Consider the following 67,741-nt stretch of genomic DNA (forward strand, 5'->3'; position numbering starts at 1 on the left):
CTCTTTTCCAAATGTAAAGATCTTGTGATTTTAAGCTGACATAATTGATGACAAGAGTAAGATCTATGGAGCAGCCAGGTTCCCCCACCGTGAGTGAATGCACTGCTGCTTGATGGAGCCATTGGTAGCACAGTTACCTCCCTGACAGCTTTGGGAGGAAGGTGGGTAAGCTCTCCCCGATAAGATCTCCTGCTTTTACGCTGAGATTTCGGAGACTTTATTTTTTTCTCTGATCTCCTCCATCCAGATCCTGCAAGGGCTATCTTTGTTGGCCCCAGCTTTCTAGTGGGAGAGGTTGGGGGCAGTTCAGCCTGACTCATCATCAGGCCCATCAGGTTTGGTGAGGATGCTTGCCCTCTAGTGGCACTCGCAGGGATGTATTTATGTGAATGCTGTTACAGGGAACTTAGGTTCTAAGGGGACAGACAGTCCCTGACCAGCCACCATCAGGAATTTACATGTTTCTGAATTATCAGGAAAAAGTATTGTGAGTATTTGGGATCTTAGAAAAAGCTAACCCGGAACAATTTAAAGCTTTATAGGCCAAAATGGAGAACTTCTGACAGATGTTGACATGCCTAAATTAGTTTATTTGCATGCACGATGAGAACAGAGAGGGTTCTAGACATCTGAGAAGCAATGGGAGGCCTTTTTTTTTTTTTTTCTGAGACAGGGTCTCTGTCACCGGGACTAGAGTGTAGTGGTACAATCATGGCTCACTGCAGCCTCGACCTCCTGGGCTCAAGCCATCCTCCCACTTCTGCCTCCCAAGTAGCTGGGACTATACGCTACTATGCACCACCACACCCCGCTACCATAGGGGTTCTACCATATTGCCCAGGCTGGTCTCAAATTCCTGGACTCAAGGAATCCTCCCATGGGAGACCATTTTTAAGTGGTATTAAGAGAGCTCTAAACAGTTAGGAGTCTCTGATAACCTCCTTAAATGAGACTAATTCAAAACTGAAGGAGTTTAATTCAAAACTTGACCAGTCTCAACTGATTTCAACATCTGTGAGTGATGGAAGAAGGTATCACCTTCTCTAGCCGAGGGAAATGGATAGAGCGGTGTCTAAATGTTTGAGTGGTATCCGAAGCAGAAAGGGAGCTGTTGTCTTTCAGGGGCCACCGTGCCTGCTGTTAGGAAATGCCATTTGACTTGCAAACTGGTTATGGTAGTTGCTGATGAAGAAGATGAGGAGCCATGATGTCAATTCTTTTTTACACAGTCTTTCTTCCTGCCCATAACCACACTTCAATCACCATGGGCAATGACTGAGATAAATTTTGCATTGTAAAACAGGGATGAAAAAAAAAAAAAAAAAAAACCAGGGATGTAGCAGTAATGGAAAAAGTATCATCACGCATAAAATTTGGAAAATGCAACATGAGACTTCCATGTCATGAGACCAGCATATTCAAACCTATCTGCCACTATTAGTCAGATAGCTGGAGACCCTGCAAAAAGCCTTACAGCCCAACGAAGTCTCTGAATTAATTGCTTTAGATCGTCTTTTAGCCAAACAAGGAAGAGTCTGTGTGGTGGTCCCCAAGATCTGTGGCACTTACATCAACATTTCAGGTGAAGTAGAAACTATATAGGGCTGGGCCCAGTGGCTCATGCCTGTAGTCTCAGGTACTTAGGAGGCTGGGGCAGGAGGATCGCTTGAGCCTAGGAGGCAGAGGTTGCAGTGATCAGAGATCATGCCATTGCACTTCAGCCTGGGAGACAGAGCAAGACTGTCTCAAAAAAAAAAAAAAGAAAGAAAAAGAAAAAGGAAAGCTGAGTGTGGTGGCACATGCCTGTAATCCCAGCTACTGGGGAGGCTGAGGCAAGATAATTGCTTGAACCTGGGAGGTGGAGTTTGCAGTGAGCTGTGATTGTGCCTCTGCACTCCAGCCTGGGCAACAGAGCGAGACTCCATCTCAAAAAAAAAAAAGAAAAGAAAAACAAAGGAAAAAAATTTCCAAACAAGCTAAATGGTCACAAGAGGTATGAACTACTGATCCTATCAATTTCCTATTTAGTTGGCTTTCTACCAAACTGGGAAGTTCCTTTCAAGATGCCATTCAAGTCCCTGTTGTCATCATATGTCTCCATCAACCTTTTCTTCTTAACATTTAAATTACTTATAATATGTATAACCAACTGCTTTAGGTCTGCTGCTAAAACCAGAATTATGCTGGCTCAATGCATAGAACTTACAGACAAGTTGTTAAATTGGTATCCCTACCTTATGGCCCTTATGTTGCTTGATAGGTCTTAGGCGATAATGAGTGCCTGCCTACCTCTATTCCTGTCTGGCCAAGATGTTTAATTGGCTATAAATCTCTTGTCCACAAGGCTCCCACCAAGGGACTGGATGGACTTGGGGCAGGTAGCCTCACCATCCTGGCAATGACATGGTACAAATTTGGCCATTTATGCTGCCTGTGGCAGATCTCAGCTAAAAGAAGGAAATGTGGAATAAAAAGAAAATCTGCTGGACGTGGTGGCTCACCCCTGTAATCCCAGCAATTTGGGAGGCCGAGGTGGGCGATCACCTGAGGTCAGGAGTTTGAGACCAGCTTTGCCAACATGGTGAAACCCTGTCTCTACTAAATATACAAAAATTAGCCAGGTGTGGTGGTGTGCACCTGTAGTCCCAACTACTCAGGAGGCTGAGGCAGGAGAATCGCTTGAACCTGGGAGGCGAAGGTTGCAGTGAGCCAAGATGGTGCCATTGCACTCCAGCCTGGGCGGCAGAGTGAGACTCCTTCTCAAAAAAAAAAAAAAGAAAAGAAAAGAAAAAGAAAATCCAAGGCCCCCTTAACTGATTGAATAAACCCCTCTTGGCCGAGGAGACCCAAAAAAACTTCAAAATCTAAGTTTCCTGGCTATGATAAGGTAGGAGACTGGTCAAACCCCAGTACACCATCTTCCCTTCTGTTACCAGGCTTTTTTCCTAAGAGTTAAGCAGAAACCAATCCTGGAACAGGATGGGAAACTCCTCTGCTGATTTCAACTTCAACACCTGATGCTGTGGCTAGCTGTCCCTCTTTTATTCTTGAGTGTTTTTTTTTGTTTTGTTTTGTTTTTTTGGGACAGGGTCTGGCTCTGTCACCCAGGCTGGAGTGCAATGGCACAATCTCGACTCACTACAGCCTCTGCCTCCTGGGTTCAAGCGATCTTCCTGCCTCAGTCTCCCAAGAAACTGGGACTACAGGCACACACCACCATGCCTAGCTTATTTTTATATTTTTTTGTAGAGACAGAGTTTTGCCGTATTCCCAGTTTTGCAATTTTGCCAGGCTGGTCGCAAACTCCTGGGCTCAAGAAATCTGCCTGCCTTGGCCTCCCAAAGTGCTGGGATTATAGGCATGAGCCACCGAGCCCAGCCTCTTTTTGTGATTCTGATATGACAGCTGACCAGCTCACAAAACATTCCTTCTGATCAATTCCTATCAACCATGGGCTGGTTCTGGCCAATTTATAGAGGCTGCACACAAAGTGTCTTTGTGTCCTATGTTCCGTCTTTTTAATTTAATTAATTTTTTTTTATTGTAAAGGTTTTGGCCACAATAATGTTTCACCTTTTGAGATATACAGCTTAAGTCTGCATTTTAATGTTAAGTCTTGGCTGCAATCCTAGCACTTTGGGAGGCTAAGGTGGGAGAATTGCTTGAGCCTAGGAGTTTAAGCCCAGCCTGGGCAATATAGTGAGACCCTGTCTCTCTCTCTCTTTCTCTCTCTTTTGTTTTTTTGAGACAGACTCGTGCACTGTTGCCCAAGCTGGAGTGCAGTGGTACAATCACGGCTCACTGCAACCTCTGCCTCCTGGGTTCAAGGGATTCTCCTGCCTCAGTCCCCACTGGTAGCTGGTATTACAGGCATGCGACACCATGCCCAGCTAATTTTTGTATTTTTAGTAGAGATGGAGTTTTGCCATGTTGGCCAGGCTGGTTTCGAACTTCTGACCTCAGGTGATCCGCCCTCCTCAGCCTCCCAGAATGCTGGGATTATAGGCATGAGCCACCATGCCCAGCCTTCTGTCTCTATTTTTAAATAAAAATATAAATAGGCTGGGTGCCGTGGTGTGTGCCTGTAATCCCAGCACTTTGGAAGGCCAAGGTAGGCAGATCATTTGAGACCAGGAGTTTGAAACAAGCCTGGACAACATAGTGAAACCCAGTCTCTACTAAGAAATAATACAGCAAAAATAGGTAGGTGTGGTGGTGCACACCTGTAATCCTAGCTACTATGGAGGCTGAGGCAGAAGAATCACTTGAACCCACAAGGTGGAGGTTGCAGTGAGCTGAGATCATGACACTGCACTCCAGCCTGGGTGATACAGTGAGATTCTGTCTTAAAAAAAAGGTTGGCATGGTGGCTCACACCTGTAATCCTAGCACTTCGGGAGGCTGAGGCAGGCAGATCACTTGAGGTCAGGAGCTTGAGACCAGCCTGGCCAACATGGTGAAACCCTGTCTCTACTAGAAATATAAAAATTAGCTGGATGTAGTGTTGTAGTGTCAGGCGCCTGTAATTCCAGCTACTCGGGAGGCTGAGGCAGGAGAATCTCTTCAACCTGGGAGGCGGAGGTTGCAGGTTGCTGAGATCGTGCCACTGTACTCTAGCCTGAGCAACAGAGCAAGACTCCATCTCAAGTAAATAAATATAAATAAATAAATAAAAATGAAAAAATAAAAAAATTAATGTTAAGTCTCAACTCCAAAGTGAACACAGGATGTTTTCTTAGTACACATGCGTGTGACTCCCTTTCATGAACATTCATAACTTCTCCTATAACCTATTAATATGTATGCTAGCCAACCCATTTTGCATAAAACTCCTGTCCTACCCTTCCTCCCTCACATTGCCTGCTTTTGGTCTCAGCCAAAGGCTCCACTTACCAGCCTGGAGGTTGCAACCCAGCATAAGAAATCATATTGTTTCCAAATTATGAATCTGGTGATTTTAAGTTGATACTTCCCAGGTTGTCACAAGATTCAGGTGTGGCTCACTGTTGCAGGACACAAGCTGGGATCTCCTGGGAGTTGGTCTCTTCCTTCTTTTTTTTTGAGACAGAGTTTCACTCCTGTTGCCCAGGCTAGAGTGCAATGGCTAGATCTTGACTCACTGCAACCCCTGTCTCCCGGGTTCAAGAGATTCTCCTGCCTCAGCCTCCCGAGTAGCTGGAATTACAGGCGCCGGATGCTATGCTTTCCAGGTTCAAGCAATTCTCCTGCCTAAGCTTCCCAAGTAGCTGGGATTACATCCACCTGCCACCACACCTGGCTAATTTTTGTATTTTTACTAGAGATGGGGTTTTACCACATTGGCCAGGCTGGTCTTGAACTCCTTGATCACTCAGGTGATCTGCCCGCCTCAGCCTCTCAAAGTGCTGGGATTACAGGCGTGGGCCACTGCACCCAGCCAGGGCCTTCCTTCTTGGTTGATTTTCCTCCAGAGATCCAGCTGTCCCCTCAGGCTCCCCTGCCTGCCTCCTCCTTGGGTCCAGACCTGTGGCATTGCCCAGGTTACTGGGCCCCCATCTTCCCTACACTTACTGCCACCCATAGGCTGATGGCTCCCACATCTGCATCCAGCCTGGACTCTTCCCCTGAACTTTTCCCTCTACAACCACCTCCCTCTGGGCCAAGGGCAGACAGGCATCCTGACAAAACTGTTCTGTGTTGCATCCTGACCAAACTTGCCCCTCCCTCTCCCTTTTCTCATCAGTGGTACCACCATGAGCTCAGAGAATTTAAAAAATGACTTCTGTTGGGGGCGGGGAAAAAAAAACCAATTAAAAAAATGACTTTTGTCATGGCCTGGGTGGGGATGGGGGGAAGAGTCTAAATTAGCCCAGGATCATAGGTGCTGTAGAAAGGATGCCTGATTGGGGGAGGGGGTCAGTGAGTTGGGGATGAAAGAAGAGCTTGGACCTTCAAACAACTGAGGGATCTGATCAAAAGATTCAGAACATCTGTGAATTTGTGGCTGGTGGTGAGTGACATCTGGGCTAATGAGGTTGTGGGAGTTGGTGGCTCTACAATTTATGGCCGTGGGAGACCCTTGCTTTCTATCGCTGACTGGGAGGTTGGAAGCCTGGGCTCTAGTCGTTGCCCTGAAATTGGCTCTGCCCTTTGGAAACCAGCCCAACCCCGTATATGGGTGCCCTTAGTCCCAGTGGTGACGAGGGATTGAGAAAAGGAAATAAAGACAGAGACACAAGAGTAGAATTTACAGCATGGGTCCAGGGAACCAATGCAAGCTCGAAAACCATGTTGGCCCCAGCTCTGGGCTCCAAATACTTTTATTATGTGTGCATTCTCACTGATCTTACCAGCGTGGAAAGGGAGAGTAAAGGAGTAGGTAAGATAGCCGGGTGGAGAGCGCTTGTGATCCTTCTAAGACATGCTAATCTAGTGCTCTGAGTTTTCAACAGCACTTGAGATCCTTCTAAAACTGCTAAACTAGTACTCGGAGTTTATCACCCATTGTTATCAGGGTGAGGCTGCATCAGAAATATAGCGGATTAGGAGCCACCGGTCTGACCACATCCAAAGCATCAAGGGGCTTTTATCTCCCAAGTATTGAGGACACAGAGCAATTAAAATCACTCCGTGGCCGGGCGTGGTGGCTCACGCCTGTAATCCAAGCACTTTGGAGGCCAAGGCAGGCGGATCACCTGAGGTCAGGAGTTCGAGACCAACCTGACCAACATGGTGAAACCCCGTCTTTAAAAAAAATAAATAAATAAAATAAAACAAAATAAAATCACTCCATATTCCAAGAACCTAGGCAGAGCCTGAGGCGTTCCATGATCTCTGCCCTGTAAGGCTTTTCTCCTCCTTGCCAGCTGCCATCTGCAAAGACCCTCCGATCTTGTAAGCAGAGGTCACCTCCCTTCTCAGAGATCTTTGCATAAGCCCTCTTTATGAGGCCCTCATGCAGTCTCCATGTTGAGAAGGCTTTTGTGGGACCAGAGTAGTATTCCCTGCTCTGCAACCATCCCGAGGTGTTCCCTGGTGTTACTGCGGTCTCAGATGGTCTTTACCTTAGGCCTCCTGTTGCCGCTTGATTTCTAATTGACTGCAACAATAATACAGTTTAGTTCAGTGTATAAACTTCAGTGTACTCTGAGCCAAGCAAGTTTATAATTAATTAGCTAGAATTAACATAGGTCTCCCCCTGGCCATCTTGACCCACATGTCTTGATCCTCCAGATCTCATTTTCCTCATCTGTGTAATAGGACAGGAGTTGGAAACTGATGAGATTAGCTCAAAGGATCCCAGCAGCTCAGGCTATAAGGTTTTTTTCAGACCTGAGCTTCTGGAAGAAAATGGGGTAGGTGGAGCTTAGGGGCTGGCCTGAGGCCTGCACTGTTAATTCACCCCCTCCCACTCCCCTATGGAGGCCTGGCTGGTGCTCACATGCAATAATTAACTGCTGAGTGGCCTTCGCCCAATCCCAGGCTCCATTCCTGGGCTCCATTCCCACTCCCTGCCCCACTGCCCGTCTCCTAGGCCACTAAACCACAGCTGTCCCCTGGAATAAGGCAAGGGGGAGAGTAGAGCAGAGCAGACGCCTGAGCCAGACCGAGAGCCACCTCCTCTCCTAGGTATGACACTCCCCATCCCCCTTCAGAGGCCACACACCCTATGGTACTCCCAGCATGTGTTAAGGATTTGCTGAACTGGAAGGGCCCTCTGTTTAACTAAAGCCCAGAGAGTCTTGAAGTGGAGACTGAGGCCCAGACCAGAGCGTGGCCTGCCCAAGGTTAAACAACAAGTTAGTGTCCATCCCGCTGAACTAGTACCTGGGCTCTAGCCCTGCAGTCCAGCACTGAGTTCTCAGTTCTTCTAGTCTGGGGCCCCAAGGTTGGGAGTGGAGGTCATGATTGTTAGGGGGCGGTCATAGCTGGACCAAGACCTGAAGGTGAGACAAGAAAGGTGGGAAGGGGGCTTGCCGAGTGACACAGGTCACAAGGACAGGAAGAGAGCCTGGCTTCAAAAGCAGCCACAGCAAGAGAGACTACTGACTGAACAGGTAGGCTCCCCTGGGGCTGGGGAAAGTATTTTCCCAGCCCCCAGCCCCAGCACTGTGTGTTGGTCACCCCCATGAGACCCCAGCACTGTGAAGGTGCAGGGGGCAAAAGGAAAAGAACTCTGACCTGGACTTAGGTAGTTCCTGCTGTGTGACTTGGGATGGCCCTCAATCTGTGCTCAACTGATTCTGCAAAGATTAAACTGGCTATCATTTGTTGATTTCCCCTTCCTATATTTAATCCTCACAGAAGAAAGCTAAGCCTCAGTTTGCTTCTCTTTCCTTCAAGGCCAAGGAGAAGGTGGAGTGAGGGCTGGGGTGGGACAGGCTGAGCGGGAACCCCATGCCCTAAACTGTTAGGTTTTGTTCCCCTGGGAACTGAACCCAAAGGATCACCTGGTGTTTCCTGACAGTACAGATTTCTCTGGCCTGGCTGTCCAGATTAGTGAGTAAGTGGGTCCACAGAGGCATGACTGGGTCCTGGAATGAATCAACCATGAAAGAATGAATGAACACTAGAATCACTAGAGTAGCAGAATAATGGATTGTAGGGCAGGAATGAGAGAGAGCTGCCGGGTGGGAATTCAACTCCAGGCTTCTCTGAGCCCTGCTGTGCAGGGCTCAGCTCAGGCCCTGCCTAGAGCCCTGGAAACTTTTACAATGAAGTATTTTGGTGTCAAAATCTGACCTGAAAAGGAGCCCCCGTCAAGAGGAGAGGAGGGGCAACGTGGGGGCAAGGCAAGCTTGTGAGCAGGAAAGACCTGTCCACTTTAGGGACTGGTATGTGGAAAATGGGTTAGAAGGAGACAGATGGAGAGAAGTCATAGGAAATAAATTCTGAGCATTTTAGGAGAGCCCAGACACCAGTTGACCAGTGGAGAGAAGGAAACAGTCACCTCCCAAAATTCAATGTCTGAGGTCAAAGGATTGAAGTTCTGTGATGACCAGGGAGAAGCCAGCTCTGTGGTAGGGGGCTCAGAAGCTCCCCAAGGCCCCAGGGCTGTCTAGCTGGCTGCCCCCTGCCAGCCTGTGCCCTGCGACACCTCCCCCCCAGCCCCCAGATCCCATGGTTTCCAGGAGGGGCTTACTAAACTAGCCCAAGTGATGAGGCTAGAAAGGGCTGGGGCCAAGGCTTAAAAAGCAAAACGAAGCCAGGCGTGGTGGCTCATACCTGTAATTCCAGCACTTTGGGAGGCTGAGGTGGGCAGATCACCTCAGGTAGGGAGTTTGAGATCAGTCTGACCAATGTGAGAAACCTTGTCTCAACTAAAAATACAAAATTAGCTGGGCGAGGTGGCACATGCCTGTAATCCCAGCTACTCAAGAGGCTGAGGCAGGAGAATTGCTTGAACCCGGGAGGCAGAGGTTGCAGTGAGCTGAGATTGTGCCATTGCACTCCAGCCTGGGCGACAAGAGCGAAACTCTGTCACACACACACACACAGACACACACACACACACACACAAAGCAAAACAAACTTACAAAAAACCACACTGCAGCCCCTCACTGAAACATTTTTGTCAAATTTTTTTTTTTTTGAGAGAGAGAGTCTTGCTCTGTCACCCAGGCTGGAGTGCAGCAGTGCGATCTTGGCTCACTGTAACCTCCGCCGCCCGAGTTCAAGCGATTCTCCTGTCTCAGCCTCCCTAGTAGCTGGGATTGCAGGCACATGATACCACGCACAGCTAATTTTGTATTTTTAGTAGAGATGGGGTTTCACTTTGTTGACCAGGCTGGTCTCAAACTCCTGACATCAGGTGATCTACCCTCCTTGGCCTCCCAAAGTGCTCATATTACACAGCACCCAGCCCATTTTTGTAAACTTTTACAACAAAGTGATTTGGTATCAAAATCTGACCTGAAAATTAATGTGAGGTTATGTATAGTTTTAATTTATTCCACCAGTGTAACTGTTTCATCCCAGAATATGCACTTGATTATTGGGTATATGGAAATTATATTATTTTTGTATCACCTTTTATTAAATCACAAAAAATTTTAACTCTGAAACATTTGAATGGCATTGTGGACCTATGGCAAACTCCTGGCTATTTCTGCATTTTGCCCAAATCCATCCTTTAATTATATCACTTGAACTTCCCGACCACCTGGATAAGGGAGAGGCTCAAGCCAGAGAGGGGTGGTATCTAATCCCACCTCTCATTGGATCTGGGAAGACTGAGGGAGATTGGGGGCAGGGCTTGAACTGCCCCAGGCTTCAGTCGAGGCCCCACCCTCCTGGAGTCCTGCCCACAAATTAAGGCCCCACCTCTGCATTCCTTGGTGCCATTTACCACAGCTCTTCCTTCAGGGACAGACATGGCTCAGCGGATAACAATACAGCTGCTGCTCCTTCTAGCTTGGGTGGCTGCAGTAGGAGGGGCCCGGACACCAACTGTGCGGGCCAGGACTGAACTTCTCAATGTCTGCATGGACGCCAAGCACCACAAGGAAAAGCCAGGCCCCGAGGACAAGCTGCATGAGCAGGTGGGCCAGGGGGTGATCTGGGGTGGCGAGGGAGTGGCTCAGGAAGAAGAAATCGGGACATGGAAATGTCAAACCCCATTCACTGATGAAGGCAGACAGACCCCCCAGAGGATCCCTTCCGTTTGTATTAATACGGGAGATTATTTCACAGATACTGTGTGCCAAATGTCGGTACAATGCCAATAGCTCGCCTTCTTGGTTGTTGAGTTTCCGCATTACACAAAGAAGGAAGCAGGCCCAGAGGGGAGCCTGGAAATGGAGTTGGAGAGACCCATCCTGTGGTTGCTTGATTTAGGAGTTTAGCCCAGGAATGACTCCTCCATAGATCTGAGAGAAGAAACTGCACACTGTACATAGTGACTTCTTCTCTGCTTGCCCTAAACAGCTCAAGAAAGGAGAGTCTCTCACAGTTTTTGTTTGTTTGTTTGTTTGTTTGTTTTTTAGTAGAGACAGGGTTTCACCATCTTGGCCAGGCTGGTCTTGAACTCCTGACCTCGTGATCCACCCACCTCAGCCTCCCAAAGTGCTGGGATTACAGGCATGAGCCACCATGCCCAGCTTGTTTGTTTTTTGAGATGCAGTCTCTCACTCTGTCCCCCAGGCTGGAGTGCAGTGGTGCGATCTTGGTTGACTGCAACCTCCGCCTCTCAGGTTCAAGCGATTCTCAGAGTAGTTGGGACTACAGGCGCCTGCCACCATGCCTGGCTAATTTTTGTATTTTTAGTAGAGACAAGGTTTCACTGTATTGGCCAGGCTGGTCTCAAACTCCTGACCTTGTGATCCGCTTGCCTTGGCCTCCCAAAGTGCCAGGATTACAAGCATGAGCCACTGCTTCCGGCCATCTCACAGTTATGAGGCTGGGTACAAATAATTCTTTTTTTTTCTGAGACGAGGTCTCCATATGTTGCCCAGGCTAGTCTTAAACTTCTGGACTCAAGTAATCCTCCCACCTCGGCCTCCCAAAGTGTGGGATTACAGAAATGAGCCATGTGCCTGCCTGAAGCATCTTGGTTCATGCATCTAGTAAAACTTTGGGTTGTGATGTCCTGAACATGATGATATAACTAAAGAAAAAACAGAGAGAAAGTAATTTGTAGGCCAGGTATTATGGCTCACACCTGTAATTCCAACACTGTGGGAAGCTGAGGTGGAGGGGATCACTTGCGCTCAGGAGTTTAAGACCAGCCTGGGCAAGACGGCAAAAACCCATCTCTACTAAAAAATACAAAAAATTAGTCAGGTGTGGTGGCACGTGCCTGTAGTCCCAGCTACTCAGGAGGCTGAGGTGGGAGGGTCAATTGAGCCCAGGAGGCAGATTGAGCCACTGCACTCCAGCCTGGGCAACAGAGTGAGATCCTGTCAGAAAGGAAGGAAGGAAGGGAAGGAAAGAAGGAAAGGAAAGGAAGGTAATTCGTAGTATGCATTTCGTTTTTTTGTTTTTGGTTTTTGGTTTTCTTTGAGAATGGAGTTCTTGTTGACCAGGCTGGAGTGCAGTGGCACGATCTCACCTCCGCCTCCCGGGTTCAAGTGATTCTCCTACCTCAGCCTCCTCAGTAGACACAAGCCACCACACTCAGCTAATTTTTTTTTTTTTTTTTTTTTTAGTAGAGACGGTTTTCACCATGTTGGCAGGCTGGTCTCGAACTCCTCACCACATGATCTGCCCCCCTCAGCCTCCCAAAGTGCTGGGATTACAGGTGTGAGCCCCTGTGCCTGGCCTTAAGTGCACATTTTATTTATTTATTTTTTTGAGATGGAGTTTTGCTTTGTCACACAGGCTGGATTGCTGTGGTGCAATCTCAGCTCGCTGCAACTTCTGCCTCCAGGGTTCAAGCAATTCTCCTGCTTCAGCCTCCAGAGTAGCTGCAATTACAGGCACCCACCACCACACCTAGCTAATTTTTGTGGGTTTTTTTTTTAAAGATGGGGTTTCACCGTGATGGCCAGGCTGGTCTTGAAATCCTGACCTCAGATGATCCACCCACCTTGGCCTCTCAAAGTGCTAGGATTACAGGCGTAAGCCACCGCGCCTGGCCTCTTAATTTTTGTGTTTTAGTAGAAATGGGGTTTTGCCATGTTGGTCTCAATTCTTGACCTCAAGTGATCTGCATGCCTCCACCTCCCAAAGTGCTGGGATTACAGATGTGAGCCACCGTGCACGGCCCACATTTTAATATTTAGCTTGTCAGCCTTAAGTAATGAGATTCAGAAAGCTTGAAGATAGCCACATAGGAGCATAGATTCAAGTTGTCCTGAATTTCACAGCAGTCACAAGTTAGTTTTTAAGGAAAAAGAGTAGTTCCTGTTTATCGAGAATTTATAATAAAATAACATAAGCAATTGATTGGCTATACATTGTTTTCTGTATCACAAATTCCAGGAACATAATGGGTGAGGCAGCTAGTTAGAAACAAAACTGCCTCCCCAGTAGCTGGGATTACAGGTGCATGCCACCACACCCGGCTGATTTTTTTTTTTTTTTTTTTTTTTTTGGCTTTCCAGCAAAAGCCCGGAAAGCCTGCTAGACAAATTCTAAAAGAGCTGTAACACTGATTTTGTATTTTTAGTAGAGACAGGGTTTCACCATGTTGGTCAGGCTAGTCTCCAACTCCTGACCTCAGGTGATCCACCCTCCTTGGCCTTCCAAAGTGCTCGGATTACACTCTTGGACGCCTGGGGTTACAATTTTTTTTTTTAGAGACAGAGTCTCCCTCTGTCATCCAGGCTGGAGTGCAGTGGTGCAATCTTGGCTCACTGCAACCTCCACCTCCTAGGCTCAAGGGATCCTCCTACTTCAGCCTCCAGAGTAAGCTAGGATTATAGGCATGCACCACCATGCACAGCTAATTTCTGTATTTTTAGTAGAGATGGGGTTTCGCCATGTTGGCAAGGCTGGTCTTGAACTCCTGACCCCAGATGATCCACCTGCCTCGGCCTCCTAAAATGCTGGGATCACAGGCACGAGCCACCACACCTAGCCTTTTTTTTTTTTTTTTTTTTTTTCCTAAGAGACTGAGTCTTGGCCGGGCTCAGTGGTGGCCTGGTGGCTCCCGCCTGTAATCCTAGCACTTTGGGAGGCTGAGGCGGGTGGATCACCAGGTCAGGAGATCGAGACCATCCTGGCCAACATGGTGAAACCCCCTCTTTACTAAAAAATACAAAAAATTAGCTGGGCGTGGTGGCGCGTGCCTGTAGTCCCAGCTACTCAGGTGAGGCAGGAGAATTGCTTGAACCTGGGAGGTGGAGGTTTGCAGTAAGCCGAGATCGCGCCACTGCACTCTAGCCTGGCGACAAAGCAAGACTCTGTCTCAAAAAAAAAAAAAAAAAAGAGACAGAGTCTTGCTCTGTTTGTTGCCCAGGCTGGAGTGCAGTCCCCCAATTTTGGCTCACCGCAACATCCGCCTCTCAGGTTCTAGCGATTCTCATGCCTCAGCCTCCTGAGTAGCTGGGACTACAGGCACATGCTGCTGTGTCTGGCTAAATTTTTTTTTTTTTTTTTTTTTTTTTGAGACAGAGTCTTGCTCTGTTGCCAGGCACCAGGCTAGAGTGCAGTGGCACAATCTTGGCTCACTGCAATCTCTGCCTCCTGGGTTCAAGCAATTATCCTGCCTCAGCTTCCCAAGTAGCTGGGACTACAGGCGTGTGCCACCACACCCAGCTAATTTTTGTATTTTTTTAGTAGAGATGGGGTTTCCACCATGTTGGCCAGGCTGGTCTCGAACTCCTGACCTCGTGATCCGCCCGCCACAGCCTCCCAAAGTACTGGGATTACAGGCGTGAGCCACTGCGCACGGCTGTCTGGCTAATTTTTTTTTTCTTTTTTTTCTTTTCTCCCCTTGCTCCCCCTCCCTGGCTAATTTTTTATATTTTAGTAGAGACAGGGTTTCACCATGTGGCCCAGGCTGGTCTCGAACCCTGAGCTCAGGCAACTCACCCGCCTCGGCCTCCCAAAGTGCTAGGATTACAGGCGTGAGCCACTGTGCCCGGTCAGGTTACAATTTAAGTTGTTTTCACCTTCAAATCTTTGTCACCTCAGTGAGGCCTAATCTGACCACACTATTACACTGCAATTCCCCAGCCTTCTTCCCTGCTTAATTTTTGTCTAAAGCAATAATCAAGTGATGTGTTAATTGTTGTAACCCCAGTTTCTTTTTTTTTTTTAAAGACGGGGTTTCACCATGTTGGTCAGGCTGGTCTTGAACTCCCGACCTCAGGTGATCCGCCCACCTTGGCCTCCAAAGTGCTTGGATTACAGGTGTCAGCCACCACGCCCAGCCTGTAACCCCAGTTTCTACAGAAGTACCTGGGTGAGAGTAAGTGGGATCTCAAAGGTTGAATTAACAAATTTTGGAATGACAGAACCTCCAGACAGGAGCTCCCTTCTGGGCTCCCACAGTCTGACGGCCCTCTCCTCTAAAGAGGTCCCAACAGCAAGTATTTTCCTGGATGACTTCCAGTGGGCTGGGGAATCAAGGACGAAGAGGGGAGATGTTGCATATGGAATATTCTGGCTGTGCTGGCTGTGGGCTGAGTCATGTGTCTTTCCCCATCCAGTGTCGTCCCTGGAGGAAGAATGCCTGCTGTTCTACCAACACCAGCCAGGAAGCCCACAAGGATGTTTCATACCTATATAACTTCAACTGGAACCACTGTGGAGAGATGGCACCTGCCTGCAAACGACATTTCATCCAGGACACCTGCCTCTATGAGTGCTCCCCCAACTTGGGGCCCTGGATTCAGCAGGTATACATGGCTTCCTGCAGGTACAAGACCTAGCAAAGGAGCTGAGCTTTCCAGGCATCTCTGCAGGCTGCTTCCTCAGCTCCAGTTCTATTCAGGGCTGGGTTGCTGGGATTCTTGTGCCTGAGCCTTTCTTTTCTACCAAAATCTCCCAGGTGGATCAGAGCTGGCGCAAAGAGCGGGTACTGGACGTGCCCCTGTGCAAAGAGGACTGTGAGCAATGGTGGAAAGATTGCCGTACCTCCGACACCTGCAAGAGCAACTGGCACAAGGGCTGGAATTGGACCTCAGGTGAAGGCTGGGGTGGGGCTGAAAGGGAGGGATTTGGAAGTGGAGGTGTGTGGGTGTGGAACAGATGTGTGACAATTTGGGGTTGTAGGGCTGGCAGACCCCAAGACAGTTCTGGGCCCAGTTGCTAAAGGTCTTCCCTTTTCTCTACAGGGTCTAACAAGTGCCCGGTGGGAGCTACCTGCCGACCTTTCTATTTCTACTTCCCCACACCCACTGCTCTGTGCAATGAAATCTGGAGTCACTCCTTCAAGGTCAGCAACTACAGCCGAGGGAGCGGCCGCTGCATCCAGATGTGGTTCGACCCGGCCCAGGGCAACCCCAACGAGGAGGTGGCGAGGTTCTATGCTGCAGCCATGAGTGGGGCTGGGCCCTGGGCGGCCTGTCCTGTCCTGCTCAGCCTGGGCCTGCTCTGGTTGCTCAGCTGACCTCTCTGTTTACCTTCTGATACCTGGACATCCCTGTCCTGTTCAGCCCCATAACTCCCAACTGTTTGGTTTCTGCTCCATGGTTGGGCCTCTGACAGCTACTTTGAATAAACCAGACACCTCACATGTCTTGAGGATTATTTGGGTATGAATGACAATGCGACTCTTTTGTCTCCCAATTCCCATTGATTGAAGCCAGTGAGACTGGGCCAAATCCCAGCTCTGGCACATGCTATAAACTAGTCTGATACTTAACTATTCTTCTAACTTAGGAGACATTTGTAGCTCTCAGCTTTATTTTTCACTATAGCTCCAATCTAGAGCCAAGCCCAGGCCTTTTTTGTTTGTTTGCTTTGAGACAGGGTCTCACTCAGGTGACTGGCCCTGGGTAGTCTTGCAAACAAGGCCAATTGATGCATTATGTTCTCTACAAGACAAGTAATACCAAACAAATATTATTTGTTTACAGATATATTTGAATTAGTGGAATTTAAGATAACTACCATCTAAAATCAACTTTTTCTTTTTTGAGACGGAGTCTTGCTCTGTCACCCAGGCTGGAGTGCAGTGGCATGATCTCATCTCACTCCAACCTCTGCTTACTGGGTTCAAGCAATTCTCATGCCTCAGCCTCCCAAGAAGTTGGGATTACAGGCATGTGCCACCATGCCCGGCTAATTTTTGTGTTTTTAGTAGAGACTGTGTTTCACCATGTTGGCTGGCTGGTTTCCGAACTCCTGACCTCAAGCAATCTGCCTGACTTGACCTCCCAAGGTGCTAGGATGACAGGTGTGAGCCACTGTGCCTGATCTATTTCTTTTGGTTATTATTTTGTGTGTTTTTGTTTTTGTTTTGAGATGGAGTCTCTCGTCCAGGCTTGAATGCAGTGGCGCGATCTCGGCTCACTGCAATGTCTGCCCCTAGCTTCTCCTGCATCAGCCTTCAGAGTAGCTGGGACTACAAGCATGTGCCACCACGCCTGGCTAATTTTTGTATTTTTAGTAGGGACAGGGTTTCTCCATGTTGTCCAGGCTGGTCTGGAACTTCTGGGCTCAAGTGATTCTTGATTACACTGGGATTACAGGTACGAACCACCAAGCCTGGCCCACTTACTTATTTTTTGGACTAAAAGCATAGGTGATGAATGCAAAAATGGATAAATTGGACTTAGAATTCAAAACTCTTGCTCTTTAAAAGACACTCTTTGTGGCTCACGCCTGTAATCCCAGCACTTTGGGAGGCCGAGGCGGGTGGATCACGAGGTCAAGAGATCGAGACCATCCTGGTTAACATGGTGAAACCCCGTCTCTACTAAAAATACAAAAAAATTAGCTGAGCCTGGTGGCGCGTGCCTGTAATCCCAGCTACTTGGGAGGCTGAGGCAGGAGAATTGCTTGAACCCAGGAGGTGGAGGTAGCGGTGAGCCGAGATTGCGCCATTGCACTCCAGCCTGGGTAACAAGAGCAAAACTCTGTCTCAACATGGAGAACATGGAGAAACATGGACAACATGGAGAAACCCTGTCCCTACTAAAAAAAAGAATTTTTTTTTTTTTTTGGAGACGGAGTTTTGCTCTTGTTACCCAGGCTGGAGTGCAATGGTGCGATCTTGGCTCACCACAACCTCCACCTCCTGGGTTCAGGCAATTCTCCTGCCTCAGCCTCCCAAGTAGCTGGGACTACAGGCGCGCGCCACCAGGCCCAGCTAATTTTTTTGTATTTTTAGTAGAGACGAGGTTTCACCATGTTGACCAGGATGGTCTCGATCTCTTGACCTCGTGATCCATTCGCCTCGGCCTCCCAAAGTGCTGGGATTACAGGCATGAGCCACCGCACCCAGCAAGACACTCTTAAGAAAATTAAAAGAAAGCAACAGGCTGGAGGAATATTTGCAAAACACATTTGATAAAGGATCTGTATTCATAATATACAAAGAACATTTACAAGTCAGTAATTATAAGGCAGACAACCCAATCAAATAATGGACAAAGGAAATGAACAAACATTTCATTAAAGAAAATACACAGGTTGGGTGCGGTAGCTAATGCCTATAATCCCAGCACATTGGGAGGCTGAGGCAGGCAGATCACTTAAGGCCAGGAGTTCAAGACCAACCTGGCTAACATGACAAAACCGTGTCTCTACTGAAAATACAAAAATTAGCCAGGTGCAGTGATGCATGCCTGTAATCTCAGCTACTCGGGAGCCTGAGGCAGGAGAATTGCTTGGATCTGGGAGGTGGAGGTTGCAGTGAACTGAGATTGTGCCACTGCATTCCAGCTTGGGTGACAGAGTGAGACTCTCAGAAACAAAAAAAGAATACACACAAATTATGAGTAGTTATATGAAAAGATGCTGACGTTATTAATCATTAGAAAGTTGCAAATTAAAATCCCAGTGATATACCATTTTATACCTATTAGGATGGCAATAATAAATAAGATAGGCAGTAACAAATGTTGGCAAGGATGTGGAGAAATGGGGACCCTCTCACAGTGCTGCTGTGGTGTAAAATGGTACAGCCCTTTGGAAAACAGTGTGGCAGTTTCTCAAAAAGTTAAATGTAAAACTGCCATACAACCTAAAATTCCACTCCTAGGTATCTACTCAGGAGAAATGAAAACAAACATAACAAACTTAAATATGAATATCCATAATACTATGTATCATTATACATAATAGCCCCAAGCTGGCAATAACCTAAATTTTTAGCAACTGGTGAATGGATAGACAAAATGTGGTGAATCCTTACAATAGAAGACTGTGCAGCAATGAAACATAACGACACATGCTATGTCATGGATGAGCCTCAAAAACATTACGCTACGTGAAAGAGGCCCAACGTAAGAGGCTTCACGTGGCACGATTTCACTTACATGAAATGTACAGGAAAGGCAAATTTATAGAGGCAGAAAATAGATTAGTAGTTGCCTGGGACGGGAAGTGAGAACAAGGATTAATTGTAAATGGACATGAAGGGGGATGAAAATTACTTGGGGGATGATTCTGAGTTTCTGTGGGGTGTGCCCATGAGGGAAAGTATTCTAACAAATTTGGCTTGTGGCTCCATAAAAATCTATCATCAGAGACAAACTCCATTCCCATCATGAACTTTAAAAGATTGGTTGGAGGCTGAGTGTGGTAGCTCATGCCTGTAACCTCAGCACTTTGGGAGGCCAAAGAGGGTGGATGGCTTGAGCTTAAGAGTTTGAGACCTGCGTGGGCAACATGGTGAAATGCAGTCTCTAGAAAAAAAAAAAAATTAGCTGGGTATGATGGCATGTGCCTGTAGTCCCAGCTACTTGGGAGGCTGAGGTAGGAGGATTTCCTCAGCCCAAGGAGTTTGAGCCTGCAGTAAGCAATTGTACCACTGCAGTCCAGCCTGGGTTGACAGAGTGACACCCTGTCTCCAAAAACAAAACAAAACAAAACAAAACAAAACAAAAAACATGCTGGGATTTGTCAGTCAAGGAGTGAGTCTATCCTTGGTGTGGATAACATGAGAGTCATTTAGGAGGTGGCCCATTGACCAAGGACTTTTTTTAAAAAAAGAGTTTTTATTCCAGTTGGCACAGGTAAGGTTTGCTAAACTGAGTGTTGGAGACCAGAGCCAGGGAAAAGAAAAAGGCTATATCATATGACTAGCAAAAAAAAAAAAAAAAAAAAAAGGAACATGAAGTACATTACCAAAAATACCAAGACAATAACCACAATCATGTATCTTTAATTAACTTTACTCCTTCCTTGTCTAGTTACATGTTCTTGGGCTAACATCTTCCTCCAGAGAAGTATTCTGCCTTGGGGCTGAAATTTTGCTAGAAATCCCTAGTCTCAGGACTCTGATAGGTTGGCTTAACCAAGTGTTAGTTTATGATGATGATGTCAGATACATGGATTTATTTCCTGTCAGCAAAGTATAGTAGGTATCTTTAGAAAAACAAGAGGGGAGAATAGAAACAAGTTGTTGAGCTGAATGTGGTGACACGTGCCTGTAGTCTCAGCTACTTAGGAGGCTGAGGTGGGAGGATGGCTCGAGCCCAGGGAGGCCGAGGCTGTAGTGTGCGGTGATCATACCACTACACTCCAGCCCAGGACGTCAGAGTGAGACCCTGTCTCAAAAAAAAAAAAAAAAAAAAATAGCAAACAGTTGTTGAGAGTATCAAATGGCCTGGCCAATCTATTCATTTTCAATATCAGAATGAAAGAAGAATATTCTCTGGGGCGTACTACATAACAGCATAAACCTACCGGGGACTGCTAGATTTCATGAGGTCTCAGATCATGGCTACATTGAGGAGAACCTATTATTAGAACCTGGGGAGGGAGCAGGAGACAGGGAGGTTCGTCTTTTCAACCGATTTAACTAACATTTTTCCTTAATTTTTAGACAGAGTCTTGCTCTGACACCCAGCCTGGAGTGCAGTGGCATGATCTCAGCTCACTGTAACCTCCACCTCCCAGGTTCAAGCAATTCTCATGCCTCAGCCTCCTGAGTAGCTGGGACCACACACATGTGCCACCACACCTGGCTAATTTTTTTGTGTTTTTGGTAGAGATGGGGTTTCACCATGTTGGCCAGGCTGGTCTCAAACTCCTGCCTTCAAGTGATTCACCCACCTTGGGCTCCCAAAGTGTTGAGATTATAGGCACGGGCCACAGTGCCCAGCCTAACTTATGTTTGAGAACTCTATTTGTCTTAGTTGGCTGAGCTCTGCAGGTGAAACAGATAATGAATGTATTTACAAATCTTGAGGGCCTTACAGTCTATTTTATAACATGTGTACTCCAATTGCTACCAATAATACAAGGTTAAACTATGGAATAAAATCAACATGGGCATGAGTTTGACAGTCTTCATGTAAGGCCTTGCACATGAATATGAGTATACTTGTATCCATCCAGGAAGGTCCACAATCATAGACACAACACTACCTTACATAAAAATGATCTTGGCCAGGTGCGGTGGTTCACACCTGTACTGCCTGGATGACATAGTAAGACCTCGTCTCTACAAAAAATAAGTAATTAGCTGTGTATGGTGGTGCACACCTGTAGTCCCATCTATTTGGGGAGGCTAAGGCTGGAGGATCGCTTGAGCCCAAGAGGTCAAGCCTGCAGTAAGTAGTGTTTGTGCCACTATACTCTAGCCTGGGTGACAGTGAGACCCCATTTCAAAAAAAATATCATCTAGAGGGAATGAGCCCCTCTTTTTGTTCTGACAACTTTTTCCATTTGTGGACATGATGGACAAGGCAGCTCTTATAATACTGATACACTGATTTTAAAAATATGGAGCATGCCAATTATACCTAATTATTTTTAGTATCCCTCCTTGTATCCTTCTTTACTTATGAGTGCTATGCTGTGTGGGAGAGAATTTTTGGTGTAATCCAGTAGCTGTCTGGGAAGTGTAAGATGATTTTGCTGTAAAAAAAAAAATGGCTTGATAGTTATGTTATATTGAATTAGGACCTGATCTTGGAGGACAACAGAAAAAAGTGTTCTTGGGGAAAGGCCTTCGTCTTGGCTGTGTAAGAAAACTATATTTTACAACAACCTTGTCATTAGGAATTTTAACTTCTTTATAGGGGAAGAATCCTATTGTTTTATGTTAGATCATGACCCAAGACAGTGACATAAGTCAGCACAACAGAAAAAAAAAAAAAAAGAAAGAAAGAAAAATAACATGCTTTTTGAGAAGTGAAATTCACATTCAGTTTGGGCGAGGACCTAAAGTCTGCTGTCAGGGGAAAACACACAGGAAATAAAAAATAACTTTTGTTTCTTCATGTTAAGAGTAGATTTATACTCAAATTTTACACTGAAAGACGATTTTTTATGAGCAGCCAATATTGTTTAAAGCTTTCTATTTCTTAAAATAGAAGTCATCTGAAGAAGCACTTCTAGAAGGGCAGAATAAGGACGTCTGAGAATTCATTCCTCAAAAAAAGCAAGAAAAACACTGGCAAAAATGGTCAAAATCAACTTTTTTAGCCAAGTGCGGTGGCTCATGCCTGTAATCCCAGCACTTTGGGAGGTCAAGGCGGGAAGCTCACTTGAGGTCAGGAGTTTGAGACCGGCCTAGCCAACATGATGAAACCCTGCCTCTACTAAAAATACAAAAACTAGCCAGGCATGGTGGCAGATGCCTGTAATCCCAACTACTTGGGAGGCTGAGGCAGGAGAATTGCTTGAACCCGGGAAGCAGAGGTTGTGGTGAGCCGGGATCATGCCACTGCACTCCAGCCTGTGCAACAAAGGGAGACTCCATCTAAAAAAAAAAAAAAAAAAAATCCAGGCACAGTGGTTCATAGTGAGGCTGAGGCAGGAGGTTCACTTGAGGCCTGGAGTTCAAGAGCACCCTGGGACACATAGCAAGACCTCATCTCTCTCTCTCTCTCTCCTGTTTTTCTTTGGAAGGGGTTTTTGGCATGCATCAAGTGCCCCAACTTTTCAGTTACCTCCCAAAGATCTCTGTCCTAAACATCTTAAGTCTGGGAGCCGAAGGGACTGGGCATATGTGAGTCTTTCTTTTGTTTTTGTTTTTGTTTTTTTCTTGAGATGGAGTCTTGCTCTGTCCCCCATGGTGGAGTGCAGTGGCACCATCTCAGCTCATAGCAACCTCCGCCTCCTGGGTTCAAATGATTCTCTTGCCTTAGCCTCCCACATAGCTGGGATTATAGGCATGCACCACCATGCCTGGCTAATTTTTTTGTATTTTTAGTAGAGACGGGGTTTCACCAGGTTGGTCAGGCTGGTCTCAAACTCCTGATCTCAAATGATCCGCCTGCCTTGGGATCCCAAAGTGCTGGGATTATAGATGTGAGCCACTGCACCCGGCCATATATGAGTCTTTCTAGATCACAGAACAAAGAAGTAGTTTTAAATTGGTGCACAAACAGTTCCAGGGCTATGCTCCCTCGGAGCAATTCAGAAAAGGAGAGGGAACATTTAGTTCCTATTTTCTCTCCAGATGGGGCTTACAGTACACTTCCAGTGGCTACTTGATGACCTAACAGCTAACAAATTTGCACCAGGGAGATCATGGGGGCAAACAAACAATAGCCTTATTACAGCTTAGCAAGGGAACTTCATGAAACTTTCCCCTGGCCCACCCCATAAATAAATCCAGGTCTACTCATTCTTCCAGGAAGGAGCTTGGCCATGCACTGAGTGCCACAACTTCTATGGCTCCCACCCTGGGGACTGTCTCCTTAATGACCTAGCTCTTGAGGTTGTCGGAGCTTTGTATTCCTGGGTGGGCTGAGACCACAGAAAACAAAGAAGTGAATATATAATAGTCAGGCTTCCAACAGCTATTTCCCCAGGATCAGAAGGTGCAACCTGAATGTTAGTATAGGCGTTTGCCAAAGATACAGATCTTCTTCTCAGCTTAGTGCAGAGAGAATGAGAGATAAACACCTGTGTCCAGCTTTACTATAAAAATAGAAGTAGCTGAAATACATACCCAACACTCCAAACTTTCCAGCTATACCTACAAAATCTGACTTCTGCCTTACTGGTCTCAGAATACTGAAATGATATGACAGGAACTCCAGGGGGGCGCCAAAAACAGAATTGAGGTCTGGACAAACATAAAAACTTGAGTGGCACCTTAAAATCTCTGGTCAGACAGATAGGTGAGAGCTTTCTCCTACACGAGGCCAGCTGGACAAAAGTGAGAGAGATAGTGATACGGTCAGGCTTTGTGTCCCCAGCCAAATCTAATCTTGAAGTATAATCCCCATAATTCCCATGAGTGAAGGGAGAGACGACGTGAGGTAACTGAATCATGGGGGCAGCTTCCTCCATACTGTTCTTGTGATAGTGAGTGAGTTCTGAGGAGATCTGATGGTTTTATAAGGGGCTCCTCCCCCTTTGCTCGGCACTCCTCCTTCCTGCTGCCTTGTAAAGAAGGTGCCTTGCTTCCCCTTCGTCTTCAGCCATGATTGTCAGTTTCCTAAGGCCTCCCTAGCCATGCTGAACTTTGAGTCAATTAAACCTCTTTCCTTTATTAGTTACCCAGTCTTGGGAAGTTCTTTACAGCAGTATGAAAATGCACTAATATAGATAGTTATTTTATCTAATGTGCAGAAACCAACACAGAGAGTCAAGGAAAATAAAGAAATAGAGGAATATGTTCTAAACAAAAGAACAAGATAAATATCCAGAAACTGACCTGAGTGAAGTGTAGATATGTGATTTACCTGACAGAGAATTCAAAATAATGGTCATGGAGATGCTTACTGGGATAGAGTGAGCAATGTAAGAACAAACTGACAATTTTAATAAAGAGAAAGGAAGTATTTAAAAAGTACTGAATAGAAATAGTAGAGCTGAAGAATACTATAACTGAAATGAATAGTAAACTAGATCAAGTAGGAAAAAAATAGTATATTTGAAGACAAGTTACTGGAAATTACAAAATCTGAGGACCAAAAAGGAAAAAATAATAAAAAAGACTGAGGATAATTTAAGAGACTTATGGAATGCCATTACACATAACCACATACACATTATCAGTACATAAAAAGGATAAAACAAAGAGAAAGGGCTAGAAAACATATTCAAAGAAATAATGGCAGAAAACTCCCAAAACCTGGGGAAAGACATAGAAATCTAGATCTAGGAAGCCCAAAGGACCTCAAATGAGATTAATCCAAAGAGACCCACACCGAGACACACCATAATCAAACTGTCAAAAGTTAAAGACAGAGAGAGTTTTGAAAGCAGCAAGGGAAAAGTGAAATATTACATGCAAGGAAACCCATGAGATTATCAGCAGGGTTTTCAGCAGAAACCTTGCAAACCAGAAAGAAATAGAATAATATATTCAAAATCCTTATCGGAAAAATAAATTTTAACCAAGAATACAATACCAAGTAACCCTGTCTTCCAAAAAGGGAGGATGATAAAGACTTCCTTGGACTAATAAAAGATGAATGTATCACCATTAGATCTGTCTCATAAGAAATGCTAAAGGAAGTTATTTAAGGCAAAAAAAGAGGATGTTAATTAGTCACATGAAAACATATGAAAGTATAAAACTCACTGGTAAAAGTAATTATGTTGTCAGGCCTGGCGTGGTGGCTCACACCTGTAATTCCAACAGTTTAGGAGGCCAAGGTGGGTGGATCACCTGAGGTCATGAGTGTGAGACTAGCCTGGCCAACATATTGAAACCTGCCTCTACTAAAAATACAAAAATTAGCTAGGCACAGGCCTGTAATCCCAGCTATTTGGAAGGCTGAGGAAGGAGACTCACTTGAACCCTGGAGGCAGAGGTTGCAGTGAGCCAAGATCACGCCACTGCACTCCACTCCAACCTAGTCAACAGAGCAAGACTCTGTCTCAAAAAAAAAAAAGTAAGTATGTTGTCAAATTCAAAATATTTAAATACTATAATTGCAGTGGGTAAATCAATTTTATATCTCTAGTATAAAGGTTGAAAGATCCTAGCTACTTGGGAGGCTGAGGCAGGAGAACTGCTTGAACCTAGGAGGTAGAGGTTGCAGTGAGCTGAGATTGCACTACTGCACTCAAGCCTAGGCAACAGGAGTGAAACTCCATCTCAAAAAAAAGGAAGAAAGAAAGAAAAACTAGTAATAACAAGTAAAGCTACAGTACTTTGTTTTTGTTTGTTTGTTTGTTTTGAGACGGAGTTTCGCTCTTGTTACCCAAGCTGGAGTGCAATGGCGCAATCTCGGCTCACCGCAACCTCCGCCTCCTGGGTTCAGGCAATTCTCCTGCCTCAGCCTCTTGAGTAGCTGGGATTACAGGCAAGCGCCACCATGCCCAGCTAATTTTTTGTATTTTTAGTAGAGACGGGGTTTCACCATGTTGACCAGGATGGTCTCGATCTCTTGACCTCGTGATCCACCAGCTTCGGCCTCCCAAAGTGCTGGGATTACAGGCGTGAGCCACCGCGCCCAGCCAGTACTTTGTTAAGAATACAAATTATTTTACTTTAGAGAGCTGAGGCAGGAGGATTGCTTGAGCTCAAGAGTTTGAGACCAGCCCGGGCAACATAGTGAGACCTTGTCTCTACTAAACAGGTGTAATTTGTACCAGTTCCTGTATAGGTAATGTAATGATACTGACAAAGGAATTTAAGACAAAAATTGTTAAGAGACAAAGGAAGACATTTAAAAATGATAAAAGGATCAATCCACCAAGAAGACATGGCAAAAAAAAAAAAAAAAAAAAACATAAATGCAACTACCAACAGAGTCCCAAAACAAATGAAGCAAAAAATAACAGAATTGAAGAGAGAAATACATTATTTGACAATAACAGTTGGAAATTTCCATATCCCACTACCAGCAATATATAGAATAGGCAGAAGATCAATAAGGAAACAGAGAACTTGAACACAATAAACCAAGTAGACCTATCAGATATCTACAGAACACCCCAACCAAGCAACAGCAGAATATATGTTCTTCTCAAGTACACATGAAACATATTTTGGGCCGTAAAAAAGGTACTAATAAATTAAAAATAATTGAAATAGAAGAAAATATCTTCCCTGATCACAATGGAATGACGTTAAAAATCAGTAAGATAAGAACATTTAGGAAATTCACAAATATGTATAAATTAAATACACTCCTTGGCTTAGCACTGTCGTCCAGAAGAAAAAAGTTAAAAAAAAAAATACACTCCTAAGTAACCTGTGAGTTAAAGGTTAAATCACAGGGAAATTAGAAAATGCTTTAAGATGAATGTAATGAAAACAGAAAATACCAAAACCTATGGGAGGTAGCTAAAGCAGTGCTTGGAGAGAAATTTAGATTTGTAAATGGCAATATGAAAAAGAATAATGATCCTAAATCCATAAGCTAACCTACTACCTTAAAACAAAACAAAACAGGCCGGGCACGGTGGCTCATGCCTGTAATCCCAGCACTTTGGGAGGCTGAGATGGGCGGATCCCCTGAGGTCAGGAGTTCAAGACCAGCCTGACCAATATGGTGACACCCCAACTTAAAAAAAAAAGAGAGAAAGGGCCAGGCATGGTGGCTCACACCTGTAATCTCAGCACTTTGGGAGACTGAGGCAGGCGGATCACTTGTGCTCAGGAGTTCAAGACCAGCCTGGGCAGCATGGTGAAATCCCATCTCTACAAAAAATACAAAAATTACCAGGCATGGTGGCGCACGCCTGTAGTCCCAGCTACCTGGGAGGCTGAGGTAGGAGGATTGCTTGAGCCTGGGAGGCGGAGGTTGCAGTGAGCTGAGATGGCACCGCTGTACTCCAGCCTGGGTGAAAGAGTGAGACCCTGTCTTAAAACAAAACAAAATAGAAAAAGATGAGCAAAATATACTAGGAAAAAGAAGGAAATAATAAAGATTAGAGCAAAAATAAATAGAATAGAGGATAGAAAAACACCAAAAATTGACAAAATCAAAAGTTAGTTCTTTAAAAAGACCAACAAAAATGATGAGCTTTAGTTAGATTAATGAAGAAAAAAAGAGGGAAGAACCAACTCAATAAAATCAGGCATGACAAAGGGAACATCGGTACTGACCTTACGGAAATAAAAAGGATTATAAAGGAATAGTATAAAGAATTGTATGCAACATATTAGATAACACAGAAAAGTGAACAAATGTCTATAAAGACACAAACTACCAAAGATAACATAAGAAGAATACAAATAGACCTGCAACAAGTAAAGAAGTTGAATTAGTAATTTTTAAGTTTCTCACAAAGAAAATTTCAGGCCCAGATGACCTCAGTGGTGGTTTCTACAAACTGTTATTAATTAATTAATTAATTTATTTTCAAGACAGGGTCTCACTCTGTCACCCAGGCTGGAGTGCAATGGCATGATCACAGCTTCCTGCAGCCTCAACCTCCTGGGCTCAAGCAATCCTCTCACCCTAGCCTCCCAAGTAACTGGGATTACAGGTGCATGCCACCATGCCTGGCTAATTTTTTAAAAATTATTTTTAGTAGAGAAAATATTTCACTGTTTCCCAGGCTGGTCTCAAACTCTTGAGCTCAAGTGATCCTCCCACCTCTGCCTCTCAAAGTGCTGGGATGACAGGCATGAACCACCACACCTGGACCAAATGTTTAAAGAATAATTTATACCAATCCTTCACAAACTCTTCCAAAAAAATAAAAGGAGGAAATATAGGGCCGGGTGTAGTGGCTCACACCTGTAATCCAAGCACTTTGGAGGCCAAGGCGGGCGGATCACCTGAGGTCAGGAGTTCAAGACCAGCCTGACCAACATGGTGAAACCCCGTCTTTAAAAAATAAATAAATAAATAAAAATTTTAAAAAAGGAGGAAATATTTCTCAACTCATTCTATAAGTATCATATGAGCCAGTATTACTCTGCTACAAAACTGGGCAAAGATATCACAAGAAAAGAAAACACAGATCAGTATCTCTTATGAATTAAGATGTAAATCTTCTTAATCAAATACCGGCAAACATGTCAAAACTATATATTATTACCAAGCAGGATTTATTCCAGGAATGAAAGAATATGATTCCATTCATAATAGCATCAAAAAGAATAAAATATATAGGAATAGGTTTAGCAAAAGAAGTAAAAGACTTGTAACTATAAAATATTTTTTTCCTTTTTTTTGTAACTATAAAGTATTATTGAAAGACATTGGGACGGGTGCGGTGGCTCAGGCCTGTAATCCTAGCACTTTGGGAGGCTGAAGTGGGTGGATCACCTGAGGTCAGGAGTTCAAGACCAGCCTGGCCATCATGGTGAAACCCCATCTTTATAAAAAAAAAAAAAAAGACATTGAAAACCTAAATACATAGAAGTAAATCTCATGTTCATCAATCAGAACACTTAATATTGTTAAAATGGCAATACTCCCCCAAACTGATCTACAAATTCATCTCAAGACCTGTCAATTCCAAAAAGGTTTGAGACTATCATTGAATCGGAGTCTGCAGGGCAGACCCCCTTAAAAGAAAAGAAGAAAAAAAAAAGACCTGTCAAAATCCCAGCTGGCTTTTTTGCAGAAACTGAAAACCTTATTTAAAATTCATACGGACATGAATGAGATCGAGAATAGCCAAAACAATCTTGGAAAAAGAAAAGAATTGTAGAAGTCACACTTTTCACTTTCACAACTTACTACAAAACTCAATAATCAAGACAGCACGGTAGTGGCATAAAAAGAGACATATACATCAATGGAATCCAGGTTTTTGGCAAGGTGTTAAAACATAGGGAAAAGAATAGTCTCCAACAAATGGTGCTGGGACACAACTGGATATTCGTATGCAAAAAAAAAAAGTTGGACCTTTATCTTACACCTTTACCCAGGTATAATTCATTTGTATAAATACATCTTTATACGATATTAAAAAACAACTCAAAATGGATCCATGACCTAAATAAACATAAAAGCAAAAATGATGAAAATCTTTGAAGAAAACCTAGAGAAACAGCTTCATGACATTGAATTAGGCAATGAGCTCTTGAAGATGACACCAGTAGCACAGGAAACAAAAGTAAAAACAGATAATTGGACTACATCAAAATTAAAAACTTCTGTGCATCAAAGGACAATCAACAGGCAACACACAGAACTGGAGAAAATATTTGCAAATCATATACTTGATAAGGGGTGAATCCAGAATACATAAAAGAATACTACGACTCAACAAAAAACAAATAACTCAATTTTAAATATGGGCAAAGGACTTGAATAGAAATTTTTCCAAAGAAGATATACAAATGGCTGACAAGCATAGGAAAACATGCTCAATATCACTAATCATTAGGGAAATGTAAGTCAAAGTTACAATGAGGGCTAGGCGTGGTGGCTCACGCCTGCAATCCCAGCACTATGGGAGGCCAAGGTGGGACGATCACAAGATCAGGAGATGGAGACCATCCTGGCTACCCTGTCTCTACTAAAAATACAAAAACTTGGCTGGGCGTGGTGGCACGTGCCTGTAGTCCCAGCTACTTGGGAGGCTGAGGCAGGAGAATTGCTTAACGAGGGAGGAGGAGGTTGCCATGAGCCGAGATCATGCCACTGCACTCCAGCCTGGGCGACAGAGTGAGACTCCATCTCAAAAAAAAAAAAAAGTCACAAAAAGACAAATATGCATGATTCCACTTAGACAAGGAACCTCTTCAGTACAGTAGTCCAAATCCTAGAGACAGAAAGTAGAATGGTGGTTGGCAGGGACTAGGGAAAGGGAAAATGGGGAGTTGTTTAATGGACACAGAGTCTCAGTTTTGCAGAATAAAAATGTTTCCAAGATTGGTTGCAAACAGTATGAATATATTCAACACTGCTGAACTGTACAGTCAGAAACGGTGAGGATGGCACATTGTATGTGATGTATACTTTTACGTTTAAAAAGCCATCAAAAATTGCTTAATTATGTTTTCAGAAATGCCAGACAGTAATATATTGTTGTTTAACAGATTTGAGACAATTTTAATTTTTGTGACCCTTGACTTCTATACCTTAACTTTTTTTTTTTTTTTTGAGATGGAGTCTTGCTCTGTCACCCAGGCTGGAGTGCAGTGGTGTGATCTCAGCTCACTGCAACCTCCGCCTCCTGGATTCAAATTATTCTTGTGCCTCAGCTTCCCAAGGATTACAGGCTCTCGGCACCATGCCCCACTAATTTTTGTATTTTTAGTAGAGACAGGGTTTTACCATGTTGGCCAGGGTGGTCTCGAACTCCTGGCCTCAAGCAATCTGCCCACCTTAGCCTCCCAAAGTGCTGGGATTACAGGAATGTGCCGCTGCACCCGGCCTATACCTCAACTTCTACCTGTGTCTACCTGGCTGTCTACAAATTAACCCGATAGCTGTCCCTACTCGGTATGTGCCAGGCTTTTCCCTATACAATTCTGAACAATTTTTTAGTGAGCAAACTGAAGCTCAGTAAGGTCCAGTGACTTTTCCCAAGGTTGTGCAAGAGATGGAGCTCTCATTGGGTCCCATTGGCCTGATCCTAAAGTCTGGGTTCTTCTCCACCAGACCTTATCTCCATTGAGCTGGTCTCATGCTAAGAACCACTTAGGGTACCTACAAAATCCAGATACTCCCTGGGGATGAGCAATTCTTTAGATTTTGATGACTGTTGAAAGTGTGGATGCTGGAATGAGTAATTAACAAGTAAGGCGATTAATGCAAACTAGAGTGACTAAATTGACAGACTCAGGGAGCCTTGAAGAGGGTGGGGCCTGGAAGGGAAGGAAGAGAGGAAGCAGAATAGCTAAGTGGGGAGATTTCACTCTGTGCTTACCAGAGCACATTGTCTATCCTGTGCTGAGGACAGAGGCCGTGGGGACAGCCTGGATCTACTGCCCACTTAAGAGAGAGGACAACTCAGACACAGCTGTGTATGCTCCCAGCAGCAACAGAGGTTCAGGCAAGATGCCCGAAGGAGGGAAGGGTGACAAGGGCAGTGGGGAGATTTGGCGGGTTTGTGCAGATGGGAGGGACACATCTTTCTTTAGAAAGATTATGCTGGTTCTTGTGGGGAAGGCAACTTGAAGGGGAAGAAATTGGAAGAGGGAATACTTGACACTAAACATAGCACCAAGGGCAGTGAGGTTTTGGAGGAACCTTTACCAGAGAGGGAGACGAAGCAGTTTCCATTATCCACTCTTTAGTGACAGAGCCCAAAGGGACAGCTCTGTAATGGCTGGGGGTGGGGAACGAAGGTAGCAATGAACAGAGGAGATAGGGGCTGCTCCTTTTGTTGAGTGCCTTCCAGGACACCAAGTGCTGGTCTGGCTGCTCCAACATGGGAAACTTTTATGTTGTCTCTCAGGTCTAAGGGTCTCTTTACATTTCTTAAAAATTTATTTTTAATTTTTTAGGCTGGGTGTGGTGGCTCACACCTGTAATCCCAGCACTCTGGGAGGCCAAAGCAGGTGGATCATCTGAGGTCAGGGGTTTGAGGCCAGCCTGGCCAACATGATAAAACCCCATCTCTACTAAAAATACAAAAATTAGCTGGATGTAGGGGTGCACGCTCATAGTCCCAGCTACTCGGGAGGCTGAGGCAGGAGATTCACTTGAACCCGGGAGGCATAGGTTGCAGTGAGCCAAGATCATGCCACTGCACTCCGTCCGGGCTGGGTGACAAAGTGAGACTGCATCTCAAAAAAAAAAAATGTTTTAAAAAAAATTTTAAACTTCTATTGTTTTTCAGGTGGTTTTTGGTTATACAGATAAGTTCTTTAGTGGTGATTTCTGAGATTTTAGCACACCTGTCGCCAGAGCAGTGTACACTGTAATCAATATGTAGTCTTTTATTCCTCACCCCTCCCCACCTTACCCCACTCCCAGTCTATATCATTCTCGTTGGCATTTGTTTTTTGAGAGGTAAGGTGAGGTCTGCTGCATTAGCCCAGAGACAGCTAAGGAGGCTGGAAAGGAAAATGGTTTTCAGAGAACAGGGAAGGAAAAAGTCTGAGGAAGCAAAATTATTTTAAAAACACTGTTCTTTCCATTTCTGTGTCATTTAACCAAACACCATCCTGTGGGTTCTGTCAGTTGATCCTCACGCTGATCTGAGCACTTGGCAGAGCTGGGTTGCCGCCTTCCCCAGGGCTAACCGGGTATCTAAGCTGGTATAAGACCCCAGGTGATCCAGCGTCTAACCACAGAGCCCTTGCTGGACACAGGGAGAAGACATTATGTGTCCCAGGCCCTGTTCAGGGGAGCAGGGAATGGACCTGAACGATTTAATTACTTGTCATAGACAAAGTCTAGAGAAAACGTGAGGGTGCAAAGCATCTCCTCCAAATTGTGAAGACTTACCCAGGGCCCACTCACTAACGCCAGTTCTCCTGGGCCCTTAAAGCCTGGGGTTGATGGAGCCCTCTGGTCAACCCTCTCTACCCTAGCCTCAGGACTCCAGCATTGAAGGAACGGGGTCTGACCTCATTCATCACTGTAGGGATGGGGAGACTGAGGCAGGAGGTGAATGGGCTCCCAGCCTGGAGCCCTTTCCCCTCAGGACTTGGTCTCCCTATCCTAGGTCCCTCTGCAAAGACAGAAAGACATGGTCTGGAAATTGATGCCACTTCTGCTGCTTCTGGCCTGGGTAGCCACCATATGCAGTGCCCAGGACAGGACTGATCTCCTCAATGTCTGTATGGATGCCAAGCACCACAAGACAAAGCCAGGTCCTGAGGACAAGCTGCATGACCAAGTATGGCTGGAGTGTGCCTCTACTAAGGAGGGGCTGGTTCTAACAGGGAGGAGGAAGTCAGGATGGTGGGGGAGGACTTGAGGGATCAGACATCTCCACAGCCTGAATTTTTGCAGTGGGAGAAGATGAAAGTGGAGGGGGAAGAGTGGCTGAGGTGATTTTAGGGGGGCCCTCCCCAGAGGTGGATACCATGTTGTCAATGAAACTGAGTCATCATTCGATGGGCACCTGTCAGTTGTCACGTGTTTTTTGTACATAATTTCATATCCCCAGGGGTTCTTTGGTGTAGGTAGATGATATTCTCCACATAACACAAGTAAGTGAAACTGAGGCTCACAGAAGCACATGGGCCCACACAGGAGCTGGACATGACTAGCCCCTGTGGTGGGGTAGGAGTAGGACTGGGTTGGGCTCCTCCTTTTGGTGGGTGAGAGAATAGGGAGGCGATGACTGTTCCCACCCTCGCTACGTGCCAGTTCCATGGAGTGCTACGGGAGAAGAGGAGGAGGCCCCTTCCATCTGTAATTTGAGGCACAGAGGCTGTATATTTACCCAGTCTATATACATGTATGCCAGTGGATTGCAACCTGATTAGACTCAATATCTCCCTTTTATGAGAGATATTTTTTAGATTCTCTTTTCTATCCTGCAATCAAATTCAAAAGAACCTATTTGTATGCATAATTTTTGTAAATATCAACATAATGCTCTGTAATATAAAGGAGAAACACACAGAAAGTAACTTGTAATAAAATAATATATATTTCAACCTGTCAGTTCTCTGGTATGACTACATTAGAAGGCATTAGGAAATAGCACATACTTGCTTTTGTCATAAAATCATTATGAATGGGGAGCTACAAATGAAGATTGATACAGGTGTATTATATTGGTGACTTAAACACTGTAAGATACCATAATATAAGCAATGTTGTTGTTGATGACATAATTTTCTAAAATAGTGAATAACTCTAGTAGCACAAAACACATATACAGGCTTCTATTTCATGGTATTTGGAGTCCTAGAAAACCCAATCTAGATCAAAATCTTGTGAAAATATGATGTGACTATATGTTAGACAGAGATAGATTTAAAAAGTAGGGGCTTTGCTTACTTTTCCTTTTTTTTTGAGAAGGAGTCTCACTCTGTTGCCCAGGCTGGAGTGCAACGGTACAATCTCGGCTCACTGCAACCTCTGCCTCCTGGGTTCAAGTGATTCTCCTGCCTCAGGCTCCCAAGTAGCTGGGATTATAAGCACCCACCACCATGCCTGGCTATTATTTTTGTATTTTTACTGGAGACAAGGTTTCACCATGTTGGTCAGGCTAGTCTCGAACTCCTGACCTCAGGTGATCCTGATTTGGCCTCCCAAAGTGCTGGGATTACCGCCTTGAGCCACCACGCATGGCCTGGCTTTTGATAACTTTTTCCAGCAAATATTTTCATGGGCCTACTATGTGTCTGGCACTGGCCCAGCCACTGGGACACAGATCTTACTACCTGCCAAGAAGAATGAATGTATTCAAACTCTATTACTGTATGGCTCACTCCTTCTCTTCCTTGGCTCAAAATGTCACCTACAATGAAGCGTTTTCTAACCCATTTAAAATGTTAGCAATCATTCCATAGTTTACATCACTGCTCTACCTTTTCTCATATCATTTATCATATCCTGACATACCATATATATATTTTTTAGTTTCTTACTGTCTGTCTCCTCTGACCAGAATGAAAGTTCCATGAACACATATTTCTGTCTGTTTTGTTCTCTTCTGTATTCATAGCATCTATAACTGTGACTGGCATAAAGTAGGTGCTCAATAATTATTTTTAAATGAGTATGTGAAAGGACTTTTTATGAAGTGTTGTGTGCTGCATAAATGATAGCTATTACTCCCACGACAAGATTTCCCCTGGGCTCCCACAGCCCCCAATCACACAGTTGTAATTGTGTTTCCTCCAAGAATGGGGTTCCTGGAGGCCTAGGACAGAGGGACCATCACAGTGCGTATTCCCAGGACAACCTACCTAGGGCAGAGGAGTAAGAACCAAATTGGGGAGAGACAGGAGGTGGTAGAAGGAGGGTGTGGGGAGGGACTCGGTCCTGTGTCTTCCCCACCCAGTGCAGTCCCTGGAGGAAGAATGCCTGCTGCACGGCCGACACCAGCCAGGAGCTGCACAAGGACACCTCCCGCCTGTACAACTTTAACTGGGAGCACTGCGGCAAGATGGAGCCCGCCTGTAAGCGCCACTTCATCCAGGACACCTGTCTCTATGAGTGCTCACCCAACCTGGGGCCCTGGATCCGCCAGGTAGGATGTCTCCTCCCCGCACCCCAGCAGACTGCCATCCCCCTCAGTCACTTCAAGGCTACGGCTGCCAGCATCCCTGGCTGAGAGGAGCCCTGCCTCCCCACCTTCCACCCAGGTGAATCAGAGCTGGCGCAAACAACGCTTCCTGGATGTGCCCTTATGCAAAGAGGACTGTCAGCGCTGGTGGGAGGATTGTCACACCTCCCACACCTGCAAGAGCAACTGGCACAGAGGATGGGACTGGACCTCAGGTGAGGGCGATTGAGGTGGGGTTAGGAAAAAGCAGACTGAGGTGGGGTTTGGAGAATCCTCAAGGATTTGGGGTGGGGTGATTTCTGGAGGTGGCCAGAAATGAGCTTCGGAGCCCAGGGGCTGAATGTCTGTGTCTACCATCTCTCTCCCTGCAGGAGTTAACAAGTGCCCAGCTGGGGCCCTCTGCCGCACCTTTGAGTTCTACTTCCCCACTCCAGCTGCCCTTTGTGAGGGTCTCTGGAGTCACTCATACAAGGTCAGCAACTACAGCCGAGGGAGCGGCCGCTGCATTCAGATGTGGTTTGACTCCACCCAGGGCAACCCCAATGAGGAGGTGTCGAGGTTCTATGCTGCAGCCATGAATGTGAATGCTGGCGCCCTGCTTCATGGGATTGGGGGTCTCCTCCTCAGCCTGGCCCTGGTGCTGCAACTCTGGCTCCTTGGCTGAGTCCAGTCCTCCCAGACTACCTGCCCTCAGCTTGGATAACCAGGCTGGGCTCCAGCTCCCACAAATGATAGCATCCTAAGCATGCTTCCATTAGTCACCCAACGCTCTGTTACCTGGTCAGTTCCTGCTCCATGGTGGGGCTTGGGGCTCTAGACTAACATATCCACGTCTGAGGAATTATTTTGGTTGTGAGTTTGTGGGTGGGTGGGAGACAGATTCTACAGCTTCTGGATTCCTTCAGGTTAGAACAACTAAACCTGTATTTTAACCCCAGCTCTGCTATTTAATTTGTGAAAGTGAAACAGTTGCTTCACTGCTCTAAACCTTTGTTTCCTCCTGTATATAAAAAAGGGTAATAGTCCTGCCCTCAGGCTTGTGAAATATAGAGGAGCTATTGCCTAGAAAGCCCATGAGCCCAGTGTCTGCACATTAATAGTCTTCGGGGATCCTGTGGCTCCTGTTGCCCCAAGTGAGAGCCAGGTCCTCAGCTAATTTATCTTGGTCTCCAAACAGTCTCCCGGTACCCCAGTCCTCGTCTGGCTGGCTCTGTACTCGGCTCTGTAATTGGAAAGCTGGGACTGGGAGTCCAAGAAAGGCTCTGGATTGCCAGCGGGTTGAAAAAAAATTCACACTGCCTAACGTGATGCACATTGAAGGAGCAGCGTTGGGGCTTGGGACTCTCTGAGGAAGAACAGAGCCAATTGGAGAGGGTAGTTTAGGGGGTTCCTGGAGTGGAATACTCAAGAGCCTGGAACTGATTCAGCGCTTCGGTGTCCTGGAGGTGTGGCTGGAAGAGTTAGAAACCCTTAGGGGCTTCCGGGGTGAGGAGCCTCTGGCGCCTTTTTCTACTCCTAGGATTGGTGGATATGCCTATCTTGGGGGTTGCTCTGTCTTGGAGGTTGCTCTATCTTCGCACAACCCTCGGGAGCTGGGCCTGAGCTATCTCTGGGTCTCCCAACACCCCTTTCCCTTTGGCTAAGTGTTTGTTTCCACACTCCTACAACTGTCCCCAGAGAGGCATAGGTAAGTGTCTGAGAACACCCTGCCAGTGGGTGGCCCAGCTAGGTCGAGAACTCAGGTGCGCACTCCTAGTCCAGGTCTCTCCCCCACTACCAAGGATTCCCCTCACACCAGGCTCATCTTTTCTTACACTAAAATGTGACTGATGAGGAAGATGGCACAGATTGTAGGCTGAGTTATTGGGTTCTGGAGGCACTGTTGGGTGGCTGGGTAGATCTCTTAATTATTATATTTATCTAGTGTGGAAGGCCCCACAAAGCCCCTTCCACGTCCCAGGGTCTGTTCCAGTTGGGTTAAATCAATGCATATTTGAAATAAGAGGAAGGAGCTCGCGGGTCTGACCCGGACTCCGTCAACAGGTTCAGCATAGCAAACTGAAAGTTATCTCCCAGGTTAAAGGGAACCTCCCAAGGCCGCCCAGGAGTTGGCGGCGGCGGGAGCCGGGCTGGAGGCCTGCGCCTTTAAGGAGCCAGGGGACGGAGGGGCGGGGCAGGAAGACGACTCCCCGGAGACGCCGCCACCGGCTAGGTCTTTTTTTGGGAGGGGGCGGGCCGGACCCTTTTTTGGACTCCACCCCCTTTCCTGCGGCCGCAACCCCCTTCCGCCCCTGGCGGGAGGGGAGGAGGTCGGAGGGCCTCGGAGCAGACCCAGTCACGGAGCTCCCCGCTGGGCGTCCGGCCCGCAGAGGCGCGAGTTTCCTGACTCTGAGGGAGCTGCTGGGGCGGGGGCGAGTGCTAATAATACCCGTTTGTCCCGCAGCCGCGCTTTACAGTTTACACAGCTGTCACCTTCGTTCCTCCTTAATTAATAATAAAAATAGCCGCCTTTCGGGAGCGCGGGCGGGGCGCCAGGCCGGGTGCCGAGCGCGGTACGAGCCCGGCCCTCAGAGGCGGCCCTCGACACAGGATCCCCATTTTCCAGAGCGGGAAGCTGAGGCTCAGCCCCGCGCCGCGAATTGCCCTAGGTCACCCGGCGGGCCAGCGGCTCCGGGACCGAGGCGCGGGGCGGGTGAGGCGGAGCGCGGTGCTTTCCCCGGGTCCCCGGGGCGGCGCGGGGCGGGGCGGGCGGCGCGGAGGGCGGGGGCGCGCGCGGATGGCCATCTTAAGTGGCCGCCGGGAGCTCAGGGACGCTGTCCGGGGAAGGGGGCGCCGGAGCAGCCCGGGAGGTGGGGGTCTGCGTGCGGCGGCCGGGATCCCGGGAGGGAACTTTCTCCTAGACGGGCCAGGGAAGCCTCCTGACCTCGGACTGCTGAACCCCGCCAAGGCCCGGCCTGCGGGTGTTGGGGGTGGTGCTGGGGGAACTTGGCCGAGTGGGGGAAGGGCTCTGCCGGGCTGGGAGGGGCTGCATGAGGGGCTTGAGGATGTCGCACCTCTTTTGGGGGAGCGGATCTCCTTGGAGGGGATCTTCCCGTGGGATTTGCCGGAGCCCGGACCCCGCGGAGTTAGGGGGCTGCGTTTCTTGGGAGTTGGGGGGCCCTGCCCGCACAGGTGGAGGGAAGAGGATTGGGGGGGTCATCTTGGATCCTTCGCAGGTTTGGGAACTCGATGCAGCCAAGCTGTACCGGGGCCGAGAGGAAAAGCCGTGGAATGGAATCAGACCTTTATGGGGCATTAGGGGTCATATCATTGGGAGAACTGAAGAGCGCTGAATTTTCCGGGGGGGTGCCTGGATCCCGAAGTGTTGGGACCAGGATGGGAGGACTTGGATTTCGATGAGGGTTTGGGGACTGGATCTCTTCGGGTGTGATGGAGGCAGGATCATCGTGGGGTCTGGGAGATCCCAGGCCCAGCGGGAAGGTTGGGGCACCGTCCCGGCTGGAGGAGGCTGGGGGCAGGGGCAGCCAGGGCTGCGGGCCGAGCGGAGGGGGAGGGGGCGGCCGCCGGCTCTGCGCTCCGCTCCCGCCCTTCCCCCGCCCCTCTGAACAAACTTTTCTTTCTCTTCAAGTTGAGGCTGGCGCAGCAGGCAGTAGCGGCTGCGCGGCGAACGAGGCGGCCTGCGCCGCGGAGCGCGGAGTCCCGACCCTCGGCTCTTTCGGGCCCACGGATCCTAAGGCCCGGGCCCCGCGTCCCGGGCCCGGCCCCAGCCCCAGCCTCAGCCCCTAGCGTCCCGGGGCGGATGGCGCGGGGCGGCGGGCCCGGGCAGCGCTGAGCCCTGCGCGGGCCATGGCCTCGGCCTGCGGGGCGCCGGGTCCGGGGGGCGCAGCGCCGGGGGGCGCGCTGGGCAGCCAGGCCCCCGCCTGGTACCACCGCGACCTGAGCCGCGCGGCAGCGGAGGAGCTGCTGGCCCGGGCAGGCCGAGATGGCAGCTTCCTGGTCCGAGACAGCGAGAGCGTGGCGGGGGCCTTCGCGCTCTGCGTCCTGTGAGTGGGGCGGGGGGCTCCTTACGGGCTGGCGGAGACTGGGTGTGCGGGGAGGGCCCGGGTCAGGGTGCCTGGGGCGGTGGGATGCCAGACCCGCCTCCAACCGCGAGTAGTGGCCTTGGCTTTCTCCTGGGTCTGAGGAAGGATGCAGGGGCACTTCCTGCTGTGTGCTGGAGCACTTTCAGGAGACTTGAGGGCAGAGGATGTGGGGTTCTGCGGCCCAGTATGGCTGTGATGGACAAAAAATTCGGGCATTCCCTGGCAGACCCCTTCAGGCATCCTCCAGGGAGCAGGGGAGAGGATGTGCCTTCCACGTTGTGCGCAGTCCCGTTTGGATAGGGACTGAGTGGTGAGCAGGAGAGGGAGTCCGGGTAGAGGGATTGACAGGGTGTGTGGGGATGCCCGGCAGCTTCCTTAGGGCTCCTTTCTGTGCTCTGGGGTTCTGCCTGGCTGTGTATGGCTGGTGGGGTTGGTGGTGGGTGGTGTAGAGAGGAAAGCTTGGGGAAGCAAGGGCTGAGGCTGTATGGGACCTTGCCATTATTTATGAACCAATGAGTGAGTGCTTGAACTCTGGCTCTGGGCTTGAACCCTGGTTATCTGGCTGTCCTAGCCCCCTGAGCTACGAGTGCTGAGAGCAGAGCTAGACCTGGCGCTTGTCCGAGTGGGCTGGGTCCTGCGACTGTGCCTGTCAGCCAAGTGTGGTAGTGGTGCTGGGGTGAGTTAGCACTTATGGTTTTGCAGTCTTCTCCCTGCCCTGTACCCCCTGCCTTGGAGTCTGACACAGTTGGCTTCTATGGGCCTCTCAGTGGGAGTAGTGAGTGGGAATCTGGGGGGGCTGCTTTATTTAGATCTAGTTATTTAGATCTTTCTTAGCCCTGTGAACTCCCTCCCAAACTCCTCTCCCAATGTCGGTTCCTTACGCCTTTGTTCTCCTGACATCTTTGGTTAGGGGGCACATTAGCCTAGACCAGGGGAGAGTTTTTTTTTTTTTTTGAGACAGAGTCTCATTCTGTTGCCCAGGCTAGAGTGCAGTATCATGATCGTGGCTCACTGCAACCTCTGACTTCTGGGTTCAAACGGTTCTTCTGCCTCAGCCTCACGAGTAGTTGGGATTACAGGCGCTCACCATCAAGCCTGGCTAATTTTTTGTATTTTTAGTAGAGATGGTGTTTCACCATATTAGCCAGGCTGGTCTTGAACTCCTGACCTCAAGTGATCCACCCACCTTGGCCTCCCAAAGTGCTAGGATTACAGGTGTGAGCCACCTCGCTCAGCCGGGGGTCATTTTTAATTGTCACAAATGGGATGATGCTATTGACATCTAGCGGGTAGAAGCCAGGGATACTGTTAAACATTCTACAGTGCACAAGACAGTCCCCCACAACAAAGAACTGCAATCCAAAATGTCAGTGGTATGGAGGTTGAAAAACTCTCGCCTAGGCAATTGACCCAGTAAGGAAGGGGCCCTATAAGTCTCAGCTTATGCCTCAAGTCTGAGGCCCAGTAGGGGGAGACTAAGGAGGGACAAACCAGGCAGATGAATATCTCCGAGTCCTGTCTCCCAGCCCCCTCTGAGGCATACCCCCTAATTAGGCTGGGGAGGGAGGCAGGTGCTGGGTCAGCTGTTGAGTGGGAGGGGGACAGCTGGGGCCTGTGTCTGGGTGATGAACATTATTGTCCCAGTAGGGGGAGAATCCTGGCCCCACTGCCAGGGGAGACTGTGAATGGGGTGAGGGGGTCTCACTGTGAGTGGGGGCTTCAGGTTTGCCAGCTGACTGGCTCCTCCCTGAATTTCAAGAGCCTGGGGGTAAGGATCAGAGGTCGGCAATCAGATGAGGGCAATATCTTGGATTTGCTTAATACACACACACACTTGCTTACCTATATACATTGCGGGTGCTCATGGATAACATGCAAGACACGCCCTGGCCCCAGCAGTCACAGGCAATCTGACCAGCAGGCCAGTATACCGCCCTGGCTTCTGCCATGGTTTAAAATCCCAACTCCACCTTTCACTTACTCTGTGACCTTAGGCAAATCACTTTTCCTCTTTGGGCCTGTTTCCTCAGCTGGAGAATGGGGATAATAATATCTGCTTAAAAATGTGAGAATTAAATAAGATCTATAGGACACTGGGTACCCAGCCTGTCACAGATAGGATTAAGTCAATGGTATGCTATTGCAATAAACACAGACAGTGTTTATAATAGTCTACCAAGGAACACCCAGTCACAGGCAGACACCACCATAAGCAGCCAGGAGAGCCCCTGAGGGGGCCATGGTGTGGGGGGTCCTCACCTCCCTCCTGCCCAACACCGAGGGTGACTCCTCCTGGGGGAAACACGCCCTGAGGTGTGGAGACAGAGGATCTTCCATCCCCCACTGAGTATGCACCTGGCTCATCTGTCACCTGTTTAGCTTCGGCTGCCGTCTGTCAGCATCCCTCTTGCCCCTCCTTGGCTTGGGGCTCCTAGAGGCCCAGGTCTCCCATGGGGGCCCTCTTTGGTGGGAAAGCCTAGGGTGATGCCCCCACACTCCTCGGCAAAACTGCTCTAGACATACCTGACTCCGGCAGAGCCAGACAGCAGCATAAACACAGGAGGCACACGCATATTAGCATGTTGCCTGTGTGTGCAAACAGAGGCTAACCAGGCTTCTGAAGACTCTTACTCTGGCGGGGGGCCCAGACTGGTACCACAGCCCAGAGGGGCTGTTTAGACAGCTGTGGAGGCCACAAAAGAGCTGCCTGTTGCTTCCTGGGCCCTGCCCTGTGGTGGGTGTGGAGTCTGTAGGTCTGGTGGGGAGAGGGGGGTGTTCTGGTCATTCCTGCCCTTATTGGCAACACTAGGAGGGTGGAAGTGGAGCAGCCCATCATTAACCCTGTGCAGTCTGGGCAGGTGGGTTTAGGGAAACCAAGCTGAGGGTGTTGGGATGCTGAGCTTGCTGGAAGGAAGAAGGGGTGCTTTGGGTCTTAGACCCCAGCCTGGGGGTGACAGATTCTGGCCCTGCCTTGGTGTAGGTATCAGAAGCATGTGCACACATATCGAATCCTGCCTGATGGAGAAGATTTCTTGGCTGTGCAGGTAGGACCTTGGGCCCCTGACCCCTGACCTTGATCCAGCTTAGGGCTTGGGGACCAGCTGGCTGACCCTTCCTCCCACCCTTGCTGGCCCACAGACCTCGCAAGGTGTGCCTGTGCGCCGCTTCCAGACCCTGGGTGAGCTCATCGGCCTATACGCCCAGCCTAACCAGGGCCTTGTATGTGCCCTGCTGCTTCCTGTAGAGGGGGAGCGGGAGCCGGACCCTCCAGATGACCGGGATGCCTCAGGTACTAATGTGTGGGTCCCCTCCCTGCCCCTGTCCGTTGGCTCTCCCTGCCTCTTCCCATCCCGATTCTCAACCCTACCTCTCCTTTAGCCCCCTTGCCCTTGGCCATGATGCCGGCGCCCTTTATCCCTCTTTCCATGGAAGTCACTTTACAGCTGCATTATGCCTCCTACTCCACCGTGTGTGGGAGGCCCAGACAGCTGCCCACTGACCCCTGCCCACAGATGGGGAGGATGAGAAGCCCCCGCTGCCCCCGCGCTCTGGCTCTACCAGCATTTCTGCCCACACTGGGCCCAGCAGTCCCCTGCCAACCCCTGAGACTCCCACAACTCCAGCTGCTGAGAGGTAAGACCCCTACCCCATCCACTGAGCAGGAGACCCTTTCTCCTCTGAGAACTGTTTTCCTACTAAAGGAGAGGCCTTCTAAGCCCTCACCAGGGGCCCCCACCCTACCTCAGCCCAGAGGCAGATACCCTGATTCATCGCACCCTGGTTGCCACAAATACTGTCTCTTCTAGGGATGGGGCAGGGGTGCTGGGACAGGACAGCAGGACCTCCACTGACTTCTTTACCCCTTCCCGAAGTGCTCCCAATGGGCTAAGCACCGTCTCACACGAGTACCTGAAAGGCAGCTACGGGCTGGACCTGGAGGCTGTGAGGGGTGGAGCCAGTCACCTGCCCCACCTCACCCGTACCCTCGCCACCTCGTGTCGGAGGCTGCACAGGTATCTGGGACATCCAGCCCCGTGCATTACCCTTACTTCTGACCTGTGCTTGTCTGCTCCCTGGCTGTACAGGTGCCCTGACCTCTGACCCTGAACAGTCAACTAGCCACTGCTTGCTGACTTTCCTCACCTGGTACCCTTTATCCTTGTGGTGAGGTGGAGGCTACACCCAGCGCCCCCTTCCCTGTACTTAGGTCTGGGTGGGAATTCTTCTGACCTGATGTCTCCCCTAGTGAGGTGGACAAGGTCCTGTCAGGCCTGGAGATCCTGTCCAAGGTGTTTGACCAGCAGAGCTCACCCATGGTGACCCGCCTTTTGCAGCAGCAGGTGGGATTGTAGGGAGACCTCTGGGAGGTGGGTTCATGTTCTGGAGCTGGCTGGGAGGCTCTGCTTAGGTAACTATTATACAAGCCTGGTTCTTTCTCCCCCTCCAGAACCTGCCACAGACAGGGGAACAGGAACTAGAGAGCCTGGTGCTGAAGCTGTCAGTGCTAAAGGACTTCCTGTCAGGCATCCAGAAGAAGGTGGCATGACCTCTGACCCTTGCCTGCCAATTCACTGGCCACTGTCATTAGCTTAGCACTGATCTCAACCTTGAGTCTACAACTTAACATTGGCCCCAGCGTCAATTGTGTCCCTCCCTGCCCCAGGCTTCGGTGTGCCCCCTGACTTCACCCTACCCTTGGTTCCCTCCAGGCCCTGAAGGCCCTACAGGACATGAGCTCCACAGCACCCCCGGCTCCGCAGCCATCCACACGTAAGGCCAAGACCATCCCTGTGCAGGCCTTTGAGGTACATGGCAGTGGGGCCTCATGGGTCAAAGGGCGGTTGGAGGGGACTGGGGTGCTGCCTGCCCCAAGGTCTTGTCAGCAGCCTCCCACCTGGCCTGCAGGTGAAGCTAGATGTGACCCTGGGTGACCTGACCAAGATCGGGAAGTCGCAGAAGTTCACGCTGAGCGTGGATGTGGAGGGTGGGCGGCTGGTGCTACTGCGGAGACAACGGGACTCCCAGGAGGACTGGACCACCTTCACGCATGACCGCAGTGAGCCAGGGCCAGACCTGGGAGGGGTGGGCAGGGGGGAGCCCCCGGCCTAGGGGCACAGGCCCATGTGACTTGTCCTGTATGCCTTAGTCCGACAGCTCATTAAGTCCCAGCGTGTCCAGAACAAGCTGGGTGTTGTGTTTGAAAAGGAGAAGGACCGGACTCAGCGCAAGGACTTCATCTTTGTCAGTGCCCGGGTGAGCAGCAGGCTGGGCCAGGCCACTGGGGACAGCCAGGGTCCTCACATGGGTGCTTCCCATTGGATGGGAACAGAAGGAACACATGATGTAGGCATGCCATCCCTCCTGGCAGGGGTGGGTCTGACAGGTGAGAGTGTTGAGAACGGGTGGCCTGAGGGTGGATGACATTTACAGCACTGTTACATGCTTGAGCAGTGGGTATACAGTGGAGAACCAGACAGACCCTCTCCTCATGGACATGAGCTGCCTAGTAGGGTATCCCGGTGGAAGGGGGGCTTCTGGGATGCCTACCTGCTCCTGAGTGGCTGCTGTTCCCCCAGAAGCGGGAGGCCTTCTGCCAGCTGCTGCAGCTCATGAAGAACAAGCACTCCAAGCAGGATGAGCCAGACATGATCTCTGTCTTCATAGGCACCTGGAACATGGGTCAGGCACAAGCTTGGGCTGGGGCTGGGGCGGGAGAGAGGGATGGCCCCAGAGCAGGGGCCTAACCCCTCCAGACCCACGTCACCCCCTTCACCTCCAGGAAGTGTACCACCTCCGAAAAATGTGACATCCTGGTTCACATCGAAGGGTCTGGGAAAGACCCTGGATGAGGTCACAGTGACCATACCCCACGACATATATGTCTTTGGGACCCAGGAGAACTCAGTGGGCGACCGCGAGTGGCTGGACCTACTGCGCGGGGGCCTCAAGGAGCTTACAGATCTGGATTACCGCCCGGTGAGGAGGGTCATCTTGTCCAGCCCCCTGTCCTCACACACCACCTCCAAACTATCCTACTTCATGGGCAGCCCTAGGAGCACAGCCTCACTGGCTTTTTCTCTGGTCCCAGAGCGTATCCTTTGGGAGATCTGACCTGGGTCCTTCACGCCACGAGAGGAACCATTTCTCTCCAGTCCCTCAGGAAGAGGGGTGGCAAGCCTTCCTATCCCGTGACGGACACAAAAGTCTATCTATCGTCCAGGGGGAAATGCAGGCAGTGGGTGCAGCAGGGCAGTGGTGATCATGCACTCTCCACCCAGATTGCCATGCAATCACTGTGGAACATCAAGGTGGCGGTGCTGGTCAAGCCAGAGCACGAGAACCGTATCAGCCACGTCAGTACGTCCAGTGTGAAGACTGGCATCGCCAACACCCTGGGTAAGCAGGGCTGGTGGGTGCCCAAGGGTGGCAGTGTCCCTCTGTCCGTGGCTTCTCCTTCCTCTCCAGCCTAGGATCCCCTGTTTTTGGTGATCTTCGCTTCCCCATATATAGGGTACTTTGAACTTTGGAAAGCATATTCATATTCGAAATCTCTCTCAGCCCCCCTGGGAAGGCGAGGCTAGGATAATTACCCGCTTTTCACAGATGATAAAACTCAAACCCAGAGTGGTTGAGGTGCCCTGTCAAGGTTACACAGCAAGTAAGTGGTGGGTCCAGGCATTGCGCCCAGGTCTCCTGATTTTCGGTCTGGTCCTCTCCCAGAATAGATTCTGCTGAGAATCTGCAGGGCCTTTCAGCTTCACCCTTGCGGGCCCCAGATATCTCCAGGGGCTCTACGCACACATACATACAGACTCAGGCCATCCATACAGACCATTTGTGCCCAGTGAGGACCTCCAGGGAAGGTGTGGGTGTGTGCAGGGGCCCGCCCACATCAAAGCGTCTGGTGGCTCAGCAGGAGGATCCTCTCACTTTGCCTTTGAGAGGCAGAAGGGAGAGTTGGGAGCCCTCTGAGGGTGACCTGGGCCTTCCTCTCTTGCTTGCCTTAACAGGGAACAAGGGGGCTGTGGGCGTCTCCTTCATGTTCAATGGCACCTCATTTGGCTTTGTGAATTGTCACCTTACCTCAGGAAGTGAGAAGACGGCTCGGTGAGGGGGCACCTTTCCTGTGTTCTCTTCATACCCATCTCCTGTTCACCTGAGGCCTGTTCCCACTCCCATATCTGAGTCCATGACCCTCCTGTAGTCACCAGAGACCCCCTGCTGTCTTATCCCAACTCAAGACCCTTCTGTTCCCAACCCTGACCTTGTCCCCAGGGACCCGGATCCCTACCCCATCCCTGACTCCCGAGATTTCTTCCCTTTATGCCTATCCTTGTCTTCTGGCCCTGACCCTGGGGATCTACTCTTCCCCACCCCGCACCCCTCACCCTAGGAGGAACCAGAACTACTTGGACATCCTGCGGCTGCTCTCACTGGGCGACCGGCAGCTCAGTGCCTTTGACATCTCTCTGCGTTTCACACACCTTTTCTGGTTTGGGGACCTCAACTACCGCCTGGACATGGATATTCAGGTGCGAACAGGGCCCTGCCGTGGCTGTAGGGAGGCTAAGGACCGCATGGGCTATCACCCCTGGCTCTGGCTCAGGAGGAAAGTTTCCAGCCTTTGTGTCCCCCACCCCAGGAGATCCTGAACTACATCAGCAGGAAGGAGTTTGAGCCCCTGCTCAGGGTGGACCAGCTCAACCTGGAGCGGGAGAAGCACAAGGTCTTCCTTCGATTCAGTGAGTGTGGGCCTGGCAGGTGGAGAGCTGAGGGCTGGGAGGCTTGTGGTATCCCTGGGTGTCAGGGCCCTGAACCCCACCTGTCCCCTGCTTTCCTTAGGTGAGGAGGAGATCTCCTTCCCACCCACCTACCGCTATGAGCGGGGTTCCCGGGACACATATGCCTGGCACAAGCAGAAACCAACTGGGGTGAGCCAAAACAGCATGGGCCTTGGGGGACACCAGGCCTGGGACGAATCAAGAATTTGGGTCAAGGATGTGGGCCTCTGCAGCTACCACTCCAGCCTCCATGGCCCCTCTGAGACCTTTGGGTGATCCTGGGTATTGTGAGGATCCAAGAAGGGAGGTGGGTGCTGGGGCCCCTTGTAATAGAAGTATGGGGACTCATCGACTCTGAAGTGGGGTCCATGCCAAGCAGCCCCCTAGCTGTCAGTGCTAACCATGCTGCCATCCCCTGCCCCAGGTCCGGACCAATGTGCCCTCATGGTGTGATCGGATTCTGTGGAAATCCTACCCTGAAACTCATGTCATCTGCAATTCTTATGGTCAGAGCTTCCCGGACAGGGTGATGGGAGATATGGGGTAGTCCCCCTCTGGACTCTGCCTTAACTTTGGGAGGTGAGAGCAGAGGGCAGGACTATTCCGCCTGAGTCCCCATTCCTATCCCCACTCCCCAGGTTGTACTGATGACATCGTCTCCAGCGACCACTCTCCTGTGTTTGGGACATTTGAGGTTGGAGTTACCTCCCAGTTCATCTCCAAGAAAGGTGACTGTTCCAGATGTGCTTGTGGATGTGGCATAAACTGGGTGGGCACCGGTGGTGGCTTTGGGATGTACCATAGGTTTGACTGTGTAAGTGTGTGTGTGGATGTGTACCAGTGAGTGCAGGAGTGTTTCTGAAGGTGTGATGTGTCAGAGTGTCTATGCACCTGGGCCATCACAAGTGTATGCCCATATGTATGTGTGTGCATACATGAGTGTACATGTATCTGTGTGTCTTTGTCTGCCTAGGGCCACGTGTATGTCCCTGAGTATGCCTGGAGGTGTGGCAGGTTGTTGGTGGGTAATCCCACAGGCATTCTGGTCCCTAGTACCCTCTTCCATGGGTCTTTTATCCTTGGGTTGTCTCTTTGCTCTGGTCCAGTGTCTGGGCTCTGGAGTTTCCCCATTGGTGACTTGGGACTGGGGATGCCCCTCCTGGCCCTGCCTCCTGTTCCGCCAGGACCCCTGATTTCAAATTCCAGAGCCCTGCTTCTGTCCCATTCCTCCTGTGATCCTCTCATGCCCTCTCAGCCCTCCTGTTTGCCCTCCTCCCTTTCCCTGCAGGGCTCTCAAAGACTTCAGACCAGGCCTACATTGAGTTTGAGAGCATCGAGGCCATTGTGAAGACAGCCAGCCGCACCAAGTTCTTCATTGAGTTCTACTCCACCTGCCTGGAGGGTCAGAGGCGGGGCAGGGGCTGGGTGTGGGCCAAGGGGGATGGGAGGCCAGAGGGTGCCCCTAACAGTCAGCCCCCTACTTAGGGGGAAGGGAAGCTGGGAGGTGGTACTCAGTTGGGTGTCTCCTACCCTCACCCCAGAATACAAGAAGAGCTTTGAGAATGATGCCCAGAGCAGTGACAACATCAACTTCCTCAAAGTGCAGTGGTCTTCACGCCAGCTGCCCACGGTGAGGCTGTGGGCAGGTTCCCTGCTTATGGGTGAGGGCACAGAGAGGGGTGCAGAATAATTTATTGGGGAGCCTGCCTGGGAGGGAGTGTGGGGCCAGCAGAGCACGTGTGTATGTGTGTGTGTGTGTGTGTGTGTGTGTGTGTGTGTGTGTGTGTGGATGAGTGAGGATAAAGGTCTTTGCTTTATTTTGGGAGGTGGAACCTTGTTGCAGTTTGTTAATTCAGGAGATGCTTCTTGAGCTTTTGCTAAATGTCAGGTCCTGTGTTGGCTACTGAGGACACAGAAAATTAGTTAGTTACAGTGATGCTAAGTGCTGTAAAAGGCCCGTACAGGGCTGTGTCTTCTACATTAAGGATTTGGCTTTCCCTGAAGAGCTGAGTATGAGTGAGCACAGATGACCTGAGGGTGGGGAATGAGTGGTGTCAGGGGCAGCGTGCAGGAGGGGCAGGAGGAAGTGGCTGGGCTTTGTTTCTCACTGGGCCTCCCTGCTTCCCAGCTCAAACCAATTCTGGCTGATATCGAGTACCTGCAGGACCAGCACCTCCTGCTCACAGTCAAGTCCATGGATGGCTATGAATCCTATGGTGAGGGGTGAGGGGTGCTGACGGGAACAGGAAGAAGCCACACTAGGGCCCCAGATTGGCTTGGTAATTTGCTGGTCTGTCCCATCTGCCCCTCAGGGGAGTGTGTGGTTGCACTCAAGTCCATGATTGGCAGCACGGCCCAACAGTTCCTGACCTTCCTGTCCCACCGCGGCGAGGAGACAGGCAATATCCGTGGCTCCATGAAGGTGCGGGTGCCCACGGAGCGCCTGGGCACCCGTGAGCGGCTCTACGGTGGGGACTCCACTGGGACATGAGATAGGGTGGTGTGAACAGATCTAGGAGGGCAGGACCAGGGTTGGGGGAGCATGTTGGAATCTCTGGGATACCTGGAGGTTCTGTAGCCACAGCTGGGAATAGTCCTGCTCCAAGGCATAGCTGGGAAAGGGCTAGCAGGCCCAGTGGGTGTCTGTGGGATCCAGGAGCCCAGGTCTCCTCTGAGTCTCCCTTCCTGCCCCCCTCAGAGTGGATCAGCATTGATAAGGATGAGGCAGGAGCAAAGAGCAAAGTCCCCTCTGTGTCCCGAGGCAGCCAGGACCCCAGGTGAGCTAGGGCTGTGTTGAATGTCATGTGAAAGGGTACCTAGGGGCGTCTGGTCAGCCCCACTTCATCTCCCCTCTCCTGTACATCCCTGGCAGGTCAGGGAGCCGCAAGCCAGCTTTCACAGAGGCCTCCTGCCCGCTCTCCAGGTTATTTGAAGAGTCAGATAAACCGCCACCAACTGGGAGGCCGCCAGCCCCACCCCGAGCAGCTCCCCGGGAGGAGCCCTTGACCCCCAGGTGAGAGGAGGAACCTGTCGCCCCCAACCCCCACCCAATTATCCATCACTATCCCCTGCAGGATCTCAGGGGCGGTCTGGGGATCATCAGCTGCTTGGGTGCTCTGCCACCCTGTGGTTACAAGTGCTGTGCCCTTATGCCTGTGGCTACTCTGGCCAGCCAGACCACCCTTAGGTGTGGCTCTGAGTCAAAAGGAGCACAGTCAGCCTTTCCTCTCAATTCCGCCTTTTAAAATGGAATTGGAAATTGTTTTTAAGACAGTTCCATCCATGTAAACAGACCTAGCTTGAGCCTTCTGTTTGGAGGAGGCACACGGCTTGGCCTGGGATTTCCCAGGGTACCTTCTTTGGAACACTGTCCTGCAAGAGGCCCCACTTGAAATGGGTTTGTGGTCAAATGGGTTTGGGAAATACTTTTTTCTGGATTCTTTTCTTAGACATTCCTAGTGCACATTAATATTAGCAAAAGCTCTGAGCATGTGGACAGGAAGGAAACTTCTTTTCAACTCTGTTTAATATAGTTTCCCAAACTTAATGGGCCAGGACGCTTATTTTCCACATAACTGTTACCATCCTGGGGAATTAGTGCTCTGTGTCACACTTTGGGAAAGTGAGGATTGCTTTCTAATTATATCCAATTGTTGCTTAAACTTACAAACTCCTAGGTTCAGTTTGGTACTTTTTACTCATCTTCAGCTATTGTCAGTCACTGGGGTTTTATCCCCAGGCTTGAGTAAGACCCACCTAAATCTCTGAGAAAGATTCTGCAGTGGATTGACCACAGGTGCCTTGAGAGGCTTTCCAAATCTGGCCTCTCATTAGAGGGTTTACTTGCCCTGTCTTCTGGCACCTCTATTCTGACCCATTTAAGCTCCGGTTTCACGGTTACATATAAAGTTATGAAAGATCTGAGAATCTTAGCAAGTGAGGCACAGGACTGTAGGGTTATCTATTCAAAGGGTTATCTTTCCCCTGACTTTAGAGATGAAGAAACTAAGGGCAGGTGATGTGCTCAAGGTCATGGGAAAGTCTAGGACCAGGGGTTCTTCTGACTCTCATCCAGTTCTCCCACTGCTCCCACTGCCTTAGATCTGGGTTGCTGGGTCCTGGCTTAGTCAGCCTGCTTCCACACCCAGGTTGAAGTCAGAGGGAGCTCCTGAACCAGAAGGGCTGGCGGCCCCCCCACCCAAGAACAGCTTCAATAACCCTGCCTACTACGTCCTTGAAGGGGTCCCGCACCAGCTGCTGCCCCTGGAGCCACCCTCGCCTTCCAGGGCCCCTGTCCCACCTGCCACCAAGAACAAAGTGGCCATCACAGTGCCTGCTCCACAGCTTGGGCGCCACCGACCCCCTCGTGTGGGAGAGGGGAGTTCTTCAGATGAGGAGTCTGGAGGCACTCTGCCCCCTCCAGACTTTCCACCTCCACCACTGCCAGACTCAGCCATCTTCCTGCCCCCGAGCCTGGATCCTTTACCAGGGCCAGTGGTCCGGGGTCGTGGTGGGGGTGAGGCCCGTGGCCCACCGCCTCCCAAGGCCCATCCAAGGCCCCCACTGCCCCCAGGCCCCTCACCAGCCAGCACTTTCCTAGGAGAAGTGGCCAGTGGGGATGACCGGTCCTGCTCGGTGCTGCAGATGGCCAAGACGCTGAGCGAGGTGGACTACACCCCTGCTGGGCCTGCACGCTCAGCACTCCTCCCAGGCCCCCTGGAACTGCAGCCACCCCGGGGACTGCCCTCTGACTATGGCCGGCCCCTCAGCTTCCCTCCACCCCGTATCCGGGAGAGCATCCAGGAGGACCTGGCAGAGGAGGTGTGTGGAGCAGGGTGGCTGGCTGGGTTTGCCTGAGGACTGTGCTTGCCTACAGACTGGTACCATTTCATTGCACCATTCAGCACTCAGGATGTCCCCTCTACCCTGAACTGAGCACCAGGAAGTTGGGAGACACATGAAGCAGCCCAGCCCTTCCCTCCCTTTTCCCCAGAGCATGTGGCAGAATGTGACTGTCTGCAGGTTTTTCTATAGGGGGCACTGAGCTCCTCCTGACATGCCCTGTTTTCTTAGGCTCCGTGCCCGCAGGGCGGGCGGGCCAGCGGGCTGGGCGAGGCGGGCATGGGCGCCTGGCTGCGGGCCATCGGCTTGGAGCGCTACGAGGAGGGCCTGGTGCATAATGGCTGGGACGACTTGGAGTTTCTCAGGTCGGGGAGGGGCTGACCCCGGGGGTGGAGCTGGTGCTCTCAGGACCCCCTAGCCCATCTCACCTCCCAGCCTCTTTTACCCCACAGTGACATCACCGAGGAGGACCTTGAGGAGGCTGGGGTGCAGGACCCGGCTCACAAGCGCCTCCTTCTGGACACCCTGCAGCTCAGCAAGTGATAGCGGAGGCACGACAAAGCTGCCAACTCGGTGCCCCTCCCTGCTACAGAGGCCCAGCTATGGCCCCAGGGTTGAAAACTTATGAGGGTCAGGGCAGTATCTCTCTGCCTATTATTGGGGTACCTATTTATTGGGGATCTGCATTCCCCACTACCCAATCATTTGGAGCCCTAATGAGGACATCCTGTCCATGGCCTTTTTAGGCTCAGGGCAGAAGGTCAGTTGCCATGGTTACCAAGGACCCTGGTTACTCTGGTGCTGTCCTTTTACTGGACCCCACCTCCCAGCCCCAGGGTTGCCCGCAGGGGTCCAGTTGGGTACGTCTGGGACCCCACTTTCACCGGTGTTTCTGTGGCCCTCCACCGGGCCTGAACCACAGGAGAGAAGCTCCGCTAGGACTTCCCCTCTCCCGATGGGGGTGGGGGCGGGTGTCCATCCGGAAATGAAGGAATAGCCCGAGAACTGGGCTGGGGTTTATTTAAGCTGTTTTGTGTGGGTTTGGGGAGGGAGGGCACCTTAATATTATTGGGGTTGGTTGGGGTGGGGCAGGATCTCAGCCATAAAGTGCCAGTTTGCTTAGTTCTCACTGTCTCCTGGTCTGTGCTGGGGATGCAGGGCTGCACGGGGAGGGAGGTTCCTCGTGGGTCTCAGCCTGGGACAGGGTCTTGCAGGCAGCCTGTCCCCATCCTGGGCACTCAAAAGGGTTTCGGTGTGATGTCTTCAATAAATTAAGTTTTATTTGGATTGAGTGAAACTCACCTCAATAAATTACAAGTTTTTCAAAGAAAAAGGACAACCAAAAAAATTGGAAAAAAGGGAACCCCTCTGTCCCATTCCTTGAGCCCCTCCAGTCCTCTAACAGGTCCACTCTGTGCCAAATGGGCTAGGGAAGAGAGGGGATACAGGACGAACTGACACTGGCCACTGATTATCCCGGCGACCACCAGCCTCTGTACGGGTGGGGTTAGGGCAGGTGGGCCTGCGGTGTGGGGCAGCGGGCTCTTCTGGTCACCAAGGTAAGGAGTGACCCAGCCATTGCAGAGCCAGGGAAGGCGGCCCCGAGGGGTGAGTCAGCAGACTCTCGAGGTCACCAAGGTAAGAGGGGACCCAGCCTCTGCAGAGCCAGGGAAGGGGGCTGTGCCTCTTCTTGAGGACCTTCACTTTGAGGGCACTGTGTTACAGACAGGCCTCGTGTGATCCCGTCTCCAAAGAAGGCCAAGCTAGAGGGTGGGTGAGGACGAGAGTGGCCCTGACTTGGTCTCCAGAATTGGGGAGGTCACATCCAGGGGTGAGAGAGTAGAGAGTGGGGACAGATGGGAACTTCCAGATGGGTGACCAGGATGGGAGGGGCTGTCAGGTCCTGGAGGGGCAGGGATGTCTTTGGGGGCAGGCTCGGAGCCTCCAGAGGCCTGCGGCTAGAAGAGATTGGTTTTCAATGCGGGGCCGGGCTTCCGGTGAAAGGAGGACAGAACCCCGGAGAAGGGCCCAGGGCCTGACTCGGCCGGCTGCCAGGCCTTAAGTAGTTCGGCTGCGCCAGCGCCGGGTCCGCCACCCCCACCGCCCGTCACGCCGGCCCACAATGCGCCCTTGAGCGGCTGTGGCCCCGGCCCAGGCCCCGGTCCGGAGCCCAGGGCGACAGGCAGCGGGCTGGGGCTCAGGCGCGGGCTGGCCAGGCCAGGTGCAGGCGGCGGCGGCGGCAGCGACGCGGTGCTGTCGGGCGTGGGGCTGCACGTGGACTCCTTGGAGTCGTCGTCCTCGGAGGAGCAGCGCGCCTCGCCCTTTTTGGCGCCCGCCGTGCCCGCAGTGCCCTTGGCGCTGGCTGCGCGCTCCTGTTTGCGGAACTTGGCCCGGCGGTTCTGGAACCAGACCTGCGGGCACAGGGGCCAGTCAGCCCGGAGAACGCATGGGGTTAGCCCGCGGCCGCAAAGCTCGAGTGAGATCCTGGTTCGGAAAGAACCCGGCCTGCGTTCTTACTAGTTGGAGGGGCCTTCGGCGCTTCCATACGTACACAGCCTACTGCCTTCTGCGCGCTCCCCTGGCTCCTGCCTCCTGATCCCTGGGTTCCTGCCCTTGGGATCCAGTAACCCGCGGACTCCGCTGCCTCCCAGCACTCTTGGTCTCCTGGAGGGGACCCTGCCTTCATCCCCCTCACCCTAAGTTCTTCCCCCAATTCCTTCTTTTAGGAAGCTCTGGGATTTCCCTCCTGGAGTGTTCCAGGGCTGTGGAGAGCAGTTTAGGGCACCAGAAAAATCTTTTGTCCAGGGCGTCCAGTCAAGGCGTACCAACTGAATTGAACATCTGTCCACGGAGTTGTACAAACAGACAACAGCCTGCTCTAGCTCGGCTCTCTTCGGCCCTGCGCCTGCCACAACCTCAGTCTCCTGGGTTCTGGGTTTTCAAAGCTGCAGTGTCGGGGTAGGGAACCCCAGGGGTGCTGACTGGCAAGCTCCCACTCCTCCTCAGCTCCGCCCTGAGGTCTCCTGGGGCTCCCACTCCTCCCTCCTAGCTCAAGCATCACTCGGAATGTCCTGCCCTAGGAGTGAGACAGAGCTGAGGTAGCCTGAATCGAAGCGGAGGCAGCCTGGAGCTAAACAGATCAGGTCTCCCAAGGGTCTCCAAGTCCTGGCCCTGCTGCCTCCCGAGGCTGCCCAAACACCCTAGGACTGCGCCCTGCCTTCGGGCTGCATCTGCCTGGATTCCCCCACCCCCAGGTGTCAGGCATTAAGTTCCCACACCTCCTTCCAGGCGCACACAATCTCGAACACACACGTGCATACACGCACCTGCACGCGAGCCTCAGTGAGGTCGATCTTGAGCGCCAGCTCCTCACGTGTGTAAATGTCAGGGTAGTGAGTCTCCGCGAAGACGCGTTCCAGTTCCTTAAGCTGCGCGCTGGTGAACGTGGTGCGGATGCGCCGCTGCTTGCGCTTCTCGTGCAGGCCAGACGGCTCTGGGAAGAACTTGTAGGGCACTGCGGGTATGTGCAGGAGGGAGGGCAACGAGGATGGGGGAGTGAGAAGCAGAGTTCAACCCCTTGTGTCCAGTTCCAGGGGCAATCACGCACCTCCCCTGCCCCTGGCCTGGTCCCTCGTCTAGGTCCCGGCAGCTTGGGGCCAAGCGTCCACCCTATCACTCAATGGAGCTGGTGGGATAAAGGCAGACGGAGATCAGGGAGACTTGAGCCCCAAGAGCCGCCAAGGGAAACCATAATCCAATACCCCAGCCAAGACCCCCACCATTGTCGTCGCCCTCCTCCCATGCCCTGTTCCCTCCACCTCCCCCTGTTCCCTGCACCCCCATTCAGCCCCTGGCTCCAGCCCTCCCTTCCTTTCTGTCTCTCAGCTCATCTGCTCCCTCACTTCAGGTCCTGCTCTGTCAACCCCGGCCCTGGATGTCTGTCAGGTCTCATCACCATTGCCAGTCTCCCCACTCCCCAGTTCTGGGCCAAGGCTCTACAACGGAGACCCTACCACTGGCCCTCCATTTAGCCCTACTACCAACCTTCCCACGGGCTCTCAGCTGTATACAGATTTGGCTCCCTCTACCTATCCACCTCTCCCCTTCCCAAGCTTCATTTCTTCAATCCTGCCCCACACCCCTGACCCCCATTCTCCCTTAGATGTTCGCCTCTCCTCTTCCTTATCTTCCTCCATTTGAATCTCTTTTCAATTCTCCCCTTCTCGGCCACTCTTCTCTTTTAGAAGACTTCTTCCATCTTCTCTTTGCCCTTCTTCTTCCTCCCCAGGCACCTTCTCCATGTCACATCTCCTCCAAAGCCAACACTCAGCCCCCAACTCTCTTCCTATACCCATCCCGGTCTCCACTGCCCCACAGACAGTGTATCCGACAGTATCTCCCTTCCCTGTCTCTAACCCTGGTTTAGATCATCATATTAATCAGTGGTCTCCAATCTCCATCTTTGTCCATCTCTCTAGGTCTCCATCTCCCTTGATTCTTGCCTCCAGCACCCCACTTGTAACCCCATCTTCCTCATCTCTATTCTAATCTCTCTTGGTCCCATCACCTGATTTTTATCTGTCTCCCCAACCCTGAGTCCCCATTTCTCCTAGGATTCCCAGTGCTTCCACCTCTACTCCCATCTCTCTGTTTATCCCCATCTCCCTGGTCTCAAAACCCTGTATCTCTGGAGCCTGTCTCCCCTCTCCCTAATCCCTACCCTCATAGTTCAGGGTACCCAATCTCCCCACCCTGGTTCTCATTTTTCATATCTCTCCCCACAATCCCCACCCTAGGGATTTTTTTTTTTTTTTTTTTGAGACAGAGTCTCATTCTGTTGCTCAGGCTGGAGTGCAATGGCACAGTCTCAGCTCATTGCAACCTCTGTCTCCTGGTTTCAAGCAATTCTCTTGCCTCAGCCTCCCAAGTAGATGGGATTACAGGCGTGGGCCATCACTCCTGGCTTTTTTTTTTTTTTGTATTTCTAGTAGAGATGGGGTTTCACCATGTTGGTCAGGCTGGTCTCGAACTCCTGACCTCAAGTGATCCACCCGCCTTGGCCTCCCACCGTGCTGGGATTACAGGCGTCACACCCAGCCCTTAGGCCCCAGTCTTCTACTTGGGTCCCCGGTGGTTTTACCACGAGGAAAAGAGATAAGAAAATTCCATAGGGCAAGCTGGGACTCAAATCAGAGGGATGGGATGACTGAGAAGCCCAGTGAGGGTGAGGGTTTGGACAGGGACTTAGATCAAAATCTTGGGGATGCAGGAGCTGCTTCTGGGTTCTGCAGGACTCTAGCTGGGAGGGTCTGTAGGGAAATGGGGAAATACAAGTGGCTTAATGACCCGGGCCCCTTTATTGCGGGCTACTAGATCTGGTTTTGGTGGCTGCAGAAGGGTTCGGGCCCAGGCAGGATGGGTCCAAGACAGGGCGGGAGGGGCCTGGCGGCCACCGGGGCTCTAGGAAGCTTCCCCTCTGGGCAGCTCAGCTTCCTGCAGAGGTCCTTGCTGGGGGTCATGTATCTTGTGGGGCAGGGGTGATGGACTGAGCTGGGAGCCTTTTTCAAAGATCCAGGGCTTGCAGAGGTTTAGTGATCAGTCTTTGCAGGTGGGGAGGGGAAGGACTTGTTAGCGGCCCAGAGGTGGATGGGGATCTATTTCCTTCACCTGAAAGGTACGAGACAGAGATCTGGCAACGAGAAAAAGAAACAGGAGCGATGAGAGGGCGAGGCTCACGCTTGCTGAGGGGAACCTAGTATTCTGGGGGTCTCTCGGGGCATTGGAGGGTCTGGCCAAGGCAGGAATGGGGGCGGCTGAGGGGGACAGTCGAATTTATTTGGCGAGTGGGCCCGGGGATTCTGCAGGAATTAGAGGGAGAGCTGGGCCGGGGCTGCGCTCACCTGCCGAGTAGGGCGCGGGCTGGTGGTCGCGTAGGGCGCCAAGCGCGCAGTTGGAAGAGCCGAGTGCGGGGCAGGGAGGCCCTGCCGCGGGGAAGGTGGGCCGCAGGGGGCTGTATTGGAAGCCGCCGGGCTGGCTGCAGGCGCCAAAGTCGCCGTAGGCGGACGCCTCCATGGCCGCCACGCACGAGTCGTACGAATTGAGGTAGGAGTAGTCCATCGGCCCGGGGGGCGGGGGCGGGGGCCGGGCCAGGCCGGGTCGGGGTCGGGGTTCGGGTGGAGGTCGGAAGGGAGGTTCGAGCGCCAGGCTCCGAGGACCCGAGGCTAGCTCTGAGCGCCCGAGAGTCCGCCCGCCCCGTCGCGGCCGCACTCCGCCCGTGTGCAACGCAAGTGCAGCCGGCCCGGTCCGCGCGCCTTTTAACGCGCAGGACCCCGCGGAGGGGGCGGGGCGGGGCGAGCTCCGGGGGGGCGGGGCCTGGGCGGCCCAGAACCCGCCCTCAGCCGCCCCGACCCCCACCCCGAAGGGTCCCCGCCGCCCTCTTAGGGCTCTATCTATGTGGAGCGGGGATGCGCGGGGACGCTATCCCTGGTGTCCCCATCCTGCCCCGGACCAGATCTTCGGTCCCTACAGAGTCCGAGGCCTGAGGGTCCCGACCCCTTTCCCGGGCCTCCCCACCTGCGGCCCCGCGGAAGGGAGGCGAGGCAGGCCTGGCGGCGCTCGTGTGAAGAAGTTAATTCAATTCGCTCTGATAACCGAGTTATTCCGATCCGGCCCCTCTGCCCCGCCCCTAGCGAGGTCCCAACCCGGCGGAGACTGCGGAGGCGGCCCAGGAAGGGGGATGGAGACCGGGAAGAGACGGAGCCTGGGATGGGGACAGGGAGGGGACGTGGGTAGACAGAGGAGGCAGAGACCGGGAGGGAAAGGGACAGAAACAGTGATGGAGACAGGGGCAAGAGATACAGGTACACAGAGGGAGACGGGATGGAGCGGGGACAAGGCAGAGACAGGAGATGAGGGTAAGAGAGAGACAAGGGGAGACAGGAACAGAGGGGGACAAGAAAGAGTGAGGCAGGCAAGGAAACAGAAGGGGTCGGGATGAAACATAGACGGCAACCAGGATTGCTACGGAGAACAGGAGAGGGATTAGACAAAACAGAGGCAGGAATCGTGAGACAGACACATGCCCAGGGACAGTCTCAGATAGACAGGGCCAGCGACAGCCACGAGCGCAGGAGCAGAGGCTAAGGGCGGAGAGAAAGCACCTCTGAGGAGCTTAGACGGGAGCACTGGAGGACAGAGGGGGCCCAGCGATGGTGCTGGAGGCTCTAGGGGACAGCCCCCAAAGGTCTGCGGAGGCGGAGAGTTGTGGGAGCCAGGTCCCTCTACCCTGACTTGTCCCGAGGCCCACACGACCCTGCACCTTCGGGGCCCGCCCGTCTCTCCCTCCCCCAGTTCCCTCAACTCCATCTGCGGTGTGCGACCCTCTCCCGTGGCCTTGGGCACAGGGTGTGTTTGTGATGGATGTCAGGTAGGGAGCGCGCCCCATGGACTCTTTATTGTTCTTCAGTCTCTTACCCCTGTCCACCAAAGACCCCCTTTTTTTCTCCAGGAAAACCACCTAGACTCAGTCTGCACCGGGCTACAGACATCCCTGCACAGATTCAGTCACCAGCTTTCCGTGCTCCGGCACAGCAGGACCCATTCAGAATCCTCACCAGGAGAACGAAACAGAGAACTCCGCCGCTCCTGAGCTGAGTCGGACAGCTCAGTCCACTCAGCCCCCAGCCTTCTCCACCGGTCTTGGCAGGTCCTGCAGATGGGGAGTCCAAGACTCAAGGAGAAGCCGCGGGGAAGGGCGTGTCTTTGTTTCCAGCTGAAGTCCTTGGGGCTTGATAGAAGGACTCCTGGAATTCTCCCCAAGTTTGTCAGGACAGAGGGAAATGCATGTCTCCTCAGGTAATCCCTCCCCACCATCCGTTCTGGGCTTCGCAAGAGGACTCTCCATGCCCAATCTCTGTAACCACTCCATGCCAGGGGATTTCTTCGAGGTTTCTCAAATTACCTTCTTTCAAAATTTTTTATTGTGGCAAAATACACATTACATAAAATTTACCATCTTAGCCATTTTAAGCTATAGTTTTGTGGTATTAAATACATTCATATTTATGTATTAATACATCCATTTCCATAGCTCTTTGCATCCCGTAAAAATCAAACCTCTGTACCCATTAAACAACACCTCTCATTTCCCCATCCTCCCTGCAAACCACCATTTTTCTTTCTGTCTCTGTGATTTTTTTGTTTTTTTCAGACACTTTCACTCTGTCGCTCAAGCTGGAGTGTAGCTGCCAGATCATGGTGCAGTTTTGAATTCCTGGGGTCAAGCGATCCTCCAGCCTCAGCCTTCTGAGTAGCTGGGACTACGAGTGCACACCGCCATGCCTCACTAATTTTTAAATCTGTTGTAGAGATGGGGGGGTCTCACTATGTTGCCCAGGCTGGCTGGTCTCTTGTTACTTTGACTAGGGACCTCGTATAAGTGGAATCATACGGTGTTTGTTTATTTATTTGTGAGGTAGTCTTACTCTGTCACCCAGGCTGCAGCGCAGTGGTGGGATCATAGCTCACTGCTGCCTTGACCTTCTGGGCTCAAGTGATCCTCCCGCCTCAGCCTCCCAGTGTGCTGGGATTACAGGTGTGAGCCTCTGTGCCCAGCCCAATATTTGTCTTTTTGGCTTACATTCCATTTATATACCCTCTTTCCTTATCTATCCATCCATCCATGGACATTTGGGTCGCTTCCACATTTTAGCGGTTGTGAATAATGCTGCTGTGAACATGGGTGTACATATATCTGCTTAAGATATTTGTATCTGCTTTCAATTCTTTCTGATATACACCCAGAAGTGGAATTGCTGGATCATATAGTAATTCTCTTTATTTTTCAAGGAATTGTTGTAATGATTTCCATAGAGGCTTTTCCATTTTCCGCGCTCACCAGCAATGCGCCAGTATTCCAATTTCAACGCATCCTTGTCAACGCTTGTTATTTTCTGTTTTTCTCAAATGACTTTTTAGGTCTGAACTTGTAGAGATTGAGACCTGACAGATCAACTGCTTCAAAAAATTCTCCCTTCTGGTGTGTGAGGTGTTCCTCTCCCTCTCAATACATTCTCTACAGGGAGCCCAGGGGGTCTCAGAATTGGGAGATCAGATGGGGCCACTGCTCTAAGACCCTCCTATGGCTCTCTATTGCCCTTATGATCAAGTCCAAGCTCTTGCTGACCCACCATGTCCTCGGCGCTAGCGCTCCAGCCTGCCTTCCCCTCGTCTTGGTTTTCTTTACAGCCTTCATACTCTAATCTTTTGGTTCAGAGCTGTTCTCTCTGGCTAGAATGCCCACTTCATTCCCTGCCCTCCCATGTAAAACAAGCAAAATCAAACAAACCCAAACCTGGTTGACTCCTATTTATCCATTGGGTCTCAGTTTGGATATCACCACTTCCTGGAAGCCTTCCTTGATGCTGCTAGACTAGGTTGGGCATCCCTGCGGTGTCCCGCAGTAGAACCTCCCTCTCTGGTTACTCAAATGACCTTGTTGAAGTGTTTGCAATACAGTGCAAGGTCAGGGCAGAACTATGTCCTCTTGTTTCTCACTCACTTCCCAGCCCTACCGTGGTGCCTAGCCCATCACTCTGTCTGTCACAGGTCCTCTCTTACCTGTTTGTCCGAGGAATGAATTAGGCTAATCTGAAATCTTTGCACTGGAGAGTTCTGCCCTTGCTTCCAGGGAAGAAATCCCCATCCCCTGACTTCACTCTGCACTCTCTGAAGAGGGATCATCCTGCCCTCTTCATTTCCCCTCTCCCCAGGGACAGAAAACTTCTTCCCTCGTGGGTCAACCTCTGTCTGGAAGAAAGTCCTTCCTCATCTGAGGAATTTGCAGGTGGCCATATCCCTTCCCCAGTGAAGCTGACCAGCACTAGGAGCAACTGAAGCTTGTATGCAGGGACAAGCAGAGATAGAGGGGAAGCAGAGTCCCAGTGCTGCCTAAGGCCCTGGCTCTGGCTCTCAGATACCATGATCCAGACCTCTCATTTATTTATTTTTATTTTTATTTTTATTTTTTGAGACAGGGTCTCACTCTGTGGCCCAGGCTGGAGTGCAGTGGCATGATCACTGCAGCCTCAAACTCCTGAGCTCAAGGGATCCTCCTGCCTCAGCCTCTTTAGTAGCTAGGACTACAGGCACAGGGCACCATGCCCAGCTTAGTTTATTTTAATGATTAGATAAATTAAAATATATAAAGTATTTGAATAGTGCCTGGCACATTAATCAGCTATTTAACCACTACCACCACCACCCCCACCCCCACCACCAGAACTCCTTCTCCCTGTTTTTTTTTTTTTTTTTGAGACGGAGTCTCACTCTGTCACCCAGGCTGGAGTGCAGTGGCATGATCTTGGCTCACTGCAATCTCCGCCTCCTGGGTTCAAGCAATTCTCCTGACTTAGCCTCCCAAGTAGCTGGGATTACAGGTGCCCACTACCTCATCCAGCTAATTTTTGTATTTTTAGTAGAGACGGGATTTCACCATGTTGGCCAAGCTGGTCTCGAACTCCTGACCTCATGATCCACCCGCCATGGCCTCCCAAAGTGCTGGGATAACAGGCATGAGCCACTGTGTCTGGCCCAAGAATTTAAATTTTTAAAAATATATCTCTGTCAAAGAACAATGGAGGGGTAAGGATCCAGGCACAGTCCAGTATCTCCCTGACGCCTCTACACAGGCCCCTCAAACTGCACCCACTCTGACCATGCTCCACTTTCCACAGACCTGCTCCTGCAGCTGTCCCTTCCTCTGGGGAAGTAGGCAAGGGATGGCATTAGGGGGATGCAGAGCCCATCCCTCAGCCCTGCCATCTGCCCCACTTCTTAGGACTTCCTGGGATTGACTGTCCTTCCCTTAACTCTCCCACCCCTCTGGTCCCCTGGTCTCACACAGCACAGCCCCTCCCACCGTCTGGCTTCTGCTGGTTCTAACCATTTTCTTTGATCCTAGTGCTGCCTCCCCATGGTCCTCCTCAGCAACCTCAACCTTGCCCTCCTTCTCAGGTGGAACCCTTTGACTTGACCCCAGTCCTGTCAGTCCCTACTCTAGGGAGCCCACAGTCCTAGCTCTCTGAGGCCCTGCTCTTCTGGACTGGCTGTACAGGGCAGTACGAGGTTCAGAGAAGGCGGGCCCTGGAACTTGGGAGCAGGGAAGGGCTTTGTGCTCTGGATGGATGGCACAGCATAGTTGTCAGTGGCAGGGTTGTAGGGGAGCTCATAGCCCTCCTCCTTTACCTGAACTTGGCACCCCCACGCATCCTTGGGCTCCTGAGGCAGATCATAAAGGCCCTGTGGAAGGGCTGGGGCCAGGCCCTTAGATTCATCACAGATGGGATCTTCTTTGGGGTCTGTCAGCTTGGCCTTCAGCAACTGCTGCTGCACATGCTCATACAAGTCCCAGTAGAGAGCTTCCTCCATTGCACTCCCTCTCCTGTCCGAGCAGGGTGCTGTTCAAGGGGTCTGAGTATAGGGAGTCCTGAGAAGGGCCTGGGCAATGCGCAGGGAGTCTAAGGGCTCAGCATACAGGGCTAGGGGGCTGTCAAAGAGCTCTTGGGGGCCAGGTGGGGAAGGCAACTTCCCCTCTGCCACCTCCCCTTCATGGGAGTCAGCTCTGAGAACATCGTGCCCCCGTCCAGCCTTTCCCTGGGCCTTCTGCTGGTGGATGGCAGTCTCAACTGCCCGGAAGATGTCATTTCCCTGTGCCATCTGGAAGGTGAAGTTTCCAGGGCCCGAGGGGCAGCGGTGCTGGCCTCAAAAGGGAACATGACCTTGTCCCAGCCATAGTGACGCAACAGAGTGTAGGGCCAGGACAGGAATGCCTCCAGTATCTGACAGTCAGCCTCTCAGCCTCCACCCTCAGCAGCAGGAGCCATGCAGGCCACAGTGCTCGGTGGCCTCAGTCCTCTGCACTGTTACCCAGAATTGGGATCCTTCCCAGGTGGGGCTGCACAAGGAGTTCCCTAGCATCTCCAGGGCAGAAAGCTTAGGTGGGTTATTAGTAGGCGCCAGAGTCCATCTGCCTTTTGGAAAAGGGTTTCAGCACAGCGTCTGCACCCAGGCTGCACTGGACGGTGCATCGGCCAGCAGGTGCTAGCGCTGTGCAGTGTCCGGAGGAAGGCAGTGGCGCTGGGTTCAGGGGGGCTCTCCACGGCCACGAGGGCCACACTCATACACTTCGCCAGATGGATCGCCTTGCAGTCCAGGCGGCACGAGCTCCCTTGACCACTCCCAGGGCTTGACCCCTCAGGATCAAAGAACTCGAGCCCTGCTACGCCATGGGGACTGCCCGGGTAGAGCACAGCCCAGGTCTTCCTTCATTTCTTGGTCTCAAAATGCTGACTCTGCAAAAAGAGTGGCCCTTCCATCACAGCTCCGTTCGTGGCCCCAGTGGTTCCTTACCCCCTTCTCCTTCTTATCAAGTGACTGAGTACTGTGGCACTGACAGATCCAGACTAGACTCTGGCCAGGCTCCTCTGATCCGTTACTCCTGACGCTTGCATATCTAACCTAGACACGATGCACCTCAGCATCACCTTTACCTGAAAGATTTCAGAAGACATCAGGGCCCTGCAGAGTTACCCAGCCTGAGGCCTTCATTTTTGTAAATGAAGAGACCAAAGCCCAGTGAGGGGTCCTATAGAAAGAGTAAAAGTAAAACCAATGAGTATGTGTCAGAGGAGGAGTCCCCACAGAAGGAGCGGCATGCAAGAGGATCCTGGGGACAAGTACAGTGGGGACTGCCTTGGATCTTCTACTCCGGTCCCTGCTCTGACATTAACTTAGTCTGCGAGCTCAGGCAGTGGAAGCGGTTGAGGAAGGACCCATTCCCTGGAGAACTCTTTCTGCCGGCAGTCATTTGGAGAGTGGTATCCTGGGGATTTCCAGGTGCCACCACCTTATTCTCACTTCTGCCAGCAACACTGTCCTTAGCCTCCCCTCAGAACTCTGAGCAAGAATGTCCTGTCCTCAGAGTGTGGCCACCACACTGGCTTCTTACCCCAACGCACTCCTGCCAGCCCTCCTCTCCTCTGGGGGCGGCGCACGCAGCAGCGGCTCCTTCCTACCATTGAAATGCATCTTTGTACCCTCTGAAGCAATGTCTTCAGTGTCATCGTTATTCAATTATGATTGGAAGCTGAGCTTGATCAGATGTCCAATCTATTAAGTCATGAAACTTCTCTATCAATGAAAAGTTAACACATTGTCTGGTCCTGCTTAAGGACAAGAACTCCTTTTAACCCTATTTACCAACTCCATAAGCAGCCATATTCCAAATCCTTATTCTCTGCTGCTGGGACTATCTGGTTCAGGGAGAGTGGGAGGCGAACACATCAGGGCCCTGCACTGTTGAATTGTAGCTGAGGCAACATCCCTCAGCTACAAAACTCAGGATATTAGGTATCTCGGAGAATTACAGGAACAACTAGAGAACCAGATAGAAAGCCACACATGAAACCAGAACAATGCTCCAAATTAAGCTGCAGGGCTTTCTCCAGGAGGACAATGCTCATCCCTCATCATCAACATCCCTCATCCCTCAACATCAAAGACTGCCATCTTGAATTGTAGCTCCCATAATTCCCACATGTTGCGGGAGGGACCCAATGGGAGGTAATAAAATCATGGGAGTGGGTCTTTCCTGTGTATGATCCTGCCTTTCTGTCAGAACCCACAGTCTTGTGCTCATCCATCTGAAGACAACCCTTGCTGACCATTCTCCCCACCAGCACCTTCGGTCACACAGTCTTTCACTCATTTGACTTTTTGTTCTTAGTTTCTAGCATCAAGGCTTTCTAGGCCCCCAAATGGCCAGCCACCAGGGATCCCTAAAGAATGAGGAAAGACCTTAATCCAGTTTTACAAACATTTTTTTTTGAGACGGAGTCCCATTCTGTCTCCCAGGCTGGAGTGCAATGGCATGATCTCAGCTCACTGCAACCTCTGACACCTGGGTTCAAGCGTTTCTCTTGCCTCAGCCTCCCAAGTAGCTGGGATTACAGACGACCACCACAATGGCCGGTTATTTTTTTTTAAATTTTTTATTTTTAGTAGAGATGGGGTTTCACCACTTTGGCTAGGCTGGTCTCGAACTCCTGACCTCAGGTGATCCACCCGCCTTGGCCTCCCAAAGTGCTGGGATACAGGCATGAGCCACCGTGCCCGGCCACAGTCTACAAACATTTTTTGAGTGTTCAATCCATGATGGACTCTCACGAGGCACTAGACACATGGGAATATATTAATCTTGGATGCTTTTTTTTTTTTTTTTTTTTTGAGATGGAGTTTCGCTCTTGTTACCCAGGCTGGAGTGCAATGGTGCGATCTCGGCTCACCACAACCTCTGCCTCCTGAGTTCAAGCAATTCTCCTGCCTCAGCCTCCCGAGTACTGGGACTACAGGTGCGCACCACCATGCCCAGCTAATTTTTGTATTTTTAGTTGAGACGGGGTTTCACCTTGTTGACCAGGATGGTCTCGATCTCTTGACCTCGTGATCCACCCGCCTCGGCCTCCCAAAGTGCTGGGATTATAGGCGTGAGCCACTGCGCCTGGCCCTTGGATGCTTTCTTTAAGGATCTCCCAGTCTGGTGGGCACATGGGAACTTATCTGGGGACAGGGAGGATTTTTCTTTAGAATGTCTTAGTTGTTTGTGTAAGAGAATAGCAGAGAAGTTTTGTTGACCCCTTTAAAATGGTGAAAGAAAAAACAAAGTTTGACCCAACCAACCTTGCCAGGCACTGACAAGCTTATCCAGGTGATATGGTTTGGCTGTGTCCCTCTCATCTTGAATTGTAGCTCCCATAATTCCCACATGTTGCGGGAGGGACCCAATGGGAGGTAATAAAATCATGGGAGTGGGTCTTTCCTGTGCTGTTCTCATGGTAGTGAATAAGTCTCACGAGATCTGATGGTTTTATAAATGGGAGTTCCCCTGCACAAGCGCTCCTGTCTGCTGCAATGTAAGATGTGACTTTGCTCCTCTTTTGCCTTCCGCTATGATTGTGAGGACTCCCCAGCCATGTGGAACTGTGAGTCCATTAAACTTCTTTCCTGGCCAGGTGGGGTGGCTCACACCTGTAATCCCAGCACTTTGGGAGGCTGAGACAGGTGGATCACCTGAGGTCAGGAGTCCGAGACCAGCCTGGCCAACAAGGTGAAACCCCATCTCTACTAAAAAATACAAAAATTAACTAGGTGTGGTGGTGCACGCCTGTAGTCCCAGCTACTCAGGAGTCTGAGGCAGGAGAATCGCTGGAATCAGGGAGGTGGAGGTTGCAGTGAGCTGAGATCATGCCACTGCACTCCAGCCTGGGCAACAGAGTGAAGCCCCATCTCAAAAGAAAAAAAAAATTCTCTTTCCTTTATATATTACCCAGTCTCGGATATGTCTTCATCATCAGTGTAAGAACAGATTAATACACCAGGTTATTGTGCATGGGAAGGAACCTGCCAATGGGCTGCCATAGTGAACAATTATGGAGTGCTCATCCAGCACCATTCTTCCCTCTTGGGAACCGTCAGGCC

The 67,741-nt window shown here is 50.5% G+C and overlaps 4 protein-coding genes, 1 non-coding gene and 1 pseudogene across 11 annotated transcripts; 3 read left to right on the forward strand and 3 right to left on the reverse strand.

Moving 5' to 3' along the window:
- The first annotated feature begins 7,524 nt into the window (after window positions 1–7,524).
- Window positions 7,525–16,100, forward strand: FOLR1 (folate receptor alpha). Of its 3 annotated transcripts, none has more exons than XM_012456897.2 (5): window positions 7,525–7,608; window positions 10,345–10,520; window positions 15,075–15,263; window positions 15,416–15,551; window positions 15,702–16,100. In XM_012456897.2, the coding sequence occupies exons 2-5, from the start codon at window positions 10,353–10,355 to the stop codon at window positions 15,974–15,976; spliced, it is 768 nt and encodes a 255-aa protein (XP_012312320.2). In that variant the 5' UTR covers window positions 7,525–7,608; window positions 10,345–10,352; the 3' UTR covers window positions 15,977–16,100. The 3 variants fall into 3 exon arrangements, with proteins under 3 accessions (XP_012312320.2, XP_012312321.2, XP_064221648.1); XM_012456898.2 differs by having other exon boundaries at window positions 7,536–7,608; window positions 10,333–10,520; XM_064365578.1 differs by lacking the exon at window positions 7,525–7,608 and adding an exon at window positions 7,774–8,036.
- LOC135270286 (U7 small nuclear RNA) lies at window positions 13,010–13,072 on the reverse strand. Its single transcript, XR_010338447.1, has one exon. It is a non-coding gene; the product is annotated as a U7 small nuclear RNA (small nuclear RNA).
- A 15,111-nt stretch (window positions 16,101–31,211) lies between the features above and the next one.
- On the forward strand, window positions 31,212–36,574 carry FOLR2 (folate receptor beta). Of its 2 annotated transcripts, none has more exons than XM_012456899.2 (5): window positions 31,212–31,359; window positions 32,980–33,153; window positions 35,278–35,466; window positions 35,582–35,717; window positions 35,874–36,574. In XM_012456899.2, exons 1-5 carry the CDS (start codon window positions 31,333–31,335, stop codon window positions 36,164–36,166), a joined length of 819 nt encoding a protein of 272 aa, XP_012312322.2. In that variant the 5' UTR covers window positions 31,212–31,332; the 3' UTR covers window positions 36,167–36,574. The 2 variants fall into 2 exon arrangements, with proteins under 2 accessions (XP_012312322.2, XP_012312323.2); XM_012456900.3 differs by having other exon boundaries at window positions 31,212–31,353.
- A 2,556-nt stretch (window positions 36,575–39,130) lies between these two features.
- Window positions 39,131–53,494, forward strand: INPPL1 (inositol polyphosphate phosphatase like 1). 2 transcript variants are annotated; one of them, XM_021675090.2, is made up of 28 exons: window positions 39,131–39,545; window positions 42,565–42,628; window positions 42,723–42,873; window positions 43,097–43,217; window positions 43,457–43,597; window positions 43,831–43,924; window positions 44,032–44,121; window positions 44,294–44,389; window positions 44,490–44,640; window positions 44,731–44,837; window positions 45,161–45,263; window positions 45,364–45,560; window positions 45,863–45,980; window positions 46,595–46,691; window positions 46,978–47,116; window positions 47,227–47,326; window positions 47,427–47,515; window positions 47,790–47,871; window positions 48,004–48,093; window positions 48,654–48,767; window positions 48,907–48,995; window positions 49,494–49,581; window positions 49,678–49,833; window positions 50,064–50,142; window positions 50,238–50,378; window positions 51,514–52,186; window positions 52,439–52,572; window positions 52,660–53,494. In XM_021675090.2, exons 1-28 carry the CDS (start codon window positions 39,349–39,351, stop codon window positions 52,748–52,750), a joined length of 3,792 nt encoding a protein of 1,263 aa, XP_021530765.2. In that variant the 5' UTR covers window positions 39,131–39,348; the 3' UTR covers window positions 52,751–53,494. The 2 variants fall into 2 exon arrangements, with proteins under 2 accessions (XP_021530765.2, XP_064221332.1); XM_064365262.1 differs by lacking the exons at window positions 39,131–39,545; window positions 52,439–52,572; window positions 52,660–53,494 and adding an exon at window positions 39,666–39,894 and having other exon boundaries at window positions 43,391–43,597; window positions 51,514–52,387.
- A 671-nt stretch (window positions 53,495–54,165) lies between these two features.
- On the reverse strand, window positions 54,166–58,324 carry PHOX2A (paired like homeobox 2A). 3 transcript variants are annotated; one of them, XM_064365579.1, is made up of 3 exons: window positions 58,108–58,324; window positions 55,535–55,721; window positions 54,166–54,643 (listed from the first exon to the last, which is right to left on the reverse strand). In XM_064365579.1, exons 1-3 carry the CDS (start codon window positions 58,322–58,324, stop codon window positions 54,166–54,168), a joined length of 882 nt encoding a protein of 293 aa, XP_064221649.1. The 3 variants fall into 3 exon arrangements, with proteins under 3 accessions (XP_064221649.1, XP_012312324.2, XP_064221650.1); XM_012456901.3 differs by having other exon boundaries at window positions 54,166–54,618; window positions 55,534–55,721; XM_064365580.1 differs by lacking the exon at window positions 54,166–54,643 and adding an exon at window positions 54,984–55,048 and having other exon boundaries at window positions 55,530–55,721.
- Window positions 58,325–62,821: 4,497 nt separating this feature from the next.
- Window positions 62,822–64,183, reverse strand: LOC105720388 (docking protein 1-like; annotated as a pseudogene).
- Window positions 64,184–67,741: the final 3,558 nt, after the last annotated feature.

The sequence above is a fragment of the Aotus nancymaae genome, unplaced genomic scaffold, assembly GCF_030222135.1.
Source record: "Aotus nancymaae isolate 86718 unplaced genomic scaffold, 86718_ANA_hifiasm-v0.15.2.pri h1tg000059l, whole genome shotgun sequence".
Classification (NCBI taxonomy): Eukaryota; Metazoa; Chordata; class Mammalia; order Primates; family Aotidae; genus Aotus; species Aotus nancymaae.

What these genes read in the sequence shown, in the direction of transcription:
- FOLR1 (XM_012456897.2), top strand. Translation starts at nt 10,353, where the DNA reads ATGGCTCAGCGGATAACAATACAGCTGCTGCTCCTTCTAGCTTGGGTG. An exon ending in AGGACAAGCTGCATGAGCAG is followed by an intron (nt 10,521 to 15,074) that starts GTGGGCCAGGGG and finishes TTCCCCATCCAG; the next exon opens with TGTCGTCCCTGGAGGAAGAA. An exon ending in TGGGGCCCTGGATTCAGCAG is followed by an intron (nt 15,264 to 15,415) that starts GTATACATGGCT and finishes AAAATCTCCCAG; the next exon opens with GTGGATCAGAGCTGGCGCAA.
- FOLR2 (XM_012456899.2), top strand. Translation starts at nt 31,333, where the DNA reads ATGCTCCCAGCAGCAACAGAGGTTCAG. An exon ending in CAGCAGCAACAGAGGTTCAG is followed by an intron (nt 31,360 to 32,979) that starts GCAAGATGCCCG and finishes TCCCTATCCTAG; the next exon opens with GTCCCTCTGCAAAGACAGAA. An exon ending in AGGATGGGACTGGACCTCAG is followed by an intron (nt 35,718 to 35,873) that starts GTGAGGGCGATT and finishes CTCTCCCTGCAG; the next exon opens with GAGTTAACAAGTGCCCAGCT.
- INPPL1 (XM_021675090.2), top strand. Translation starts at nt 39,349, where the DNA reads ATGGCCTCGGCCTGCGGGGCGCCGGGTCCGGGGGGCGCAGCGCCGGGG. An exon ending in GGATGGCTATGAATCCTATG is followed by an intron (nt 49,582 to 49,677) that starts GTGAGGGGTGAG and finishes TCTGCCCCTCAG; the next exon opens with GGGAGTGTGTGGTTGCACTC. An exon ending in GACGACTTGGAGTTTCTCAG is followed by an intron (nt 52,573 to 52,659) that starts GTCGGGGAGGGG and finishes TTTACCCCACAG; the next exon opens with TGACATCACCGAGGAGGACC.
- PHOX2A (XM_064365579.1), bottom strand. Translation starts at nt 58,324, where the DNA reads ATGGACTACTCCTACCTCAATTCGTACGACTCGTGCGTGGCGGCCATG. An exon ending in GCCCGCGCCCTACTCGGCAG is followed by an intron (nt 55,722 to 58,107) that starts GTGAGCGCAGCC and finishes ACATACCCGCAG; the next exon opens with TGCCCTACAAGTTCTTCCCA. An exon ending in CTCACTGAGGCTCGCGTGCA is followed by an intron (nt 54,644 to 55,534) that starts GGTGCGTGTATG and finishes ATGCGTTCTCCG; the next exon opens with GGCTGACTGGCCCCTGTGCC.